Source organism: Calonectris borealis, chromosome 24, assembly GCF_964195595.1.
Source record: "Calonectris borealis chromosome 24, bCalBor7.hap1.2, whole genome shotgun sequence".
NCBI classification, from domain to species: Eukaryota; Metazoa; Chordata; class Aves; order Procellariiformes; family Procellariidae; genus Calonectris; species Calonectris borealis.
This window is the reverse complement of record NC_134335.1, coordinates 8400057-8471124: the sequence shown is the minus strand read 5'-3', so window position 1 is coordinate 8471124 and position 71068 is coordinate 8400057. Positions and strand designations below refer to the sequence as shown.

General features: G+C 48.2%; 2 protein-coding genes and 1 long non-coding RNA gene across 4 annotated transcripts; 1 reads left to right on the top strand and 2 right to left on the bottom strand.

Moving 5' to 3' along the window:
• The first annotated feature begins 29361 nt into the window (after positions 1-29361).
• Positions 29362-31796, top strand: LOC142092576 (uncharacterized). Its single transcript, XR_012677121.1, has 3 exons — positions 29362-29852; positions 31031-31113; positions 31467-31796. It is a non-coding gene; the product is annotated as an uncharacterized LOC142092576 (long non-coding RNA).
• Positions 31797-42242: 10446 nt separating this feature from the next.
• On the bottom strand, positions 42243-45255 carry LOC142092575 (maestro heat-like repeat-containing protein family member 7). Of its 2 annotated transcripts, XM_075172719.1 has the most exons (7): positions 45181-45255; positions 44601-44777; positions 44067-44222; positions 43342-43443; positions 42895-42997; positions 42710-42769; positions 42243-42429 (listed from the first exon to the last, which is right to left on the bottom strand). In XM_075172719.1, exons 1-7 carry the CDS (start codon positions 45214-45216, stop codon positions 42293-42295), a joined length of 771 nt encoding a protein of 256 aa, XP_075028820.1. In that variant the 5' UTR covers positions 45217-45255; the 3' UTR covers positions 42243-42292. The 2 variants fall into 2 exon arrangements, with proteins under 2 accessions (XP_075028820.1, XP_075028821.1); XM_075172720.1 differs by lacking the exon at positions 42710-42769.
• A 244-nt stretch (positions 45256-45499) lies between these two features.
• On the bottom strand, positions 45500-50758 carry LOC142092526 (uncharacterized). The gene is made up of 10 exons (XM_075172666.1): positions 50640-50758; positions 50401-50480; positions 50088-50213; positions 49535-49655; positions 48489-48593; positions 46945-47054; positions 46512-46661; positions 45902-46309; positions 45633-45695; positions 45500-45532 (listed from the first exon to the last, which is right to left on the bottom strand). Exons 1-10 carry the CDS (start codon positions 50755-50757, stop codon positions 45500-45502), a joined length of 1314 nt encoding a protein of 437 aa, XP_075028767.1. The 5' UTR covers position 50758.
• Between the last annotated feature and the right edge of the window lie 20310 nt (positions 50759-71068).

Here is a 71068-nt window from a genome sequence, read left to right as displayed (position 1 = left end):
ATTCAAAGCCCTTACCTTTGCAGAGCGAATCAGAACAATGGTCTGAAAACAAAGATACTGTGTACCTCGTCAAGCCCTGTCAGGTGGCATCCCTAAGACCCCTAACGTTGTGCTGTTAAGGCTCTTCACAGACACGCTCCTGAAAATAGTTTAAGTATCTGTAGATAAACAGCAAGCTTTAGGTCCAACCACTTTAAAGGCTAGGGCTGAAGTTACAGTTACCGCAGTGTACATACTACTCTGTTTAAGTTTTAACACATGAAACAGGAAGAGGAAAAAAAACACTAGTACACATTTTAAAGAAAAGCCTGTGGTAAGAGTGTCACAGAACCACAGGGGAAAAAAAAAAAAAAAGAAATGTAATGTTTAAGGAATGAAAACACTTTACAAGTCTTTTTATTTCTGAAAAGTCACATCCAAAAGTCTTTAATCACATTCAAACTTATCGAGATGGCAGATTACCAAACTGAAATATCCTACTAAGTAATACGAAACCATTATCATCTCTAAGAATCAAGCACCATTTGTTAGATTTAAAAGAATTTATGATGTCTCTAAGAACATTTCTTACATATATCCACCATAAATGTTCTGCCATAAAACTTCAGTACTGCCCTGATACGGTTAACATGTAGTACAGGAAAAAAAACCACCGTTAGAAACGAATGATGAAATGATGCTCAATAGCATCTGAATGACCATGGCTTTGGTGTGGAAAAGAAGTTATATTAACAAGAAATTCCAAAGTATAATTTAGATACGGAGAACACTCATGCGCAAGACGGCTTTCAAGGGTCTGCACAGATTTTAACTCACAGATACGCTCCTGATCCAAAATGTTGCTAGTGGGCAGTTTCTGCAACAGCCGCAAAACCCATTTTCCAATGCAGTGGAGTAAAACAAGTTGAAGTCAAAATTAAGTCACGAAATTCACCAAATCCACGTGGTTTCTTTTCTTCAAATTAGCCATCGCTTTTATTATTTCTATCACTTTCAGCTTTCTCCACCACATTTCAAAGAAATCTGGCAAGTTGGTTATTACAAGATATGCTCCCACATTTCCTTCTCATTTTACCTAGAAGAATTCCAGGAAACCAAAGCTTTTGTAAGCACCGTATGTCACACATGAACCACGTACTCCTCTACGCCTAGCTCCACGGCTAAAACACAGATCTGAAGGTAGTTGTCCAAACAGCAACTACAGAAGAACAGCTCTGTGAGGCCCCCAACACAAGTCACAGCTACCGATGGTGGCCGAATCGCATTATGGCTTCCCACCCCACTTAATGCCCAGCGCCGCTTGCCCTCCCGGTCCCGCCGCATGCTGGCGGCATGGGCCCCAGCCTGACTCACGCTACGTGGGGATGACCCACAAAGAGCAGAGCGCGGCTCCCACAGGCCACGGCCGATGCAGGGTGGTCTGCGACGCCGCCAGCCCGGCGGTGCCCGAGGCCCCGCGCCCGCCGCCCCCACGCACCTTCTTTGGTCTGGGCGTTGGTGATCTGCAGGTCGCAGCTGGCCGCCTTCAGCTCCTCGCGGCCCATGATCTGGTGCTTGAGGTCACACAGGGAGATGTGGAGGCCGTTGAAGGTGACCATGTCATGGTTCAGCTTGGAGGCGAACTTGTAGTGGACGCACGACGTGGTTGGGACCAGGAGGTGCCTGCTCCGTGATGGCGTCTACCGCGGCAGACAGCGTCGCGGCCGCTGTGCCAGGTGAGGGCCCGCGGCGGTTCCTCCTCCACCGAGGAGGCCAGGGCAAGCAGCGCGGGCTGAGCTCGAGCGGGCCGGCGGCGCTCAGAGGCTGCGGCGCTCCGCCATGGCCTTCCTGGGCGACAACCGCACGGGCCGCTGCGAGCGTGTCACTGTGCACACGCAACGGCACACTGCACCCACCCCCCGCCTCACGTGACCCAGCGCATTATGACAAAAGGCCCGCGTCACGTGGGCGTGGCGGCCCCGCGCTCTTCATCCTAACACCAAGCGCCCCCGAGGGGAGGGGGGGCCCGTCAGCCCCGGGCCTGTCACCACCCCGGGCCGCTGGTCTCCCTGCTGTCCCCTGGCCTGTCACCACCCGGTGTCCTGCCACCCCCCAGGCCTGTCACTGCCTGGTGTCCCTCCTGTCACCCCACAGGCCTGTCCCTGCCCAGTTTCCCTCCTGTCACCCCCCTAGGCTGTCACCACCTGATGTCCCTCCTGTCACCCCCCAGGCCTGTCACTGCCCGGTGTCCCTCCTGTCACCCCCCGGGCCCATCACCGCCTGGTGTCCTGTCACCCCCCAGGCGGTCACCACCTGGTGTCCCTCCTGCCACCCCCCAGGCCTGCCACTGCCCGGTGTCCCTCCTGTCACCCCCCGGGCCCATCACCGCCTGGTGTCCTGTCACCCCCCAGGCGGTCACCACCTGGTGTCCCCTCCTGTCAGCAGCCAGCCAGGGCAAGACAGCCTGGGGCAGATGCAGCGGGCTTGGCCGTGTGGCGCTCGGCTGCCCGCGGTGCAGGGCCAGCAAAGGGAGGGGACATCTCAGGGTGCTTGAGTGTATCTGGTGGCATTCATGGAAAGTTCAGTCAAAGAAGCCAATGACCATTTATGTTTATGGCCACAGACCAGTCCCCTGCCCCCATTTTTTAACTCCTCCCTCTCTGCCTTTAGCCCATCACTATTTTTTGCTTTCTCTTTCTCTGTCTCTCTCCCTGTCTGTAGTTTCTAATTCCTCCCTGTCTGTCCTATAGCCTGCTGCTATTTTTTCCTTTCTCTCCATCTCTTTCTCCTGCTCCCTCTCCTTCTCTTGTTTCTATCGCCGTGTCCTGCTTCCTGGCCTTATCTTAATGTTAGGGTTAGGGGCTAGGGTTAGGGTTAGGCTTAGGGTATCGTTAGGGTTAGGGTTAGGGTCGGGGTTAGGATTATGGTTCGGGTTTAGGGTTAGGGATAGGCTTAGGGTTTCGTTTTAGGGTTAGGCTTAGGGCTTAGGGCTTAGAAGTAAAACTGTCCCAAGCACTTACGCCTCCATCAAGGACCACGTGCTCTGAGGCTTGTGATGACTGTTGGATGGGTTTCCCTCCCCCCGATGGAAACACCTCTCAGTTCTCTGTGCTCACACCAGGGAAGGAAAGGCAATACACCCCCATATCTAAAGGCATGCACTCCAAGCAAAGGCAACGTTTCGTTTCTTTAGATGATCTGCCTGGCCAGTTACAACACCTGCTTATACTGACTTCATCCACCCTTACCCGCAAAACATTGTGACAGGCTGCGTCAGCGTGGAGAGTCAGGTGAACTTTGACGCACACACTGCTACCATAGGACTGGATTTTTAACCTATTTACATTTATCCGTCGCTTTGAAGCTGCCCAAGGGTCAGCATGCCCTTGCTACTGGAGGTTCTTGCTCTGTGCAGGCACTAAGGAAGACATTTCTGGTGACAGATTATTTCTAACGGGTAAAGCACAGCAGAACACACTGTTTATGAGCTGCTGAGAATCGTCCCCCAGGCATAGCAGGAACAACGGCAAAGCTTGTATATTTAAGATGCATTTGAGTTACATTACCATTAAAATACACCACCACCAGACAGTGCTCTAGACGGAAGGCTGACATCAGTGTACAAGGACAGTCCCTTTTGGACATCTCGCTCCTGGGTAGAAATCCTAGAGACTTCCTTTAATGACAGAAATCCAAAGAGCTACAATAAGCCTTTTAAATTCAGCACAGCAAACAAAAAGCAAACAAACAAAACATGACAGGAAACCCCTGAGGCACTGATGAGGAACACAAGGTCTCCCCTTGAGTCCACTACCCCTCACAAGACTGACTCAAAATTACTCAGTTGCTTACTCAAAAGCAATAACCAACAAGCCATGTACCCTTGGGGAAGCCCTTGTCCTTCTGTGCCGCTGGTGGCATCCCACCATTACTCTGGGAGTCCACACAAATTCAGAAGTACACTTAGTCCTCCGGCAGTCATTACCTATGGACCCGAACTCCTCCCACACCCCAGAAGTGGCTGTCGGTCGTCTGGCAGTCATTCTCCACAAACTGCAAGCCCTCCATACCTAACCACCTCCCTAGTGACTCAGTGGAAAGGAGCTGGACCACAACAGAAGTGACACTGCCCGGCCCGGTCACACAGATTAGACCACAAACGGTGGTCACAAGACAGAAAATGCAACACAAACCACAAGGACAGCAAAAAACCAAGCAGAAGACACATCACACAAAAACCAAAGACCCCTCTCCAAACCCTAAAAATGCAAGCAAGCTACAAAAGGACTTTCCAAAAAAAAGACCACCCAGAACACAACATAAGGCAAAACCAACCTAACCCCAGGAACCCAGCGCTTGCAAACCCAGATCCTGACCATAACAATAACATGCTTTAATCCTAAGTCGCGTAAACTCCCATAACCCTCAAACCCCATAACCCTAGCACGCTGGAACCCTAGCGCCCCATAGCCCTAGCACATTGTAGCCCCAAGATATCAAAACATTGAACACAAACTCCCTGGAGGTCTCTCTCTTCAGGTGGCCCCAGATCTCAGACACCACAACTCTGAAGTGGGGGTGCCCACCGTGCCCAAGTGGAAGATCCACCAGGACAGCACCAGCATCCATCTTCACATCATCCGTCACGCCCTGAAAAAGTGCCCAGGTTGGACACTCCTGGGGAGAAAGGCGGAGGCACTCGGAGACTTTGAACCGGTCAGCCATGGCCACAGGGCTTCAGCTCATCATGTCTGTGTCAGAGCCACCAGGCAGGTGACCCCGTCCCCCCTGCGAAGACCCCTTGGGGTAGCCGTACCCAGCACCAGCTGGCTGGATACGGCCTTTGCTCTCTGGGGAGGTGCTCCCTGGGAGCAGGGTCTCTCACGGGGGAACTCACAGCTCACCTGGGCTGCTCTGCGGCCACCGGATGCCTTTGCTGTCAGGTGGCTCTCAGCACCTCTCTGCCAACGGCTGTCACCTCCCTGCAGGACGCTCTCCAGCGCACGGTCCGTCTCCACTGGGTCTCCCTGGGGACAAAGGTCGGAAGGGAGGGATGGCGTTTGCTCTGTCCCCGTTCCCAGGGTGCTTCAGGAGAGACCTGCCACCCCCAAATGAGCTGTCTGACGTGGACACCACAGACCAGCTGCAGACGTGGGTCAGCACGGTGGCGGGGAGTGGGCAAGATGTCCTGCGGAGCCCCCGGCGCTGGCAGAAAGCAGAGCTGGAGACAACGGGGAGAAGCCCCAGGCAGCCGGCAGCTGGCGGTGGGGCCTGGCAGGGAGCAGCACCCGCAGAAATGCCCGGCTCCTGGAGCCTCGGCCCCAGGGCTGCAGCCTCGGCACCTCCTGGGGCTTCGCTGGGAAAAACCAGGCAGGGGTGACCCTGACAGCCCGCACACGTACCTGGCCCCGGGAGCTGGCAGCCTGTCCCTGTGCCCATCGCTGCCACGGGATCCAGGAAGCAGCGCCCCAGCCCTGGCGTGGCCCTGAGCCGCCTCTCAGGCCAGGCAGCCGGAAGCCGCGCCCCATGGCATGCTGGGAGCTGTAGGCCCGGGGCACGGGCTGCCGGGCGGCCATGTTGGTTCCCGGGGCATGCCGGGAGCTGAGGCCCGGGGCACGGGGCTGCTGGGCAGCCATGTTGGTCTTGGGAGGTGCGGGCTCTGCTCCAGCTGCGGCCCAGCTGAGGTGAGGACAGGCACGCAAGTGGAGCTACCGAAGAGGAAGGGAGGAAAGGACAGACGGACAGAGAAAGAAGTGCTTGAACTGTAACATTTGCCTGGCAGTGCAGAGAGCGGGAGCTGTGGTGAGTCCCAGCCCCTCGGGGCCGTGTCACCCCTCTTCTGCATCGCAGTCCCTCCCAGCCCCCCCCTCCCATTTCCCTCTGTGTCATTTTTTTCACTTCCCCATACCTCTCTTCTTCTATTGCTGTGTTCTTCTCCCCGTCCTCTCTTCTCCAAGTCCCTCTTTCCCTGTCGCTCTACCCGCCCCTGTCTTTTTCTTGCTGCCCCTCCCTCCTGCTCCCTGTCCCTCTTTTTGCCTTCCTCTGTCTCTGCCCTGCAGCACACTGCTGTTGTTTCTTCTCTGTCTCTTTGTCCTGGTCTGCATCCCGCTCTGTTTTTCACAGTCTCTCTGGCCTGTTCCCTGTCGTGATTTGTCTCTCTCTGCCTGTATGTCCCGCTCCCTGCCCTTGTCTTCCCTTCTCCCTCCTTCTGCTTCTCTCTCTCTCTGCCTCCCCCCCCGCCCTGCTCACTGTCACTGCGGTTTTCCATTCTGTATCCCACTGGCCCTGTCCTTCTTCCTGTTCATCTCTCTTCTGTCTCTCTCTGCTGCTCCCTGACCCTTCCCCTCCCCGCTTCCTCCATCTCTCTGCAGGGCTCCTGAGACCTCTCTTTCTTTCCCCATCCCTCTGTGCTGCTCACTGTCCCTCTTCCTCTCTTTCTCTTCGTTGTTATTCTTGGCTGTCACTCTGTCCTTCTCCCTGCCCCTATTCCTTTTTACTCCCTCTCCTTTCTTCTGCCCACCGCAGGTTTTCTTGCGATCTCTATCCTGCCCCTAGCCCTTAGCTCTCTCTCTCTTCCTGCCTCCGTCTCCCTCTTTCTGCCTCTCTTCCTCTTTTCCTGCTGCTTCTTTCTCCATCTTTGTCCAGATCCCTGTCCTTTTCTTTCTCTTGCTGTCCTTCGGTCCTTATTCTCTTTTCTCTCTTTCTCTCTGTCCCATTCCCTGCCCCACCCTTTCTCACTAAACCCCCCTGTCCAGCTGGCTGTGCCTTCTTTCCTCTCTCTCTCGCTCTCTAGTTTTCCTTTCTTCGTCTCTCTGTCCCACTGCCCATCACAGCTGGTTTTGTCCTCCAGTGGTGTCCTGCCCCCTCTTCCTTTTTTCTCTCGCTGACATTCTGGCCTCTTCTTTTAAATTCCTCCATCTCGGTCCTGCACCCGTCACTGGTTTTTTCCTCTCCTGTCCCTTTGTCTTGCTCCCTGTTCCCCGTTCTTGTCTCTCCTTCCCTTTGTTCTGCCGCCCATCTCTGTTCCCCTTCTTGCTCCATCTCTCTGCCCTGCTCCCTGGCCCTCTAAGTCTCTCTCTGTTTTTCTGTCCCGCTCCCTGTCTCTCCCCCACCCTATTTTTCTGTCCTACTCCCTTTCCAGGTTCCTCCCCCTCTCTCACTTTGTCCTGCTCCCTGCCGCGGCTATTTGTCACTCCATCTCTGTCCTGCCGCCCAGTGCTGTTTTTTCCTTCCATCTCTCTGTCCTGCTGCCCAGCCCAGGCTCTTTTACCTCCTTCTGTGTCCTGCTCCCCGTCCCTTAGTTTTGCCTGTCTTTCCCTTTGTCCTGCCTCCCTGTGCCTTTCTTCTCTCTCTGTATCGCCCTGTCCTGCTCCCTGTCCTTGTCTTTCCCTGACAATCTGTGTCCTACTCCCTTTCCTTGTCTTTCCCTCTCTGCCCACCATCCTTCTTCCCACCTTTCTTTTTCTTCTCTCTCCCCCTCTGTTCCTGCTGCTTCTTTTTCCACCTCTGTCCTGCTCCCTGCCCCTTTTTTCTTCTCGCTGTCCCTCTGCCCTGCTTCCTGTCCCCATCTTTTCTGTCTTTGTTTCTCTGTCCGCTGCCTGTCCCATCATTTCTTGTTGTATTCCCCTGCCCCGTCCAGCTGGCTCTCCCTTTTATTTGTTCTCTCTTCCTCTTTTCTGCTTCTCAGTCCTCTTTTCCTCTTCCCCTGTCTCTGTCCTCCAGCCCGTTGCTGGCTTTTTCCCCCCTTCTTGGTCTCCATCAGGATCTGACCCTCTCTTTATTTCTCAGTCCCTTTGTCCTGCTCCCTGTCCTTCCTTCTCTTTCTCCATCTGGACGTCCTGCTCCCTGTCCCTGTCTTTCCCTAGCCCCCCCTTCCTTCTTCCTCTCCTTCCCCACCCCCATCTCTGCCTCTCTGTCCTGCTCCTTGACCCTACTTTTTCTTCCTCCATCTCTCTGCAGGGCTTCTCATCCCTATTTCTCTTGATTTCTCCATCTCCCTAGCCTTTTCCCCGTACCTTTCTTTCTCTCTCAGCTCCTCTATCTTTTCTGTCATTATATTTTTCTCTTTCTAGTCCACTGTCCTTCTCCCCGTCAACTTAAGCTGAGTGACCAGGTGTCCCTGGGCTCTGGTATTTCCTTTCCTTCCTAGGGAAGATCGGTGGTTTTAGGGCTAGGGATCATTTAGGAGCTGGTCTCCTTACGTAGGCAGCGGAGCTAGGCATAGTTAAAGCAGAGGTTGTTCTCAGCTGGTGCTCTGTGCGTCCTGTTGAAAGAGCAGGCTGTGGGCCTTATTTTGAAGGAAGGGTTCTTGTTCTGCACTCATTGCTCCTCGGGACGCTGCACAGAAGTGGTGTTGGGGTCTGGAGAGACAGATGGGACCTGCTGCGATTCCTAGTAAACGTGAACTTGAACGAGACCAGACTGACTGCATATGGTTTTCTTCTCAGCTCCAATTCCAACCTACGTGCTCGGCGCTAATGAAAAAAGAGACCCTGAGCTGCAAATGAGCAGACAACGTCACTCACTTAGGTCACCGTGCAGTTGGTCTGTGATAAGGGATGCGTACTTCCATGACAGTGCTTTCGTGAACGTTCTCTGGTCTTGCCACTTCAAAGCCCTCCCTTTTTCCAGACATTTTAAGATGGCATTTCTTATTCTGGGGTTCAGGCTGGAGTTGGACTTAATGTTGAACAGCTGATAGCATGGGCTCCGTAAAATGTGAGAGAGAACCCTGCTCTTTTGTTGTTGTTGTTGTTTTCTAACACGCCCTAAACTTTGCTAAGCAAAGGGAGGAGTGGTTGCAAGAGTCTGTTCTTTGAGAGTGACGTATTCCTGTAGCGTGCCTGTCTTTGTACGGTGAAGGTTTCCTACCTGCAGTATGATTTTGCTGAGCTGTGAGGCTGTATTGGCGTAGCAAAGGTAAGAAGTGGCGTCTTTAAAGGTCATGAAACTGTAGCAAAACTAGTGGGAGAAGCTAGTTCCTTCCCTGACAAAACTAGAAGCAAGTAAAAGCATTTGCAATTGGCTTTTTTGTGCAACGTTCATACAGAGCTTTTGGTATTGATTGATTTTTGGGAAGCAAGACAGCAGTGAGGAAAGAAACCTGGGGCTTCTTCACCGTAGGCAGGGTTCAAGCCTTTGCGCTAGAACAGGTCTTCACTACAGTTTACAGAAAGAGAAGACGAGCTGACTGTAAGGAAATTTTCAGTAGAAGTAAGGCTAGATTTGCAGAATTTGGTCCTCCGTATCTGTTGCAAATAAGAGATGACTTGGCAGTGTTTACATCTGAAGTGCATGCCGGTGTGTTAATGCAGGCCATCGAGGTCTTTTCAGGGGTACTTCTGGACTGCAGGTTGCGTGCGTGGCTGGCACCATGTCCCAGGATGAGCCACTTTTAGCTCAGAGGATGTGACAGAATGGCAACCATCTTTGTGGTGGACCCCTGTCATGGTTTAACCCCAGTCGGCAACTAAGCACCACACAGCCGCTCACTCGCCCTCCCCCCAGCAATGGGATGGGGGAGAGAATCAGAAGAGCAAAAGCAAGAAAACTCACGGGTAGAGATAAGAAGAGTTTAATACTTGAAATAAAATAATAATAGCAATAATAGTAATACTAGTAACAGTAATAATGGTAATACCAATACCACGATAATAATATCAATAATAACACCAATAATAATAATAATAATAGTAATAATAATAACAATAATAATAACAATAATAATAACAACAACAACAATAATAATAGTAATAATAATAACAATAATAATAACAATAACAATAATAATAATAATTTGTAATTAAAACAACGAGAGAGAGAAAGAGAGGGAGAGAGAATCAAGAATAAGAACCCCAATCCTAACACTAACACCAAACCCTCACCCTAACTCGAATCCCTAATGCTACCCGTAAACCCTATGCATAACACTAAGACCTCATCCTTACCCTAACCCTAACACCGAAACCTAACCCTAAACCTGAACCCCAACCCTAATCCAAATGCTAACCCTAACCGTAAACCTAACCCTAACTCTAACCCTAACCCTATCCCTAACCCTAAACCCGAACCATCCTAAACCCAACCGTAAAACTAATGCTAACCCTAAGCCTAACCCTAACCCTAAACATAACCCTAACCTTAACCCTAAACCTAACCCCTAACCATAACCCTAACCTTAACCCCTAACCCTAACGTTAACCCCTAACCCTAACCCCGAACTCTAGCCCTAATCCCGAACCCTAACCTTAACCCTGAACCCCAACCTAACCCTAACCCCTAAACCTAACCCTAATGCTACCCGTAAACCCTACGCATAACACTACGACCTCACCCTAATACTAACTCTAACCCCAAGACCGAACCCTAACTCTAACCCTGAACCCCAATCCTAACCCTAAACCCTAACCCTAAACTTAACCCTAACACTAACCCTAAACCTAACCCTAATGCTATGCGTAAACCCTAAGCGTAACATTAAGACCTCACCCTAAACCTAACACTGAACCCTAACTCTAACCCTTAACTCCAGTCCTAAGCCTAACTCTAACCTTAACCCTAACACTTAACCCTAAATCGAACACTTAACCCTAACCCTAACCTAACCTTAAGCCTAACCTGAATCATAAAGCTCTAACCCTAATGCTAACCCTAACCCCGAACCCTAACCCTAATCCCAAACCCTAACCCTAACCCTGAACCCCAACCCTAACCTTAACCTAATGACCCTAACCCTAACTCTAACCCTAACCCTAATGCTACCTGTAAACCCTAACTGTAACACTAAGACCTCACCCTTATACTAACGCTAACCCCAAGACCGAACCCTATCTCTAACCCTGAACCCAGTCCTAAACCCTAACCCTAACCTTAACGCAAACACTAACCCTAAACCTAAGCCTAACGCTACCTGTAAACCCTAAGCGTAACATTAAGACCTCACCCTAACCCTAACACTGAATCCTAACTCTAACCCTTAACTCTAATCCTAACCCTAACTCTAACCTTAACCCTAACCCTACCCCTAAACCTAACACTTAACCCTAACCTAAGCCTAACACTTAACCTTAAACCGAACACTTAACCCTAACCGTAACCTAACCTTAAGCCTAACCTGAATCATAAAGCTAACCCTAGCCCTAACCCTAACCCTAAGGCGAAACCTCACCCTAAAACAAAATCCTAACGCTAACCCTAACCCCAAACCGTAACCCTAACCCTAACATCAAACCGTAACACTAACACTTTGGCATAACCCTAACGTTAAACCTAAACGGAACCATAAAACTAACCCTCACATAACACCGAACCCCTAATTCTAACCGTAACCCTAATGCTAACTCAACCTCAAACCGTAATCTTAAGACATCACCATAACCCTACCCCTACACCTACCCCTACCCCTAATCCTAACCCTAAAACTAAAACCCTAACCCTAACCCCTAACCCAAACCCTAACCCTAACGCTAAGCCTATCCCTAACTGTAACCCTATGCCCTAACCCTAACGCTAACCCTAACCCTAAAACGAACCCATAACCCTACCCCTAACACTAAACCTGAAACATAATCCTAATCCCAACGATAACCCTAGGCCTAACCCTAACCCAAACCATAACCCTAACCTTAACCCCAACCATAACCCTAACCTTAACCCCTAATCCTAATTTTAACCCTGATGCTAATCCTAACCCCGACCCCTAACCGTAATCCTGAAACCTAACCCTAACCCTGAACCCCAACCTGAACCCTAATGACCCTAACCCTAACCCTAACCCTAACGCTACCCCAAACCTAATACTGTAACCATAACACCTCACCCTAAACCTAATGCAAAACCTAATCCTAAAATTAAACCACAACTCTAAACCTAAACCCTAACCCTAAAAATTAATGCTACCCCTAACCCAAACTGAAATCCTAACCCATAAGCGTAAACCCAATGTAACCCCTAACCATAACACTAAGCCCTAACCCTAATGCTACCACAAACCTAATACCATAACCGTAAGACCTCACCCTAACCCTAACGCAAAACCTAACCCTAAAACTAAACTGCAACCCTAACCCTAAACCTAATCCTAATACTTAATACTAACCCTAACCCAAACTGAAATCCTGACCCATAAGCATAAACCCAACCGTAACCCCTAATCATAACACTAATCCCTAACCCTAACCCTAACCCTAACCCTAAACTTAACCCTAACCCTAAGCCCTAACTCCAAACACTAACCCGTAACCCAAACTCTAACCCTAACCCTGAACCCCAGCCCTAACCTTAACCTTAACCCTAACCCTAATGATAAGCCCTAACCCTAATGCGAACCCTAACCCCAAACCCTAAGCCATATCCCGAACTCTAACCCTAACCTTGAACCCCAGCCCTAACTCTAACCTTAAACCTAACACTAACCTTTACCCTAACCATAACCCTAACCCTAAAACTAAACCCTACCCCTAAACCCTAACCCAAACCCTAACCCTAATCCTAACACTAAACCTAACCATAACCCTAAGCCCTAACCCTAACCCTAACCGTAACCCTAAACCTAAAATGAAACCCTAACCCGATCCCTAACCCTAAACCCAAACCATAATCCTAACCCCAACCCTATCCCTAACCCTAACGATAACCCTAACCCTAACCCTAAGCCCTAACCCTAACCCTAACCATAACCCCAACCCCTAACCATAACCCTGATGACAAGCCCTAACCCTAATTCTAACCCTAACCCCTAACACTAACCCATATCCCAAAGTCTAACCCTAACCCTGAACCCCAGCCCTAACTCTAACCTTAACCCTAACCCTAACCCTAACCCTAACCCTAACGCTAACCCTAACTGTAACCCTAAGCCCTAACCCTAACCCTAAACCTAACCCTAAAATGAAACCCTAACCCGATCCCTAACCCTAAACCCAAACCATAATCCTAACCCCAACCCTATCCCTAACCCTAACGATAACCCTAACCCTAACGCTAACCCTAAGCCCTAACCCTAACCCTAACCCTAACCCCAACCCCTAACCATAACCCTAATGACAAGCCCTAACCCTAATTCTAACCCTAACCCCTAACCCTAACCCATATCCCAAACTCTAACCGTAACCCTGAACCCCAGCCCTAACTCTAACCTTAACCCTAACCCTAACCCTAACCCTAACCCTAACCGTAACCCTAAGCCCTAACCCTAACCCTAAACCTAACCCTAAAATGAAACCCTAACCCGATCCCTAACCCTAAACCCAAACCATAATCCTAACCCCAACCCTATCCCTAACCCTAACGATAACCCTAAGCCTAACCCTAACCCTAACCTTAAACCTAACCCCTGCCCCTAACCATAAACCTAATGATAAGCCCTAACCCTAATGTTAACCCTAACCCTAAACCTAACCCTCACCGTAACACTAAGCCCTAACCCTAACCCTAACCCTAAACTTAATCACAAACACCTATAACTGATGTAAATGAGCAATATCAGGGCAGCAAGTCAGGTTCTTTAAATCCTTGCTTTCTCTCTTCCCTTCTCTCTTCTTGCTTTCTCTCTTCCGTTCGAGGAGATTTCCGTTCGAGGAAGCTTTAGCTAGTTTTATTATATTGTCTGTCTTAGGAGGAACAGCCACTTCTACTTTCCGCTTTGTCTTGTCAATTTTTGCTTTTGGCTTATCCTTCTCTTTTTTCTCCTTTTCAGACATCGGTTTGAAAACAATAGAATCTGCTTCCATAGGCTCATCTCTCACAGGGGTGGCATCATCTCTGCTTGGGACCATGAACAGGGAGTCCATTTTAACGTCTTCTGCTGGAACTGGCTCTCTTGGTTTTCTCGCACCTGCTAACAACTCAGCATTGGGAAATCCTTCATCCTCATCCCTTTTTCTTCTCTTTTTATGCTTATTTCCTTGGCCATCTCCCAGTGGATTTTTCACCTCCTTCTCTTTTGATTTGGTAGGATCCTTGATGCCATGGCTCTCTCTTTCAGAAGGTTTTTCAGGGTAATTTCCAGCTCTATTGTGATTTTGGGGGCTCTGCCAAGCAGGATAATCCTCCCTACGTCCCCGAGCATATGGTGAATTCTCTTGTCTGGTCCCAGGTGGACCAAACCTACCTGGAGAAAAGTTCTCTCTGTTTACTGGAGGGTGAGGTTGAGCGCCAACAGCATAGCCCTTGTAAAACTTTCCATGCCATTCTCTGTAGTTCCTTTCCCATTCCCTGTACCTTGCCTTTTCAAATGGATCTCTAAAGTCAAGAGATCTGCCATAGTAAGCTTTCAGATCATATGGTGGAACTTCTCTGTATCTGTTAAAATACTCCCTTCCTCCTTCCCCTTGAGGTATAGTCTGTTTAGTGGGAGACTGGCCTCTAAATGCTGGAGACCTTGACCGTGAACGGCATCTTCTGTATGGGGGTGACCTTGACCTTGAACGCTGATAACCGTGTGACCTTGACCTAGAACGATAGTTACGCCTCTTCCCTTTGCCTCTTCTTGGATACGGCAGCAATCGCGAGTAGGAACGAGAATGGGAAGGACTAAATGAGCGAGAGTAGGAGCGAGTGCGGGAAGAACCTGATCTTGATGTGGAGCAGGTAGACGAACTTGTAGAGTAAGGTGAAGCACTATAAGGAGACTTGGACCTGAAAAAAACCACAACACACAAAAAAAGAAATGAAGTTAATTCAAAACAGTCATTCTCCCCAATGTTTTTCCTCCCAAATTTGGTTTGGGTTTTTTCTCCTCTCCATACGCTTATGTCAAAGCTTCCTTCAGCTGCTGACATAATGCTACTGCAAATTGAGGAATTTGATAAAATTTTTCAATTCCATTTGTCTTGTTTTAGTTATGCATGTTTACTACCTGCAACGAAAAATTCTATTGGAAAAAACACTGTCATTTTTCCTTACGTCAGATGCACTTTGGTGTAACTGCAGTCCGATATGCTGCTGAAATACAAACATGAAAACCAAGGCAACTTCATTGAGCCAAATACTTCCTCCTCTTTAAGTCTCCGTTGTTCTCTGTAAAATTCCTCCCTAGATAAGGGAGGCCAATGGCATCCTGCCAACGTAAGCATTTTTCTCCCTGCTTTCTGTTCATTAGAGACTACGCTCATTTCCTGATCCTCATACTTGCCTTCCACATCCTCACCCCCAACAGTTCATTCAGTCTTCTCTCCTTATACTCGGCTTTGCACCTGTGGATGGAGGCTGCCCACACTTGAAAGAGACTCCCATCTCCCGTGGGCCAAGTGCCCACTGCTCCTCTGCCACTCCTTGGTACACTTAACACATCACACTTCTGATCTTCCAAGTACTGCACAGATATTAACTAACCTTCTCTGGAACTTCTTTTAACTTCTTCCACATACGCTTCCTATGTTGTTGCCTCATCATGAGGTATTTGGCCTGGTCCTGTCCCTGAATTGTTGTTTTCTTGCTGACTGAATTGGAGATATCAGATAACCTGTGGGATGGATCCTGGTTTTTCTTTTGATTTACCTTTAAGATTTTATAAACACAATGCACTCTTACAATCTATCTATAACAAACATATAGCAAAAGGAAGGACTAGCTTGACGCTGCAGTAATAGGTAAAACAGACTCCTCTCTCTCCAACTGAGAGAAAGCGTCTTGGCTATGTGAGATGACGAAATTGAAGAAATTCAAAATTGTCATAAAAGAACAGTGTTGACTTTTCCAACCAGTTGCTCGTTCGGTATCAACTAAGTTGTTAAAAAAAGAATGTTGGAGGCTGATTCCTATTGGGAAATCAATTTCTTCAGCCCTATTCAGCCAGTAATGGAAAAGGTGGCTTTCCATCTGATCCTTTAATTATCTTTAATTTTTATAGGTAATTATGGTTTCCTCAAAAAGCGTTCATTTTTCAGAGTCCTGTTTTCAGTCATGTACCGGAGTTTTATTTTAAATAACCTTAGTGGAAGCACAGATGCCCTTTGTAAAAGCCAATTCAAATGAAGCCATTTAAAAATTAATTACCACTTGGATTCTCCACAACTATCTGTGCATACTTGCTTCATTATAAATCAGCTGTTGTATAAGTTATGCGTTATACAGCCTCTTTTAACAGGTGACAGGTAGTCATCTATTGAATTTCTGTAGAATACTTACACTTCCCAGCCTGGTCTGCCACCTGCTGAGCGAACTGGACTGGCTCTCATTGGATGACCTTTTGGAGCGGGGAGAGGAAAAAGAAAGAAATCCCATTCAGTTCCTCTGAAGGTAATTTTTTTAAAGAAATTCTGAAGTTACAGTTACTTACCAGTTGTGGGTATTGCTTGTCCTTGGGGGCCCAGAAGACTTGGTAATGCTGGTTGTCTTTGTACGGGAACCTGATAGACATCTCAAAAAACCATTAGTAGGCTTGAGTTCTGAAGGTTTTAACCAACTCTCCCGTGGAGAAGAATGTGGATTAAATGCCGAACTATCCGTTTGTTGCAGACCACAGTAAGTCACCAGAGTTGGCTATATCATTTTCTATGAGAGAAATGAATCCCACCTCTCCTTTGCCAGAGGGTAAATGTAAATTGCAGGCTCAGGGTAAAGTTCGTCTCTGAGTAACTACATTTTATAAATGGAAGAAGTCTATGTTACAGCTCCTACAAAACGAGATCCATGACAGAAACACAGAAGTGCTATCAAGTGCATTTTAAAACAGCCACTCGTGTCAGCACACAGCAGTATTTTCTTAGTTTATAGCAACAGGAAAATTTCAGTCTGTTTCACACATGGGATTTGATAAAAGTCAGAGCGGGCGGAAATCTCAGTCCAACAGCTACTTGTTAAATTTTGCAAGAAGCCTTTGAAACATAAACCAAAAGCAAAACGAGCTTTCAGAGAGAACGACTCCACTGCAAACACTACTGAAATGTTTTGCAGAAATACAGATTCTTAGCATAGCACACGTTTAACCAACTTCCAGGGGCATGAACAGTAGGACCACCCTATTTTAATATTCAAAAGTATCACAGATTCTATGGTTAAGCACAATGACAGTGCTTCCTGCCCCGTAATTACAGATGCTGGCCAACTTGGTTGCATAGCCATTCAGACATGCACGCACGGTTTCTCTCACTCACTTTTTGGCCAGTCCAATTAATTCCATACTTACGCATTAATAGTTGGTATTGCGTATTTTCCAGTGTTTGTCAGCATAGCACCCTTTGTATTGGAGTCTTTCACCTCCATCATGAAACTCCTTGGAATTCCTGTGCTCTTTAATTCTGGGAACGGGCTCAACATTTTTGTCCTGTTAAGAAAAGAAATGCAGACATATCTCCTTTTAAGACCCACACTTAAAATGACATTTCAATGATTATTTTAAGCAGCAAAAGCCTTTAATCCTCTCCTTTTACCTAGCATAAGGGTTGCTCGACTAAAAGACTTATTTTCCTAAATGAATATAGCCAGGATGTTCCAAAGGCTTGAGCAGTGTTTTGAACTCATTCCATTCTTTGGCTTAAGTTCAGGTTCTTTAAGGGTGAAATATCCCTTAGCTCACCATCCACTCAGAAAAGAGATACAAACCCGCTCCTCCTCCAAAGCGCAATTCAGAGCACAAATATTCAATAGATGGGCTCAACAGAAACATCTTGGTTTTACATGAAATACTAAAAACTGTGAACTGTCATTAAACAGAGTTAAAACCAGAAACATTTCCAGTAATATTGAAATATATAAAAATATGCACGAAAGTTCACAGAGCAAGATCTGTGGACATACTTAATGTCTATGACCTAGAAAAAAGAAAAGTTTACATTTATAATGCCAGGTTTCCCTTGGATTTTGAAGGGCTTTGCAACATTGCCCTATGAACCTCTGTCTTTCACCCCAAGAGAAACAATTCGTAATATGAGTATTCATGGATTTGTTACGTAACTGCCAAGGTAAAAAAATGAAAAGCTAAGGAACGCCAGAAGTCCCCCACAGTCTTACCCCATTTGTTGGGCAGTTCTTTATGTAGTCGCCAGGTTTTCCGCAACGAAAGCAAGCGTATGATGGTGGAGGTGGACCCCAGGGTTTCTTCATGTAACTAAAAGGGTTTGGGGCAAAGAAGAAAAAGGTATGCACGTGTCTCTCTCGTTAAAACAAACTTCTCTACAATTTTTCCATAATCTTCAAAGAACAGATTTGACATTATCAACACTTACTTGATTGGATCATATTCCTGGCAAGACTGTAGCATCATAGCTTTTATTTTATCTTCTTCGGAAGCATTGGCTTCAGCCAGATTGGCAGTCTGTTTAACAGGTAATTATTTGACACATACATTAGAAACACATTTAAGCCCACACTGCCAAAGAGAACACCACTCACCCAACCCTGTAAAGAGCAGCACAACACCAGCTGAGGTTGCATGAAAACAGCTGCTTATATGAAACAGAGTTGTCCAAAAGATGTTCTGAGGAGTCCTTACATCATTACAGGCTGTTTATGTGCCTGTTAACCTACTTGAAAAGAGCATTCCTGGCCACTCCAAACCTTAGGCTCTTCATGTTCCCTCCCACTAACTTCTTCATGGGAAGCAATTTAACTACAATAAGCAAAACCTGCAGTTTTTTCCAGCTGACCGTGTCCTTTTAACATACAAATTGTAATATAAACGTTATGCAGAACTGGATTTTCAAATTATTGAAGCCAGCTGATTTTTTTAAAGTAGTATTTGTTCAACTGTTTTTATTACACACTAGTACAGATACAAGCAGGGTCTAAGGGAGTGACTGTAAATGATTTGGACCCTCAAGCACCTATCATTCAGACCAACCACTCATGGTTTTGGTTTTAGATGCATTCATTCACAAAAGCAACCAACTTGTTTCAGCATTTTGTTAAAGGGCTGTTTCATATACACAGCTTTTTCTCAACTGTAACATAATCCAGATCGACATCTATGAAATCATTTCCATTAACATTTACAGAAGACTTTACAGATACTTGACTAATTTGTTTGAACCCAAGCGGTTTACAAAACACATCCAAAACCCACAAGACATTACTAGGAATAGACCAAAATTCAATATGGCATTTAATGCATAATAAAACAGAAAACTTTTTACAACACATTGCCTCCATGCTAAGCCAGTCTGCACTGAGGAGGTTAGAGTAAGGAACCGTTTGGAGCTGCTTTATCTTATGTTCCTCTGTTTTTCTGAAATACTTACATTTTCTCAAAAGCTTAAATGTGTACACCACTTGGACAGTTTTTCACATTTTAGAGTAAAACTTCACCTGAGTTTACAGAACCAAGGACATGTTTAGGGACAGCGCTAACAGAGACCAATTTCTCCTGGTGCCTACCTTCCAAACTATTTTTTTTTTCTTACCAAATGTCCACAATTTAATTTCTGCAGTGAGAGAGGGAAGAAGTTACCAGTGGGAAGAGATTTTTCTTTCTGGGAAAGGAACTCCAGCCTTTATTTTCAGAAGAAAGAACTAGCTCCTCTGCATTAGGCCCTGCCTTCTCTAATCTTTGTAACTTCAAAGACTAGTAATTTAATTGGCTAGCACTACGCCTTTTCACAAAGTGCAATCCCAGCCAAAGTTACATGTTGTTGAGCAAAAAATGCAGGCAGTTCCATAGCAAAACATGGCTTTACAACAGTTTCAGAAGGTCACGTTTGCTAATATGCCACACATATGCATCAGAATTTTCCTGTAAACAATTAGGTGCATTTACACAATTTACACAGTCTGCGATCAAACAAATTAGATTGTGTTGTCCACTGTATATATACTACAGTGTATGAAATTGTGCAGCATTCAAAGCATGGATCTATAACTGTAGTGCCTAGAAATTCAAAAATAGCCATGCAGTTGTCCGTGTTCCAGAAACGCTTCTACTTTGGCTCTTGCAAACCCCCCTGAAATGTCCGTCACTTACAGCCAATTAAATTCTTCTGTGAAAATTGTGTTAGTTTCCAATGCAAAATGAACGAAAAGCATGAAGAACGGTAAACAGCTTCTGAAGTGCTTCTTCTTTGTGTCTTGAAGATGAGTAATACTGCAACACTACGTTGCGGCTGATAAGGTCCTCCCCCTTCTATCTTCCCAAACTGGCAACTACTCTTTACCAGGATAGTATCAAAATATACACACATTTTAAAGTCAAAAGAAATACTTTAAATTATTAAAAATTAAATTAAAGGTTTGGTCACATTACAACAGTTATCCAGCTAGAGATCACAGTATAAGATTTAAAAATACAAAGCAAACACTTTTTTTTTAAGAATATATATGTACCTTAGTAAGCTGGGCCAGAGGAATAGATGCAGAAGAGTCATCAATCTGTTCACAAAAAATTAAACTCATATTCAAGTTCTACAATCAAAAACAGAGCAATAGTTAACCTCTACTGTAGTCTGACAGTCTGCACTATATCCTCCGAGTGTCACTGAAAGAGCCATTTCCAACCTAGTGTAGTTGGTATTTGTTCAAAACAAAGTCCAAACCTGTGACAGCTTAAGAGTGCCTATGTGGTTAAGGAGAAGAAGCTAAACTAACCAAACCCGCTGGAGATCAACTTCTTGCTCCAGAATATCTCAGAGAGGGACCCTTGTCAAATGCTCACAGCTGCTTAAAAGTCGAAGGGGTAAGGAAGCTATCAATTTTCAGCTAAAAAGGATTTTAAAAAAAATATTTATTTGAGAAGGAAGCATCACTACAGGAAACTTCTTTTCAGTGTGGTTTGTAAACTAATCAGCCAAGTATTTCCTTGTGTTACTTATTTCTGTTTTAGCAGCAGAACGACAGTGTCTTCAAACCTGAAGAAAAACGCTGCCCCTTTTCCAAATGTAAATTCAAAGTGGCAGTATCCTAAAGAAAAGCTTAGCCTTTGGGAAATTAAAGCAGCATCCAGCCCTGAAGTCACCCAGATCCAAAAATGTACTGCAGGCGGAGGTTAAGAAAAATGACAGGGATTTTACCCTTTACAAATGCACCAGGCTCTAACCTTGTGCCAAAATTTGTACACTGGGTTTTACGTATTTTCATTTGCAGACAAACTATTAAACTAAACTGCTTCATCTGATAAAGCGGAAAGGTCAAATGTAGAACTTTAGAATACCACTTTGTGTAGCAACGATATTTAAATTGACAGCAATCTATTAAAGACAGTTATGCACTCACAGGGGCCCAAACAATATCACTTCAATTATACAGTTTCAGGAACAAATACCCAAGTCTTTAAGGACATGAAGAGGAAGCATTTAGCTGCACAGAACTGTCCTCAAAACGTGTGGGACATGTTGGTTTTGGTATTTGTTTGAACCCCCAAGGCAAAAGTAAGAAACAGTACCAAGTTTAACAATAATGGTTTCTCAGTGGTTTTTGATAACATTTTCAAAAACCATGTTCAGTTGTGCAGACCTTGAACCTACGTGATCTAAAAATGATTGTACATTATCTGTACAACACAAAGTCATTCAGGAAATAGTCTAGCATATCCAGTATGAAATACAATGCATTACTAGGCACAAACACCAATATTCACATTAGATAGAACTGTGCCAATGATGGCATTACTCCGTTTCTACTATGCTGAATCAAATACATTGTATTTACAACATACACTATGTTTTACTGGAAAATCTATTCAGCTAATGTTTGGAAAATTAATCCAAGGCTACCTTAAGTGCAGCGTGCAGCAAAAAGTGTGAGATTGTGTTTTTACATACTGCTTTTGATGTTCCACTTACTGGCTCAGTTTGACTTCTAGAAGAAGAAATAAAGGTGATCAGAACTTCAAATACAGCACTTGTACCAAAAACAGAAAGCACTGAAAACAGATTATAAAACCTGAACGTCAAAACTTTATGTTCTGATAGTCTAGTGAATCTGGAAATTTATTCATATACATAAACCGTTCTCTTTTGGTACATTCAGTGCAACTAAAAAAACCCCCAGAATCCCATTTCTACTTTGTCACAAATTACTCTAAGGCTTACAGATATAGAACACAACCGTGCAAGGGGAAGTCCTCAGATAGTTTGTCTCTGCTACATAAGTATCAAAACCAGGAAGTCTGTACTACAGTTTTGTGTTCATAAATAATCAACCATCAAAATACGAAGGTAACTTTAGCCAATCTGTGTATCGCTAGTATTACAAATAGGTACCAGAGAGAGTCCTTTAGTTTCTAAGAAAGAACAGCGATAGTCTAGACACTTCCAAGTGCACGTTTACTTAAGTGAAAAAAATCAGTCATCTGACAAATAACAACAATGTCAGCAGCATCATCTTTAGAACAGTGTTTCTCTGTGGAAGCCCAAGCACTGTGTTCAGATATCTTAGCCATGAAAGTGCCAAAACACTAAATGTGTTACATATGCTATATGGACTAAAAATAGTAGTAGAAATGTCACCTGAAAGCAGGTCCTAGGCCTTTGTGTGATTTAGGAGACCTGTGACAAAAAAAAAAGGTCTTGGTTGCCAGAATTTGCTTCAAGATAATCTTGAAAATGCTACGATACTTTAGGAAATATTTATTAAATTTGAAAACTTGCTGAGATTCCACATACTCATTGATCTGTATCTGCACGCTACTCATCATGAATCAGCCATGCAACCATTGATGTCGTTAACAAACAATTCACACATCATCCAAAGTGTCCCATGAGCAGAGGCAATTCAAAGGCTGCTGTGCAATTGGTGTACACATAGAAAGGCGCATGCTCCCTGCCACTGCTAGAACACCACCAGGCTCGCAATGACAGCCATGTACCTCCTGAAGTTGAGGAAGGACAAGGACATCCTTTAGATTACCACAGCATGGATTCTTCATACGTTTACCTTCAAGAGCGTACTAAAAGGAGAGTAACGCATTTTTGAAGGCCTCTCCACCATTACAGCATACATTCATCATTCCCAAACATTCACCACTCTACCAGTTGTTTCTGCAATGTTCACCGCTGAAAGACTAGAAAGCTAATCTGCCTGGTTAATTTTCAACGCTAGAACAGCAGTGCCATTCCTTCCTTATCCCCTTATACATACAGGTATGTATTTGACCTTTGATGCTAGCAGCATCTATCCTCTCATTTTAGGGCAGCATTACAATACCAGGAGAGGGTGCCCGAAACAGAGGATGCACTGACAAGACAGCACTAAGCAGACATGTTTAAATTAACCCCCAAAACAAGGCCATGGTTATAAGCACAGTGCTGCGGTGTCCAGAATTACTAGAGGGTGCCTGAAAACACTGCAACAACTACTGCAGGAATACGCCCAAAGTTGAGTTGCAGAGCCACATAAATTCAGGGTTTTTTGCTTGCAGATGCCTCGTGGGTACCGGGAGGCTGCTGTACTCTTTGTTCGAGACACAGTGTAACTCATCCGTCTACTTGATTTATTGAGAACCAACATTAGAAAGACATGGCAAAACCACAAGCTAATAATACCTGCTAATTGTGGTGGAGAGACCTATCTTTAAGGCGGCTGGAAACCATGACCGTTCAAACAATGCTAATGTAGCTGATATAGAACTGGACTGTATGAATACATAAATGACAGCAGTAATCCTCTAGTCAGCATTGCGTTGGAATAGCTGTAATTTTAATCAATACACCTGATTCTCTGTCCTCCGTAAATCTTAGGAATACAGAACCAAAACCCGGAGCACAGATACCAGCTTAGGGTAAAAACAGACCTAGCAAGATAACTAGTAACATTTGGTAATGTGCTAAACTGCTTACTGAGTTTCAAGTTTGGAAAGGATTAACTATTCCTTCATCGTACTTGCACAAAAGGCAATACACTTTAGGATACTGTTCTTTTTCTCTTGCCTGAAACGGACATTGTCTTGAGGAAACGCATAGGAATCGCTTACGAATGGAACTTCTTGTTTGCATCGTTCGCCAACTGGTAAACCTTGGTCTTTCCTCTATAGCTAGTATGCAAAAAACCCAGATTCGGGGCGTCAGAATACCTGCCATATCCCTCCCAAATGCCAGAAATAGTCAAACACTGAGAATCAGACTCTTCTGAGACGGGAACAAAGTATGCGTTTACGCTACAATGCGTATCTGTCTTTACTATAAAAGCCATAAAAGCAAACATATATAATAAGGAATCTCTGCACATAGAGGAAACAGGATCTACAACTTGGGTCTCAGAACAATCAACCCCAAGAACAAACCCAATAGAATAATCTTAAAAGTTACCATGGTTGGAGTTCGAACCCCATGTCCCAGCAGGCCTAAAAATGTAAGTCCACTTTCGGACAGATACATTAAAATCTACCCCGTGCCAACAAAAATTAACAGCAGCTTTAACAAGAAAGAACGCCTCTGTAAACTAATATCCATAAAAAAGTTAACACACTGGAACCCCTAACAAAGAATACAATGCTTTATGGATACTTACATAACATCGGTTTTGCCGGTAGCTTTAACTCCTCCAACAGGGATTCTTCTAACAATTACCGATGAGGTCTTAGGAATCAGGGCATTCTCATCTGTGTATTCTGAAAACAACATAAATACAGAGAAAAACATCAGTCAATTCGTAAGAATGCATGTTCATATGTAATTACGTAGCACTTTGCAGAATCCCTTTACAGGTACAAAAGCAAAATTTTATATGTAACATCACGCTTTTATCGTCTCAACACACTAACAGTATATTTCAAGAAATCTTGGGGTTTGAGAATCAAACACAAGCAGCAAAATCTTTTTCCTTTTTTTAAAACAGTTTGAATGCCAACAGCAAAATGGACTCAAAGGTCACTAAAGGAGAGTCTGCTAATGCACGAGGTTCTTTCCTGACCTAGCTTAAAGTTGCTTTTGCTTCCGTTAGGCTACAAAACCCATAGATCTTTGGAGAAAAACAAACCACAGCAAAGTCTCCCCTGCCTAAACCAGATTCTAAAGTCTGACTAGCTTGCCCTGCAACCAAACAGGCACTTAGCTAAAGCACGAGAACTCTGCGCCATTGCTTTCATAGCTGTTAACTAAAAACCAGTCACCTGTGCTGCCAGTGCTCAAGCCTGACAGAACACAGAAGAGAGCCTGCCGCCTCTGCCTGTTTCTTGGAGCTTAATCCATCAACAACCACACTTCTCAGCTGCTCAGGGCTTTACGTTTAAATGGAAACAGAACTGGCAGTGCTAGAATTTGGATCACAGACGTTTGGGGGTTTTTTTGAGCTTGCTTTCACAAGTAGGGCAGAATTGGCTCAAACTCAAGTGGTATCTCCCCTCTTAAGCTAATCATCTAGTTTGAATTAACCAAAGGGATGTGAATTCGTTCGATCGATTCCCTTTTTGCAGAGCAGAGAGGCCCAAACGAAATTACTTAGGAAGACAGCCTTGAAAAGCCTTTCAGGAACAGCGTGTGCCTGAAGCTCTCCATGCTTTGCCTTGGCTTACACCCTGTTAGTCTTCTGAAGCGGAGGAAAGCCTTCTGACCTTTTACATAAGGCCCAAACAAAAAAAACCAACTACCTGAGACACTTGGACTGAGTAAGCTTAAAATGCAAAGATCTCTCCATGAGAATGCTTTTTCTATTGTACTTACACAAGCTGGATAGGACTGAATATTTTAAAGCACTATCAGCAGGCATCCCCTGTAATCTGCCTACAGTTTTAAATATTCAAAGCCCTTACCTTTGCAGAGCGAATCAGAACAATGGTCTGAAAACCAAAGATGCTGTATACCTCGTCAAGCCCTGTCAGGGTGGTTTTGCTCAGTGATCACACACAAAATAGGAATATCTCACCATTTATGCTCCACCTTTCAGTATATTATTCCTACAGGCAGGAACCTTTCTTAGACCAAAACATACCTACCAGAAGATATTATTTCAACCATGAAATGAAAATTTTACTTCGATTTCCAGATGACAGAATGCTTCTTCAGAAAACTGAGAAATCATTTTGCTGAAACTCACTCCTGCTCTTCCCCCCTAGGAACAGCGAGCTTCCTCTGGACTTCAGAGCAGTTTCAAACTGTAGGAGAAAGGACTACCAATGATGAAAACAGAAGCTTTTACAGAAGCCATATCCTGAAACCGACCCCTAGAGCTCTTCCCAAAAGGGAAATCTCACCACTGCACAGCCACGTGCCAAGAAAGGCCTCCACTGGGACTTTTTGATGGAGAAGGAGCTTAACCAGTGCTGAGGCCCAGACAAACAACTGGGAGATCACGCCAGCTGCAGTTCTAGAAGCCCAAAGCAGCTCTTTCTACCTGCTGAACGGAGTCATACAGAGTATTCTTTCTGGCCCAGATTACAAACCACTGGATTAAGGCCAGTTCAGAGTCCCATTGTTGGTTTTATTTTTCTGTATTTTGCCTGATAAGCAGAATAGCGCATTCTCCAAGTGTTTGGGGTCAGAATGTTACAGGGCAGGAAAGAGTACCCAAGGAACCGGAGGTCTGGAGTTTGCGGTTCTTCCACAATATTGTGAGGACAAGAAATTCAGATCAAATTAAAAGGAGGCAAGTTTAAATGCATCACTCTTGATTATAGGCTTTTTGAAGGGAATTCTGCCTTTGTAGAACATGCCTCTATAGTAGGCATGGAAGAGGACCCCTCTCCCCTCCCCCGCCTTTTAAAATAGGTCCCAACCATCCATTTTGCCTTCCCTGCATCTTAAAAAGAGTCCACCGTATCATTTTGTTCCACTGATACTCAAAATCCTGTTTACTTTTAGCTTATATTAGCATTGCTTCTATCACTAGATTTCCATTATGAAAAGTAACAGTTACTGAACTGTAAAAGGTTAGAGGACGTGGAAAAATCTGAACAAGCAGGCCATCTCCACTCAAGGTTCACTTTGTTCTTTCCAAGATCATTTCAACATTTAGTCAGGACTCCCGCACAGACCAAGTTATAAAAAACCAATACTTTCTGTCCACATGTAAGAATTCCAAACATCCCATTTAGGCAGAATATCCGGGTCTAGTTCTTTCCTTTATCTTCTGAAGGTGAGTTTAAGCATCTACACCTGATTAATAAAAACTGAAATTCACGGTTATGCATATAACCCAAAAATATGGCATACATATATATTACACGGAAATGTATTCTCTAGCTTTGCTCTGCAAGCCACTGGGGGATTTTTGCCTTTTCACATGGAAAAACACCCTTACGAACGCTTCAATAAGCACCTGTGTCACTAATATACCAAGTTTAAAATTTTATACTTGTTTTACAAAGGTCAAAGTGCAACACAACCTACCTAGAGGAGGATCTTGTCACTTGTTAAAGAAGAGTGATGGTCTTTGAAGTATGAAAGATACTCCTTCTCTAACTTCACCTTTAGGAAACACCACATTTAACAGAACCCAGTGAAGCAGATGCTTTTTCTTCACTGGCTTCCAATTACGTGTGAAAACAAAGCAACACACTTTGTAAAACTGGTATTATGTATATTAGAGTAACACTTTATGGGGTAACATATTTGCGAGCATAAATTTTTCTTCTAAAACTTTGCTTTCCGTTCGTCACCTGCTATAACAGAATCCACGGGTTTGGCCTATTTCGAAACATTTTTTCTTCTGGTGATGATAATTGGGCTCCATCCCAGTTTATTATCATCCACCATTCTGGTTTTAAGGCTCTGTTTTGCACAGACCCAACTATCACAGCAGTGACGTCAGCCAGTTGGCCATTCAGCCTTGCTAGCATCTGTGAAGCTGAAAGTACATTAGCCACTGAAGACAAAATTCAGAGACCCTTCTGCAGCAAAGCCCTTAAAGCAAATAAAACATTTTTCAAAAGCTCTTGACAATTTGATTCAATATTGCTAGAAAAATTCAAGACTTCTGAAACGTAGCTCTACCTACTTATGTCATGCAATCCAATGGCATCCCTAAGACCCCTAACGTTGCGCTGTTAAGGCTCTTCACAGACACTCTCCTGAAAATAGTTTAAGTATCTGTAGATAAACAGCAAGCTTTAGGTCCAACCACTTGAAAGGCTAGGGCTGAAGTTACAGTTACCGCAGTGTACATACTACTCTGTTTAAGTTTTAACACATGAAACAGGAAGAGGAAAAAAAACACTAGTACACATTTTAAAGAAAAGCCTGTGGTAAGAGTGTCACAGAACCACAGGGGGGAAAAAAAAAAAAAAAAAAAGAAATGTAATGTTTAAGGAGTGAAAACACTTTACAAGTCTTTTTATTTCTGAAAAGTCACATCCCAAAGTCTTTACTCGCATTCAAACTTACCGAGACAGCAGATAACCAAACTGAAATATCCTATCACTTCTGATTTGATGAATTGGAAAGAATTGGCAGGATCATATAGGGAAAATCCTGAAAAGGTGTAGAGATCTTTAAAAACAATTATTAAAAGTCATAATCCCATTGGCAAGATATTCAAATTCTTTTAAATAATTGATGCATGAATCTTTATATATATAATTTATATATATATATAATTTATATATAATTTTTATATGTACCGGAATGCACCATGCCTCTCTTAGGACGGGATTTATTGAATAAATTGGGAGCACAAATTAACTTTGAAAAAGGCAAAATCCATTTTTCTTGGATCCAAACAAAAGGAAAAGTTCATTTTCCTGAAGCTAATGCCTGGCAAGCCCAAGTTTATTTCTTACAGACAAACACAGAAGAATCTGAAGAAATCCGTTTACCCTTCTGTTTGGGCGACAGACAAACCAGGAAGAGCAAACAATGTGGAACCGGTAAAAGTTGAATGGAAAACAGGAGTTCGACCGCTCCGGAAGAAAACGGTCAAAAGATTTTTGCCTTTGAATGGGAAGATCTGTCGACTGGGAGGAGAACTCAGCTCTGCTGGACTGTGCTGCCACGAGGGTTTAAAAATAGCCCAACCATCTTTGGAGCAGCCTTGGCCAAGGAACTGGAACACTGGTCCGGTAAGGAAGATCAAATCACCCTCCTTCAGTGTGTTGATGACATCCTGTTGGGAGCAGATGCTGTTGAGATCTGCAAAGCAAAGACTGTTAGCCTCCTAAACTTTGGGGGAATGGCTGGGTACAGGGTGTCAGAAAAGAAAGCACAAATTGCAAAACAAACGGTAATTTAGCTGATATTTGGGATTTCCCAAGGACAATGAAGATTGGGAAATGATAGAAAAAAAAGGCCATTTGCAAGATGGCACCCCCTCAACCTACAATATCAAGCTCTGTTAGTGGAACAAGATGACATCATTTTGAAGTAAGTGCCATTTTAAATCCTGCTTCTTCAATGCCAAGTGAAAAAGAGAGTGATCCTAATCACGATTGTTTACAAGTTATCAAACAGGTATATGCCAGCAGGCCAGACCTGAGAGACGTCCCTCTCCGGACTCCCGATGAAGAATTATTTACTGATGGAAGCAGCTTTGTTGTGAAAGGAGAAAGGAGGGCTGGTTATGCCGCGGTAACTTTAACCGAAGATCAAGAAGTAAAAGCATTACCTCCAAATACATCCGCCCAGAAGGCAAAGATAAGAACTTTGACAAGAGCTTTAGATCTGGCTAAAGGTAAAAGAGTTAATATTTAGACAGACTCTAAATATGCTTTTGGAGTTGTTCACGCCCATGGAGCGGTATGGAAAGAGCGAGAACTTTTGTCTGCCAGTGGCTCACCTATAAAGTATGGAACAGAGATTTTAAATGTATTGGAAGCAGTACAAAAAAAAAAAACAAACCAAAAAAAAACCCCTAAGAAGTTGCTGTGCATCAAAAGAAATTCAAATAGAATCCCCAAATCACAACGAAAAAGAAAATAAGTTGGCTAAGCTATTACAGTGCAAAAAGAATGATCGAGGCTGATGGATTACTTCACATGGACAATGTAGAGTAACTCCCAAAATCATGAAGAAATTGATGGTCACAACCCATGCTGAGACACATATGGGAGCAGAAGCAATGGTCGAGTCGGTAAAACGGTATGCAAAATAGGGACTAAAATGTTATTGATTGCTAAAAGTGTGAGTGAGTGTGCTAAATGTGAGATTTGTCTTAGGAACAATTCGAAAATACAAATCTGACCCCCTCCTGGGGAGGTAAGGAAAGGCGTAACTCCCGGTGAGAACTGGCAAATAGATTTTTCAGTTACCAAGGTGCAACCAATACTGCTATTTATTGGTATTGGGAAATACCTTGTCTGGATGGCCAAAAGCTTTCCCGTGGCAAACCAACAAGGCAAAAGAGGTAACAAAACACTTCTTAAAAGAAATTATTTCAAGATTTGGAGTCCCTTCAGAGATGTCCTCTGATAGAGGCCCACATTTTGTAGCGGAGGTTATTAGGAACGTGAGTAAGACACTAAGACGACCACAATTTAGTAGACAAGTAGAGAGAATGAACCAAATATTCAAGAGACAAATTTCTAAAATATGTCAGGAAGCTCAGTTGAAATGGATTGAAGCTTTACCACTTGCCTTATTAAGAATTAGGGTAACCCCGAGAGCTAAAGAAGAAGTAAGTCTATCTGAAATTCTGTATGGTAAACCTTCTAATGTCAATCTAACAGGAAGGTTTGAACAAATGCACATAATAGGAGAAAAAGTGTTAACTGAATCTCTCTTGTCTTGGAGTAAAATGGCGAGTTCTTTACACAAATATGTTCTTTTGAGGACACTTTTACCCCTTGAATTTCTGGTACATTCATTCAGCCCAGGAGACCAAGTCTACCTGCGACCGTGGAAGGACGACCCCTTTGGAGAAAAGTGGAAAGGACCCTTCCAAGTGTTATTAACAACAACCACTGCTGTAACATTAGAAGAAATAGACTCTTGGATTCATTACACCAGAATAAACAAAATACCTCCTAGACCATGGACATCTAAGGAACCATTGCAATTAATTTGAAGGCGTACTTGATGACTTACCAGAGCTGTTGCGGAATTATCTGTGATATTTAAAATATTTATTGTTAGAAAGGAAACCAAATTAATTAGGACATTGTGTGTTTAGGAGTAGAAAATGTAGAACCTGTTGATATTAATTATGACGATCAGTAAAGCTGAATCCCAATTTCTATTGCCAAAATGGGAGAGAAATCAAAATATCGGAGAACTTTTAGCCCGAGAAGTAACCAACATGTCTTCTTTTTGTATTGCAGAACCTAGGTGATAATTCACAGTTAATTGAGAAGAAAATTCAACAATTAAAGGACTTAGCATGTGGATTTAAGGAACGAGAAGGGTAAGATCTTTCTTGGTTATTTTCATGGCTTCCAAATTTAAATTGGCTCAGACAGTTGTGCTTATTTGCAATACTGATCGTCATCTTAGTTATAATTACTTGTTGTATGATTCAATGTATGTCTTTTTGTAGACCAAATACTTATAACTAAATGATGTGAGACTCATGATGCTCAACATCGTAAGTCTCAAAGGGGGGAACTGATGCAGCAGGTACAGTATCTACTATTCCATACTGCTCGCTTCTGTAATTCTAAACAAAGACTTGTGGCTTAGAAGTTAGGGAACTAGCAGGTGTGGTGTTTGCAGGTGTGTAGAATTGTAACCGGTCTAAATCGTGTATCCTGGAAGCAGTGTTAGACTCTAGTGAAGAGTAACCTTGGAAACGAGAACCATAAACAAACGTGGTCCAGACGTGGCTTGGAGACAAACCTCGACCTTAAAAGGAAAGAAAGGAACAGGTTCACGAAGAGTTCACTACCCCGCCGACCACCAGAGACCCTCAAGGAGACCCTAAAGGCATTAGTGCGCATGTGTCTAGGAAATTTAAGGAAGATGTAAAAGAGAAACTGAAAATATGTATGAGAAGCATGGATACAAACAGAAAGGTGATTAGACCAGGGGTGCTTCATTTGTGGCAAGTCCACCGAGCACCCAGGCCTGAATAAAACAATCTCTCTCCTGAGCGTGTGGAATTGGTTCCTTCCACGCCGGGTACGAATCCACTTTTCGGACAACACCTAGCCCCCAGCAGCAAGAGATACCCTGCACCCTCTTATGCATAGTAGCCAGCACTCCCAGGGCGCAGCAACCAGCACCTCCAGTACTTAGCCCCCAGCACCCGTACCATCCAGCATCTAGCACCAAGGCATACCTGCACTCAGTTATGCATATTACCCAGCAATGCCAGGGCCCAGCACCCAGACATGCGCAGCACCCAGACGTGCCAAGCAGGCAGCTTCCCTGCTGCCCACCACCCACAAATACTCAGCACAACCAGGTCTCACACCCAGCACCCCCACCCCCCAGCACCCAGTGCCCAGCATGCCACACTTAGACATGCTCAGCACCCAGCAACACAGGGGCACAGAACCCAGCACCCCCAGCACCAGAAACCAACCACCCCAGCGTCCAGTACCCAGTACACCCAGGGCCCAGCAACCAACGAGCACCCAGCACATGCCCAGCACCCCCACCACGCCTCACACCCAAAGACCATCACCCCCATCACGCCTAGCACCACCATCGCCTAGCACCCGGACATGCCCAGCACCACCACCAGTGGACAGAACCCAGCACCCGAATATGCCCAACACTCAGACATTCCTAGAAGGCAGCTTCCCTGCTCCCCATCGCCCAGGACCTCCAGTGCCCATCACCTGGACATGCCCAGCACCCACCATGCAGCACCCATACTGCCCAACAACCAGCACCCACACATACCCAGCACAACCAGGGCACAGCACACAGCACACACACGTGCCAGGAATCCAGCACCCCCACAGCACAGCACCCAGCAAACCCAGAGCACACACCCAGCACCGGATATGGCCAGCACCAAGACATACCCTCCACTCAGTTATGCATAGTACCCAGCAATGCCAGGGCCCAGCATCCCCAGTACCTAGCTCCCAACACTCCCACCGCCCAACATCCACCACCCGGACATACCCAGCACCCCCACTGCCCGTGCCCAGCACCCAGACATGCCCAGCACCCAGACATGCCCAGCGCCCAACACACCAGAAAGCAGCAAACCAGCCCCCACCATCCCCAGTGATCTGCACATAGCACCCAGCACACGCTGCGCTCAGCACCCACCACCCCCAGTGCCCAGAAACCAGCATACCCAATGCCCAGCATCCATTACCACCACCACCCCAACTGCCCCGTACCCGCACGCTGATATGCCCAGCACCCGAACACACACAGTACCCCTAGGACCCAGCACTCAGAACTCCAGTGCACTGCACTGTCCTGCTACCGGCTGGGAGAGAGTGAACTTTCTTCCCAGTAGCTTGGGGGAGTGTGCTGGCTTTTGGGTTTGGTGTGAGAGGAGCGTTGATGGCCCGTGGTGGCCCACTAATGCTTTGGCTGTTGCTGGGCGGTGCTTGCACCGGGGAGACATTTGTTTTCTCTTTTCGGCCTCCCATGCCCTGCCATGTGCCAGGGAAGCTCGGGGTGAGGTGGGGAGCACAGCCGTGGTGGTTGACCCAGCTGACCAATGGGGTATTCTATAGCATGTGACATCCTGCTCAGGCCTCCCCCGCCGCTCGTGACACACAGTCGGCAGCGGTGGGCGGTTGCATTCTGCATTGCCTGCTTTGTATCATCTGTTGTTGTTGTTGTTCTCATTGTTATTATTACTTCATTTTATTTCAATCATTAAACTGTTTTTGTCTCAACCCGGGAGTTTTCCTACTTGTGCCCTCTCGATTTTCTCCCCAATCCCACGGGGTGGGGGGTGGGGAGTGAGCGAGCGGCTGCGTGGGGTTTATTTGCTGTCTGGGCTTAAACCACGACATGCACCCATCGTACCCTCCACCCAGCACCCCCATGGCCCAGCACTCATTCCCGGACATGCGCACAACCTAGCACACCCACCGCCAACACACAGCCCCTGGACATGCCCAGCACCCAGCAGCCCTGGTGCCCAGCACGCAGCACCCAGCATCCCCACCACGAGGATATGAAAAGAAGCCAGTCCCCGCAGTGCCCACCACCCAGCACCCCCACCACTCAGCAACGGAACATGCCCAGCACCAAGCACCACCAATGTGTAGCAAGGGGTGCTAGGTGTGGTGGATATGGCACATTTGGGGTGCTGGAGCTGGCTGGGTGTTGGGCAGCTGAGAAGGGTCTATCAAGGGAAGGTGAGAACCACCAACATCTTTCAGTCCTGCCTGTTAGTTTATGGGAGCCCGAAGAGGGGATCGACTGCTTTGCAGTTGGGCTGTGGTAAGGTTGCTGGTTGGGTGGTAGAGCGAGAGCAGCTCCCTCGGAAAGGGCTGCCACGAAAGGCAAGAGCCAGAAACAGCTTTCAATCCTGGTTTTTCTGTGTTGGATCGCCCTCTGGTGGGAAGCCGTTTAGGAACTGGGCTCGAGAGATGGTAAGGCAAAGGCTGATATTTTGGTTTGAGACTAAGGGAGGGGGTAGTGGGACCGGGAAGGGGCTACTCCTCGTTTGGAGTCCATGTGGTGGGTGGTGTTATCTAATGCAGAAGGGAATCGTTATCTACGCAGAACCTCAAACAATCCCTTACCCTCATCAGAGCCAAGCTCCGAAGCGGCCACCTACCTCCTCCGGCTCAGGCACAGAAATAGCCAGGACTCAAGGATGATGCTGGCCCTCACCTTCCCTCGGCAGCCCCACCAACACCGGGGCCCCGTGTCTGCTCTCCCACTTATCCTCGACATATTCCTTACCCTCATCAGGGCCAAGCTCCGTAGCGGCCACGCACCACTTAGAGCTTGGCAACGAGGTAGCCACGATTTTCGACTGATGCTGGCCCTCACCTTCCCCTCTCAGCCCCACCAACACGGGGGCTCTGTGTCTCTGCTGGCACCTAAGATCAAACTATCCCTTACCCTCATCGGAGGCACGCTCTGAAGCGACCACATGGGGCTTAGACACTGAGATAGCCAGGAATCAAGGCTAATGCTGGCCCTCCCGATCTCTTGGAAGCCCCTTCACAGCCCCACCAACACCGGGGCTCTGTGTCTGTTCTCCCACTTATCCTCAGCCTATCCCTTAACCTCATCAGGGCAAAGCTCCGAAGCAGCCAGCCTCCACATCGAGCTTGGCACTAACGTAGCCAGGAATCAAGGTTGATGCTGGCCCTTCACGTTCCCTTGTCAACCGCACCAACACCTGGGCTCTGTGTCTGTTCTCCCGCTTATCCTCAACATATCCTGTACCCTCATCAGAGACAAGCTCCGAAGCGGCCAACCTCCACATGGGGCTTGGCACAAATGTAGCCAGGAATCAAGGCTGATGCTGGCCCTCACGTTCCTTTGGCAGCCCCTTCTCAGACCCACCAACACCGGGCCTCTCTGTCTGTTCTCCCACTTATCCTCAGCCTATCCCTTACCCTCATCAGAGCCAAGCTGCCGAGCCGCCACACACCCCACGGGGCTCAGGCACAGAGTTACCCAGGAATCAAGCTTGATGCTGGCCCTCACGATCTTTGGCAGCCCCACCAACACCGGGGACCTTGTCTCTGCTCGCTCCTAACATCAGCCTATCCTTTACCCTCATCGGAGCCAAGCTCCGAACCGACCCCCCTCCACATGGGGCTTAGGCACTGGGGTAGCTAGGGATCAAGGCTGATGCTGGCCCTCACCTTCCCTTGGCAACCCCACCAACACGGGGGCTCTGTGTCTGTTCTCCCACTTATCCTTGACATATCCCTTACTGTCATCTGGGCAAAGCTCCAAAGCGGCCACCCTCCACATGGGACTTGGCACTAATGTAGCCAGGAATCAACGTTGATGCTGGCCCTCACGTTCCTTTGGCAGCCCCTTCTCAGACCCACCAACACCAGAGCTCTGTAACTGTTCTCCCACTTATCCTCGACATATCCCTTACCCTCATGAGAACCAAGCTGCGGAGTGGCCACACACCCCACGGGGCTCGGGCACAGAGTTACCCAGGAATCAAGCTTGATGCTGGCCCTCACGATCTTTGGCAGCGCCTTCTCAGCCCCACCAACACCGGGGCTCTGTGTCCATTCTCCCACTTAGCCTCGACATATCCCTTACCTCATCAGGGAAAAGCTCCGAAGCGGCCACCCACCACATGGGGCTTAAGCACTGACGTAGCCACGAATCAAGGCTGATGCTCTCCCACACCTTCCCCTCTCAGCCCCACCAACACCGGGGCTCTCTGTCTGTTCTCCCACTTATCCTCAGCCTATCCCTTACCCTCATCAGAGCCAAGCTGCCGAGCGGCCACACACCCCACGGGGCTCAGGCACAGAAGTACCCAGGAATCAAGGTTGATATTGGCCCTCACATCTCTTGGCAGCCCCACCAATACCGGGGCTCTGTGTCTGTGCTCGCACCTAACATCAACCTATCCCTTACCCTCATCGGAGCCAAGCTCCGAAGAGACCACGCTCCACATGGGGCTTAGGCACTGAGGTAGCCAGGAATAAGGTTGATACTGGTCCTCACGATCTCTTGGCAGCCCTTTCTCAGCCCCACCAACACCGGGGCTCTGTGTGTGTTCTCCCATCTAACCTTGACATATCCCTTACTGTCATCTGGGCAAAGCTCCGAAGCGGCCACCCACCACATGGGGCTCAGGCACAGAAGTAGCCAGGAATCAAGGTTGATGTTGGCCCTCACGATCTCTTGCAGCCCCTTCACAGCCCCACCAACACCGGGGCTCTGTGTCTGTTCTCCCTCTTATCCTCAAACTATCCCTTTACCTCATCAAGGCAAAGCTGCGAAGCGGCCACCCTCCACATCGGGCTTGGCACTAACGTAGCCAGGAATCAAGGTTGATGCTGGCCCTTCACGTTCCCTTGTCAACCGCACCAACACCGGGGCTCTGTGTCTGTTCTCCCACTTATCCCCGACATATCCCTTACCGTTATCTGGGCAAAGCTCCAAAGCGGCTACCCTCCACATGGGGCTTAGGCACTGGGGTAGCCAGGGATCAGGGCTGATGCTGTCCCTCACCTTCCCTTGGCAACCCCACCAATACCGGGGCTCTGTGTCTGTTCTCCCACTTATCCTCGACATATCCCTTACCGTCATCTGGGCAAAGCTCCAAAGCGGCCACACTCCACATGGGGCTTGGCACTAATGTAGCCAGGAATCAACGTTGATGCTGGCCCTCACGTTCCTTTGGCAGCCCCACCAACACCGGGGCTCTGTAACTGTTCTCCCACTTATCCTCGACATATCCCTTACCCTCATCAGGGAAAATCGCTGAAGCGCCCACCCTCCAAATGGGGCTTGGCACTAAGGTACCAGGAATCAAAGTTGATGCTGGCCCTCACGTTCCCTTGGCAGCCCCTTCTCAGCCGCACCAACACGGGGGCTCTCTGTCTGTTCTCTCACCTAACCTCAACATATCTCTTACCCTCATCAGAGCCAAGCTCCGAAGCGGCCACCCACCTCATCCGGCTCAGGCAAAGAAATAGCCAGGACTCAAGGATGATGCTGGCCCTCACCTTCCCTCGGCAGCCCCACCAACACCGGGGCTCTGTGTCTGTTCTCCCACCTAATCTCGACATATCCCTAACCCTCATCAGGGCCAAGCTCCGAAGCAGCCACGCACCACTTAGAGCTTGGCAAGGAGGTAGCCAGGACTCTCGGTTGATGCTGGCCCTCACCTTCCCCTCTCAGCCCCACCAACACCAGGGCTCTGTGTCTGTTCTCCCAATTATCCTCGACATATCCCTTACCCTCATCAGAGCCAAGCTGTGGAGCGGCCACACACCCCATGGGGCTCAGGCACAGAAGTACCCAGGAATCAAGCTTGATGCTGGCCCTCACGGTCTTTCGCAGCCCCTTCTCAGTCCCACCAACACCGGGGCTCTGTATCATTCTCCCATTTAACCTCGACATATCCCTGACCCTCATCAGGGAAAAGTTCTGAAGCGACCACGCTCCACATGGGGCTTAGCACTGAGGTACATAGGAACGAAGGTTGATACTGGCCCTCCCGATCTCTTGGCAGCCCTTTCTCAGCCCCACCAACACCAGCGCTCTGTGTCTGTTCTCCCACTTATCCTCAGCTTATCCCTTACCCTCATCAGGGCAAAGCTCCGAAGCGGCCACCCTCAACATGAGGCTTGACACTAAGGTAGCCAGGAATCAAGGTTGATGCTGGACATCACCTTCCCTTGGCAACCCCAACACACCGGGGCTCTCTGTCTGTTCTCCCACTTATCCTCGACATATCCCTTACCCTCATCAGTGCCAAACTCCGAAGCGCCCACAAACCTCATGGAGCTCATGCACAGAAGTAGCCAGGAATCAAGGCTGATGCTGGCCCTCACCTTCCCTTGGCAGCCCCTCCTCAGCCCCACCAACACCTGCCCCCTTCTCTTTGGTCTCCCACCTAAACATCCACCTGCATCTTACCTTCATCAGAGCCAGGCTCTGAAACCTCTACCCATGGCGCTCCAACACAGAGGGAACCGACATTGGCTGTTGTTCGCTGCACTCGCCTGCCCCGGCAGCCCTTTGAGGTCCCCACCACCACCGGGGCTAGGCGCTTGCCGTAGCACTCAACCGTCAACCTTGCCGCAGCCCAACTGCAAAGCAGACAAGCGCCCCGGCGAGCTCCCACACACATTTAGCCAGGACTGAAATATGTTCGCGGCGCTCACCTTCCCTTTACAGCCCCTTCTCAGCTGCCAGCACCCAGCCATCTCCAGCACCGCAAATGCGCAACATCCAGCACACCTAGCACCCCTTGGGATCTTTGGCAGTGCTTGGTGCTGGGCATGTGTCGGTGCTGGGTCGTGGGGGTACTGTGCGCTAGGCCCTGAGGGTAGTGGGTTCTGGACAGGTCTGGGTGCTGCGGTTGCTGGGTGTTGGGCATATCTGGGTGCTCGCCATGTCCCTGTGCTGGGCACTGGGAGGATTTGGTGCTGGGAATGGGCAGGTGATGATCATGTCTGGGTGGTGGATGCTGGCTACAGGCAGTGCTGGGCACTGGCTGCGCTGGGTGCTGGTCATTGGGGGTACTGGGTTCTAGGCACTGGGCGTGCGGGGTGCTGGGCATCTCTGGGTGCTGGGCATGTCCAAGTGATGGGTCCTGGGCACTGGGACTGCTGGGCAGTGGGGGTGCTGGGGACTATGCATATCAGGGTGCTGGGCATGCCTGTGTACTGAGTGCTTGGCGCTGGGTTCTGGATGCTGGCTGGTGGGCATTGTCTGTGTGGTGGTTATTGGGCACTGGCGGTGGTAGGCATGGGAGTGCTTGTTGCTGGGCATTTCCTGATCCTGGCTGTTGGGTAGCCGGGGTGCTGAGCGCTGGGCATGTCTGGGTGCTGGGTGATGGATGGAGGGCGCCTGGGGTGCTGGGCACTAGGGGTACTGGCTGGTGGGAATGTCTGTGTGCTAGCCATGTCTATATGCCGGGTGCTGTGTGCTGGGGGTGCTGGGCGATGGGGTTAGGTCGTGCTGGGCGGTGCTGGTGCTGAGGGCTATGTCCTGTGGGTGCTGGTTGCTGGGCATGGGAGTACTGGGTACTATGCATAAGCGGGTGCAGGGTATGTCTTGCTGCTGGGTGCTGGGGTTACCGGGAGCTGGGTGTATTGTGTGCTGGGCACTGGGGTGTTGGGTGCTGGGCATGTCCAGGTGCTTGGCATGACCGGGTGCTGGGCACTGGGGGTGCTGGCTGCTGAGAGCTAGGGTTGCTGGCTGTGGACATTTCAGTTGCTGGTCATGACTGTGTGCTGGGTTTTGTGGATGCTGGGCGTGCCAAGATGCCTGGCATGTTTGGATGCTGTGTGCTTGGCACTTGGGGTTCTGGGTGGTGGGCAGTGAGGGAGCTGGGTGGTGGGCGCTGGGGCTGCTGGGTGGTGGGAGTGCTGGATGCTGGTTTTTGGGTATGCTGTTTTCTGGGCAATGGGGGTGGTGGGTATGAGACCTGTGGAGGTGCTGGATGTCGGGTGTTTGGTTGCTGGGTGCAGGGCACTGGGGGTGCTGGGTGCTGACTGCTGCAGGTGCTGGGTGCTGGATATGTCCAGGTGCTATGTGCTGATCACTGGGGATGTTGGTTGCTGGTTTCCTGTGTTCTGGTGCGTTGGGTACTGCGCATGTTTGGGTGCTGGGCATGTCTGGGTGCTGAGTACCGGGCACTGGGGGTGGGGGTGCTGTGTGCTGGGCATGTCCGGGTGGTGGGTGTTGGGCAGTGGGGTTGCTAGGGGCTAGGTACTGGGGGTGCTGGGCCCTGGTATTGCTGGGTACTATGCATAACTGAGTGCAGGGTATCTCTTGGTGCTGGAGGTGCTGGGTACTGGGTGCTGGGCATATCCGGTGCTGGGCCTGTGCTCTGGAGTTGCTGGGTTCTGTGCTCTGGGGGTGCTTGTTTCTTGGCACGTGCGTGTGCTGTGTGCTCTGCCCTGGTTGTGCTGGGTATGTGTGGGTGTTGGGCAGTGTGGGTGCTGTGTGGTGGGCGCTGGGCATGTCCGGGTGCTGGGTGCTGGGCACTGGAGGTTCTGGGCGATGGGGAGCAGGGAAGCTGCCTGCTAGGCATGTCTGAGTGCTGGGCATGTCCGGGTGCTGGGTACTGTGCGCTGGCAGTGGTGGGCGGTGGTGGTGCTGGGCATGTCTGGGTGCTAGGCACAGTGGTGCTGGGTGCTTGGCGCTGGGGGTGATGGTCTTTGGGTGTGCTGGGTGCTGGGCATGTCCCTGTGCTGGGTGGTGGGGGTGCTGGGCATGTGCGGGTGTTGGTTGCTGGGCCCTGGGTGTACTGGGTGCTGGACGCTGGGGTGGTTGGTTTCGGGGTGCTGGGTTCTGTGCCCCTGTGTTGCTGGGTGCTGAGCACGTCTGGGTGCTGGGTACTGGGAACTGGCAGCGTGGGGCGGTGCGGGTGCTGTGTGCTGGGCATGTCGGGATGCTGGATACCGGGCAGTGGGAGTGCTGGGTGCTAGGTACTGGGGGTGCTGGGCCCTGGCATTGCTCGGCAATATGCAAAACTGAGTGCAGGGTATGTCTTGGTGCTGGATGCTTGGTGCTGGAGGTACCGGGTGCTGGGCATATGCAGTGCTGGGTGTTGGGCATATGCGGTGCTGGGTGGCTGTGCTGGGGTTGCTGGGTGCTGTGCTGTGAGGGTGCTGGATTCCTGGCATGTGCGTGTGCTGTGTGCTGGGCCCTGGTTGTGCCGGGTATGTGTGGGTGCTGGGTGTTGGGCACTGGGGGGGGTGGTGCTAGGTGCTGGGCATGTCCAGGTGCTGAGCAATGGTGGTGCTGGGTGCTTGGCGCTGGGGGTGGTGGTACCTGGGGCTGCTGTGTGCTGGGCACGTCGGGGTGCTGGGTTTTGGGCGGTGGGGGTGCTGGGTGCTGGGCGTGTGCGTGTGTTGGTTGCTGGACCCTGGCGTGCTGGGCGCTGGGGCTATCGGTTACCGGGTGCTGGGGGTGCTGGGTTCAATGCAGCGTATGCAGGTCCTGGGCAGGGGGTGTGCTGGAAGCTGGGTGTTGGGTATGCTGGTTCCTGCCACTGCGGGTGCTGGGTGTGAGACTTGTGGGCGTGCTGGATGGTGGGTGTTTGGTGCGCACCCTCACTGCCCACCACCCAGAACCCCAAGTGCCGAGCACACAGCATCCGGACGTGCCCAGCACCTGCACACGCCCAGCACCCACAAGACCCAACAACCAGCACCTGGTCACTATTCTTACATTTCTGGCTGGTCTTTTGACATCTTGTGCTACTCTTGAAGCAACCCAAACAGGATAAGGAGAAGATGGAGATGCTGATGCGGTTCTCCTTTTCCACTGGCTCACAAAGTTCTCCAGGTCATAGATGCCCTCTGCTTACTGTCTCTCACAGAGCTTCTTGCTGTGTTTCATTGGGACGAGTCACGTGTCCAAGACACTTCAAGTTCATCAGCTGCCTTCTGGCGACAGCTTACGCTGCTTGAAAAGATGACAGATTCCCTCACGGTGGTTTTGGCTTCACGACATCTGATGGTGAAGTTGCTCACATTGATTGTTACCAATGGACAGGTTCACAAAGGCCTGCATAGGGTGGCTGTTTTTTTGGCCAAAGGGAATGGTTGGAGCCCTCAACGTCATCTGCCTGCTGATCCCAAGGAGACAGAGTTGGATGATGGGCAGCGTGGGAAGGAAGAACCAGGAACATCCCTACGGTCCAAACTTTTCCTCTTCAGAGGTTTGGAAGAGGTAGTCCCTCACCCCAGGGCATGCTGGGGGAGGGGACCTCCAGCACAGCAGAGTGTCCCCAGGGACCCCAAGGTGACAGCTGGGGCTTGGCCCCCGAGCGGGGAGCTCCTACCCAAGGGTGGTGAGGAGCTCTCTGCTGCTGGGCATTTGACGTCCTCCCTCCTGGCGGCAGAGGCCAGGAATGACACTGTCTGCTCGGCACGCTGGGGGTGCTTCCTGTCTGAAGGAAGAACACCACAAGACTGAGCTTTTGTAGCAGCTTTAATCAAATACATCCCTTTTCCCCCAGGAGAGATGCACCTCTGTCTGGTTCAGCAGGGCCAGCAACGCAGCACCCACAGGGACCGCGATAACGAGTGCCGCGCCCTTGAAGATGTCAGGATCAGCACCGTCTGAGCTGCCAGGGAGCAGATGGAGGCTTCACTGTCCTCCTCCATGGCCTGGAGGGCTGCGGCAGACGGAAACAGAGCCGAGATTAACTCGCCCACACCTCACCTGCAGAGATCCCCAGGCAGCCCCTCCAGACCGTGCCAGCCCCACCCATCTCTTTCCCTGGCCAGGACGAACAGGTGGGACCAATGGATGAACTGGAAGCTGCTGGTCAGGAATGCCTCAGATGCTCCTGAGATGCTCCTATACCCCGGGAGCGTTTCCCTGGCGCAGGGCAAGGCAAGGCAGCACCCTGGCCAGGCTCCGTCCCCTGCCCCACTAGCCCTGGTCATACGCACCACGGCAGATCTCACTCAGCTCCTCCTTGCTTTGGTTCCTGGAGTGCCGTGCGGCAAGCCCTGAGCAGAGAGCTCCATTAGACCTCCCGCTCCCCAGCATGTCTCCAGCTGCCCCTCGCTGCCAGCACAGCAGCGGGGATGGGGGCCAGGCTGCCAGAAGAGGGACCCCGGGGGCTGTGGCTCACCGATGAACTTGATGGCTGCCTCTCGCAAGCTGGCCTGAGCGTCCTTCAGGTATGGCATGCTCTGATGCAGGTACTTTTCAACCCTTCTCCTGTCCTTCACCAGCTGGAGAGAGTGCAAGGGCATGGGGCTGGCACGGATCCTCCCCAGTCGGCCAGACCAGTCCCTCGTCCCAGTGATCCCCTTCCCACCCAGACCATTCCCATGTCCCTGGCAGAGCCCTGTGGGGCTGAGGTCCAGAGAGCGCCACAGGCAGAGGGGGTCTGGGGGTCCAGAGACCCCTCTGTCCATCTACCAGGGCCCAGATGGGCTGGGGTCTCCTTCAACACCCTGGGGGACAGGGAGGGGAGAGCGCCCTGGAGAAGAGCCCTTGGGGCCTCTGTGCTGGAGGCAGGGAAGGACGACACAGCTCCAGGCTATGGGCCCTGGGGCTTGGGGGTTGTCCTCACCAAGCACTCTGTGATCCTCCACGTCTGCTGTGCCTGAATCAGGTCCTTGAGCTCTTCCCACTTCAGGATCTCTGCCACGGCAAGGAGGGCTTCCTCAGAGACCTGCAGAGCAGCAGAGGTTGGGAGATGGAACCATGGCCTGGAGAAGGAGACCTGGCGTCCATCTCCTCTTGGCCCAGCTGCCAGCCATTCCCAGCCACCACCTCAGGTATCTCATGCTGCCAGCCAGCAGAGCAGATTCTCAAGAGCTGTGGGCTCATGGCTGTAGGCGATGAGGGCCACAGTCCCAGAGACACTGGGGCAGGATGGAGCCAGCAGCACCTCCCACGGGCATCCCCCAATGGATACACTTGGCTCCTCAGCCGGGGCTGCCCCGGTTCCAGGTGGGCAGAGCTCTGAGACCTGGGGTGATCCTGCCCTTAGGGAGCTGGGATACGTCCTGGCCTAAACATCTGGGATACTCTTGTGCACAACCCTGGGGGCAGGGGTAGGGGCTCAAAGCGCTGGCTTCCAACAGCTCCAGGGAAATCTGGGAAGCCCTTAGGGTGCGTTCAGGCCTTCCTGGCCACGGGCTGCTGCTGCTGCTGAGACCTGCTGGACCAGGTAGGGCAGGTCTGGGAAATGTCCATGCCAGCTGCCCACAGCCCTTGCCCACAATGCCCAGACCACGCCAGTGGTGTCATCACACCCTTCCCCATATCACTGGCCAGCTTTGAAATCTGCACCTTAGCCACGCTCTGGGTCTGGTCACTCATGTGGAAGAGGAGTGGGACTAGCCCCCTCCACACTTTATTCTTCATCCTCCTCTTGTCGCAGCACACCACAGCCTTTATCAGGTCTTTGAAAAGGCGGATGGAGAGCTCTCGCAGCTGGCTGCACTCCTGGTAGGGAGGAGGACAGGAGGGCAGGACATGATGAGCAAGGGCATTACCACGGCCGATAGGAGGGGAGATGCTCCGGGGTCAGATCCTGCACACAGCTGCATGGCCACGCAGCTGGGGGAGCCCTCAGGGCTTGGAGAGCAGCTCTTGGCCTGCAGATGCTTTGCATGGGGGCCAGGCTGGGCTCCAGCACAGGGGTCTCGGGTCGCCCGGAGGCATCAGCCTTTCAGGGAGAAGCCATGGTGGGCTGCAGAGCCCAGAAGACATCTCTCGAGGAATCAAGGAGGGGAAAAGGTCATGACCACAGGGCTGGGCTGAAGGGCAGCTGTCATCAACGAGCGTCCATCTGCAGGGCTCAGGCTCCTGCAGCAGCCTTACATCATCAAAGAGCGGCAAGAGCTTCCCTGAGAGTTGAAGAGCGACGTGGCTGGCCTTCGTCCTCTCCATATGACCCACCACGCTTTGGAAGACCAGCAGGGCCTTCATCCTGATGTGTTTGTTGGCATCCTGCAGGGTCTGCACAACGTCTGGCAGCAGGACCTGAATTTTTCTTGCCTGGATGAAGCACAGAATTTCCCCTTTGTGAAGTGGTCAGAGACCACCCTGGCAAACATACTCTGGTCACTCAGCACCAGCCGCCCCTCCGGCTTCTGGTGCAGGAATCGCTCTGCAGCAGCCTCCTGGCTGGTGGTGGCCGTGGTATGTGGGAAAGCAGGGGTAGGGCAGGGAGGGCAGGAGAGCAAAGACTCCCTGTCCCCTGCTTAGCCACCCCCTTTTCTGACCGGCCCAAAGGGGACGATGGGTTGGTAACCCCCCAGGCCTGGAAAGCTCCCCCAGGCACCCACCAGCCCCGTCAACGGCAAGGAGGGTGTTGGGAGCCATCACCCCAGCTCCTGACTCCCAGCCAAGGCCAAGCCACCGTGTTGGCCAACGTGGCTCAACTTGACGCCTTGCTCACCATCTCAGGTCTCTCCGAGAGGGTCATGAGACCCATGAGCACCAGCGAGCGAGCCCCCGGGTTTGGACTCCTCAGGTGCTCCTGGAGGAGTGGCAGGGAGCGAAAACCCAGCCCTCGACTGTTGGTGCAGTCTTGCACCTGAAACGAAGATGGAGGTGAGAGATGGGCAGAGCCTGCGGGGCTCCTGCTTCCCACTGGCAGCTCAGGGCAAGGGCACCGGGGCCAGGCAGCCCGTCCTGGGGGCAGCCCTGCCCGTGGAGGACCGCACAGTGTCTTTGCTGATTCCTCCTGTCCTCCGACCATCAGCAGTCTCTTGCTCTCACGCCTCCAAGGAGCGATTGGAGAGCAAGAGCTGGCACAAAGAAAGCAGGACACGCGGGCGGTGACAAGTGTCTCCTGTCCCCGGCTGGACACGTCCCTGAGGGTGAGCAAGGCCGGGTCTGGTCACTTACCGCCGCCTGAATGTCGCAGGCGTGCAACACAGCGGTGCTTATCTGCTTGCGGCGCAGCCCTTTCTGCGAATCAACGATCATCGTCAGCCAAATCAAGAACTCATTCAGTGCCTTGTTCTGGAAGAACACCATCTCCCACATGGCCAGGGCGTCGCTGCCGAGCACAGAGCATTTTGTCAGCAGGGCCGCCTCAGCCATGGCACCGTGCCCAGGCTAGCCCAGCCAGTCCCGGGCTGTCTCGCAGTCCTGGCCCTGCCTGCCCCCCTTGCGTGGGGGCAAGCAGGAGAGGGCTGAGGTGGTGGTCCCCGTGGGGCAGGGAGGAGCGTGGTGGCTCTGGACTCTGGCTTGGCTGGCTTTGGCTGCTGCAGGCCTGGATGACCCACCAGGGCTGGAAAGTGTGGTGGGATGGAGGGCCCTGCTCCTGGGGGATGTCCTGCAGTTTTCTGTGGGTCTGGCAGCCAGAGAGTCTCTGGGCCCCTCTCGCCACGTGGAACAAGCCCTAGGGGCTGTCGGGACCGATACCTGTCATATGGTGGAACGTTGATTGCCATACTGCAGGCCAGTTCCTTGGGGTACTCGCAGGCCAGCAGAATAAGTAGGGCGCACAGGCTCTTCCAGGCTGACGCTGTGCTGGTGTACTTCATGCTTTCATGGATGCACCTCACGATGCTTGGCACCTGGAGGGGACACAGGTGAGGATGGTGCTGCCACTGGAGTGCAGCTGTTTCCTCAGCTGCCACCACTGAAACTTCCCAAACGTCTCTGGTGGCTTAAAATGTCTTCAGGTGCCTGATGAAAGGCAAGGCAGGGCAAAGGCAGGGCAATGCACAAGGCTTGAAAGGGCTCAAGGGCAGGGCAATCCAGCCAGGGGCTGCTTACATCTGTCAGCCAGGAGGCAGGTTCTCTCATGGCCATGTTCAGCATGCTGCTGGCCACCTGCTTGTCATAGGTGCTAGAGTCCCTCATGGCTTCAATGGCCGTGGCGACGATGTCTGTCTTCTCAGAAGGCCAGAAGTAATTTTTACACACCTATGGGAGGAAGGAAGGGAGGAAGGGAAGACACATCACATGACTGCCCTGATGGTTCTGCTTGGCCCTATAGAGAACCAGGGCTTGCTGGTGGCCAGGAGGGCTGGAGCTGCTGCTGGGACACTGGAGTGCAGCCCTTGGAGTCCCTGCTTGGGGACAGCAGGAACCCTCTCACCAGGGACAGTGAGGCCATGCCAGCCCCGCTGATTCTGGGTCCCTTTGCTCACACAAGTCTCCTGCTGATGCCACAGACAAGTGTCCCAGCAAGGGAGGAGCTCATTACCGTGGTCAGAGTGATGGCTTTGTGGAGCAAAGAACTTGAGGAGGTGCTCTCAGCTTCCCATTCCCTTTGGATCTCTTGATGGTCTGGATTGTCCTCTGAGAGCATCCTACCTAAATGGAGAGGGGGAAACACAGAGCAGTTGGTAGGATGTAGCATCTTTGCCAACAAGCTTACCAAACGCTGAAAAGAGCTTTAGGCTAGGAATGGCCGAGGAGGGGTGTTATGACCCACAGTCAGGGGAGGAGGTGGTGGGCAGGAGTGTAAAGCAAAGGGAACAAGAGGGATCTCAGGAACAATGCAGATGGATGAGAGGCACCTGCCTCAAGTGTATGTTTGCAGATGCTCAGGGCCTGGGAAAGTGGAAGGAGAGCACGCACGGGGGACAATCAACAGTCTGGGAGAGAGCGTGGGGGTCAGGAGCAGTGGAGAGGCGGTGCTGGTGGCATGGTGGTGGCAGCGTGTTACAGCCCCCCCGCTCGGGGAGGGGAAGTGGATGAAGTCTTCCTGCAAGCACTCGGGGAGGACTCTGAGTCACACGCCCTGATTGCAAGATGGCAGGATGCAAGCGGTCAAGATTTCTGGAGGGCGTCAGGGACAGCTTCTTGCTACAGGCATTGGAGGGACCAGCCGGGGTGATGCCCTGCCTGATCTGCCGTTCAATGAGAGGGAAGAATTGGTTTCAGGACGTGGTAATTGATGGTAGCTGTGGCTGTGAGGACCACAAAACAGTGGGGCTCGAGATCCTGAAAGGAATGAGGAAGCAGAGCAGCAGATAGCAGATCCTGGACTTCAGGTGAGCACTCCACTTCTGCAGGAAAACGATAGCTGGGATCCTATGGGAAGCAGCTGCAAAGGGCCAGGGAGGACAGGGAAGCTGGCAGACTTTCACAGAGAGCCTCCAGTAAGCACAAGAACGGTCCATCGCAATGCTCAGGAAAATGAACAGACGTATCGGATGTCCGTGTGTGGAGGGATGCAGCCCACGACACAGCTCCTCTTACTTTCTTGCTGACAGATGAATCTGTAGATGGAATAAAGAGCATCCAAAGCCACATGGCTGCTCTCTTCTTCCTTGCAAGAGCTGAGAAGGATGAGACATCCCAGCAGCTGTCCCAGGATGGGGATCTGGATCTCTCTGTAGCAGCCACGGCTGAACTCATCTTGCCAGGCCTGGGGGAGGGAGGCAGAACAGCAGAAGGGCTGAGGCGAGGCAGTTGGGGCCGAAGCCCTGAACCCAAGGGTGTGCCCAGGGCTGGATCTCAAGTCAAAGCTTTGCAGGGCCCTGCTGGCCCTGGCTCTCAAAGCAGCTAGAGCTGGGCAGCTCCCACCATGCTCCTGGGGCAGTCCTGTCCCACACACGGCTGGGTGCAGCTCTGGCTCCTGGCAGATAGGGGACTGGGGAGAGGAGCCCATGGGACCAAGACCCTCGCTTCAGGGCAGAGCCTTGCTGAGTGCCCCTATGCCTGGCAGGAACCTGAACTGCAGGCTGCTCTGGTGCACAGGGAAGGGGAGATGTCCTGGCTGGAGGCTGCCTGGCTCCTTACCTCCAGTGAGGAACATCTGGCCAGCAAATGGCTCAGCTTCTGAATCCTCCTCAAGGCCCTTGCGCGCACAGCTGCACTTTTGGAGTTGGTGAAGGTCAGCAGCATCTGGGAGGAGAGGACAGAAACTGCCAATCTGCCCCGGGAGCTGACGCCCATTCCAGCAGAAGCAGTGCTGCTGAACTCCTGGCCGGACTCACATAGTCCAGGCTCAGGGGTATGGCCCCCTGGGAAGCCAGGAGAAGAGAGCTTCAGGGCCGGGCTCCCCATGCAGGACGGGGAGGTCCCAGTGGGTCTCTGTCCCATTCGGGTCTGGGGAGGAAAGCAGAGTGGACTGGGAAGTGGGGGGACGGCAGCACCAGCTGCCACCGCTGCGGTGCCACAGGAGAAGGGTGGAATTCCTCCCATTGCTTTGGTGCAAGGAAAGCTTTGGGGGCCTGAGCTGGCAAGGCTTTACCATGACACAAGAGGAGTCTGCGGAGGGGAAAGGGACTTTGACTGCAGCCAGGGGCTGCCAGGCTCCAGAAGAGCACAGTGGGCAGCCCCCAGCTCCCTCAGGGGAGGTGGGCACCCTGCGTGGCACTGGGGTGGGGACCGTCCACTTAAGAGTGGACAGTCTCTTCCCTCCAGGGTGATGAACAGCCCCTGCCAAACCTGCTCTTTGCCAATGTCACACCTTCAAGATAGTCTCCAGCTCCTCGCTGAGGCCGGAGGCAGGAGAGCTGAACGCCAACGCACATAGCATGCTGTCCATGGCATCCAGGGTCTGCAAGGAGGACAAAGGGTGGTGGCATCTTTCGGCAGTCCCTCTCACCCCCAGGAGATGGATCTGAACTCCCAGCACCAAGGAGGACACCCGCGCTGCCTTGTGGCGCCTGGGGGAGGCCTCGGGGCAGACAAGCCTGGACGTGGCCGGGCCCACGGGAGGGGGATGAAGGGATGAGGGTGGGAAAGCAAAACCGAGACCCTGACCTGCCTTGCATCTCCAGTCCTGGCACCAGGCAGCCAGGGAGCAGCCCAGAGGGACTGGGGGCTCACCCAGCGCTTACCTGGAAGTAGAGAGAAGCATCCAGGTCCTGCATGTCCTCTTTTGGAGGAAGCGAGAAGACACTGGTGAAGCAGGCATGTATGAGGCTTTTCTTTTGGCCCTCCAGCACCGTCTCCACCGAGCTGCAAAGAGAGAGGGAGGTCTGTCAGACACTGGTGCTGGAAGCAGTGCCTCGAGGCTTCGGGCAGGTGGACATGGATCTCCGGGGCAGGGGTCCCCAGGAGGGATGGGCAGGTACCTCAAGGCGGCAATGGCATTCATGGCGAGCTGCCGCACCGCCGTGCACAGGTGGTCCCTGGGCTCCTCTTCCAGCAGTGCCTGCAGAGCACAATCGAGATAAGGGACCTGGCAGTCACAAGCACCCAGTGCCAGCAGACCCAGTGTGGTCCCTACCACCCCCAGTGCTGGGGTCTTCGCTGGCAGGGCTTCTCAGCGGTACCCGAGTCCCCTTGGGGTGTCCATGCACCTTTGCTCCTGCCCAAATGCTGTCCTCGCAGCGTGCCAGTGACTGGGGGCCCTGCCCCCTTCCCCAGACCCTCTGGGTGTCCCCTCACCTTGATGCTCTTGGCCAGCTCAAATCTGTGGCAGAAGACATCCAGGCCCTGTAACAAGCCCTTGTGCCTGGCAGCTCTGCAGAGGGTGCAGATGCACTCAAGGAACCACACCTTCTTGGTCTCCTCCTGGCAGCCAGGGGACAGAGAGACAAAGGGGGAGTGTGAGAGGGGGAGACACGGCCAGCGGGACCAGAGCACTGGGGGTGCAGAGCCGTGCGGGAGAGCAGCTCTGCCCAGCCAGCAGCAGGCAGCAGAGCCGGGGGGTTCCATCACGAGGCGCTGGCACAGCAGCAATTGAAATAGCTGCGGTTACCTTTTCTGAGCTCTTGAGAAAAGCCTGGATGAAGTCCACCATTTCCTGTTCCTCTTCATACACAGCTAGCCAGCTGGCATCTAGCGAAGGAGGAGAGCAGGGAGAGCTGTGGAGCAGAGCTGCAGGCAGGAGCAGGCAGAGGAAGGAGCTCTGCCCTTCATCCCCATGCCCGCTCCCTGGGCTCAGTCTCCCAGGGGGTCTTGGGGATGGAGGATCCAATGCTGGAGCCCCTCACTCACCTGCCTGCAGCGGCTGGATCACACACACCTCATCGGGCTCCGGTGGAGAGCTGCTCTCCTGGGGAGCCCCCACCTCCTCCCAGGCCACAATGGGGCAGCCTGGGGGTCCCTCCGCCATCCTGAGGGATGTAGGAAGCGGGTGGGGATGGGGAAAGGGGAAGCCTTGGGGAAATGCCTCAAGGCTGCCGGGAAAAGACACAGGCTGCGTTTGGGCGGGCTCCTCGCCAGCTCCACGCTCCTGCCCTGTCCCGTCACTGTTCTGCCGGACACTGTGGGGTAGGGCCATGCTGGCTATATGCAGTGCCAGGGGGTCAAAAAGCAGGGGGTCACAAAGGGATCCACTGTGACCCACCGCCCGGGCAGGAGGGGGAGCGTGGCCCCTGGGGACTTGGGTCCTCTTGGGGCACCCCAAGGCAACCATTCGCCCTTACATCCGCTCGGGATCTCCCTGTTGCTCTCCAGCATGTCCCAGTGCCCCGAAGTTAAAAGTCTGGGATTTACTCAAGCTTCACAGAAACCATAATTTTATCACTTCACCTCTTCTTCTCATCTTCTCATCAGGAAGAGCTTGTGCAGGAAAGAGGGAAAAGAAAATGAAACAACTTCCCCTGAGCTTACTTTTTTAGGATTTGGAAACCTCCCAGAAACGGAGATTCCTGTCTTACGGTTTGTTTTCTCAGTCTGGTTTGCGGCCGTGATGGAGAACTCCCTCATTGCTGTCTGGTGGTGGCTGACCACCATCTCCAGACCTCTGTGGTCACCTTCTGGGCCACTTCTCCTGCCTGACCATCTGCTCCCCCTGCCAGCTTCCATTAACACGGAGAAGCTCATTTCTGCAGCAGAGTTTTAAAATTTGAGTTTTTTGGCCAATGGGCAATGTTGTCTCCAGGCAGGGGTTGGAGATGGGGCTGGTGTTTGGCAACATGGAAACTTCTCCACTGCAGCGCAGTAGGAAATATCACTTTCAGCTTAAGCTCAGAGAGGTGGGCATGAAAAAAATGTGAAGCCAGTGTCCTGAGTGTTTCTATCCCACCTAACTTCTTGTGGCGCTAATGAAATTTTCCAAGTGTTCCGTCGTCTCGTGCTAATCATTAATGATTGCTGCGACGGTACTATGCGGTTCACGTGGCCGAGTTCTCCACAGATGCTCTCTTCACATTTCTACAGTTTTCGGCAGTTTACAATTACGTCCTTTCCTCAATCTCTCTCAGCATCAGGAAGCAAAAAGGTGTTGATGCCAGCTCCTCTGATTGGATCGCTGTCAGTATTCCCTGTTTTCACACCAAGCTGGTTGTTCAGATCACAGGTCATGCTCCGTTTGTTCTCTGGTTCTCCTTGTTCTGTTTCTTTTTCTTCTGAACATCTTTGCCAAGGTCTACAGAGAAATCTGAGCATGACATGAGTTGGCTGTAGTCATGCAGAAGGACGCCTGCGGTTGGAAACACGTTCCTCTCTCTCCCTCCAAGTGTGGATGGCTTGAGGTAGGCTTCCAGGAGATGCCAGATCTTCTCCGGATCCATCTTATTCTTTACTCTTGAAACCTTATTTTTATTATTATTTTTTCAGTATTACTTAAGGACACCTATTTCTATCTAGCCTAGCAGAGATAATGAGGGGGGTGACTCATGGGCATGACTCATTGGGGGAGTATTGCCTTATATGGCATGTCCTGGCCCCATTCACACCACTGAGGGTGTGTTAACAGCACAGGGGGTGATCCTGTTTGTCCTCCCAACCTCTGGGATGGTTGGGGCCCTTCTGAAATCTAATTTGCTTCATCATATACATCAATTATATATATCTCTCTCCATATAAGTAATCTCTTGTACCTGCTGCTAAATTGTTGATGAATCGCTCCACTAATGATCAGTTTATAGTAACCTGCAATGGTACAGACCTACGCGGTTGTTGCTGTTACTCACTGTTTCTGTATGATTGATGACTGTTATTACTGATTGCTGCCACTGCCTTTGATTGACACTATATTATCGATTGCTGTTAGTAATTTGTAATATTTTGAGATACCTATATATATCTATTTGCGTTGCTAGGGGTGATTTTGTAATATCCTGGCCAGTGGCGACGGGCAGCGCTGTGTTGGTCGGATGCTCCTGATGGCATAGTGGCGATGGTAAGGTGCCCTTGTTGTTGACGGCACAGCCCTGCCACTCGCAGTTTGACATTGCAGTGTATCTGTCAGGCATGTGTTCGTTCCCCCGGGAATTGGGGTTTCCTGGAAAAAAGGGGTGGAGGAGCTGTAGGAGAGCAGAGAGCAGGTGCTCGGAGCTTCAAACTTTGGAGCTGAGGTACAAAGTCATCGAGTGGCCGAGCAGGACCACAGCTCTCGTCCCACCTCTGGTCACACCCAGGTGCTCCGGTTGTTTTGCCTGGGAATTCAAATTCCTGGGTTTCCGTTATTTTAATTTTTACTACCTATTATTTACTTGAAAATATTCAGAATAAAAACTTGAAAAACAGTCACTGGCATAGTCTTTGGCAGTAAATCATGTGTCTCATCTACTCTAGCTACTACTCAAAACTTGACAGATGGTAATACTCCCAATTTGTACTATAAAGGTACAAATAGCAGAACATAAATAATAGAGTAGTAATCGGGAGAAAGATCTGCAGGGAATAACTCTAGTTAATATTCAAAAATTAAAAAATAAAAAAATTAATTAGAAATTAAAAAAAAATTTAAAAAATCACAGGCACTAGTTAATCTCACTTGGTAGTAAACTAACGATTAAAATGTTAGAGTGTAAATAACGAAAAGACATACTATTTAGGAGGAACGACAAAATTTAATTGGAACGATTACTTAGCGGACCAGGCAGTAATTATTCCCAATTCGTATTGTAATAACAAAGAAAAATAAATTTAGACATTCACTTTAAGTGACAAAGATAGAAAATTAATTGGGAGCCATTAATAGCTAAATTTGAACAGAGACGTTGTAAAATAAATTGCTGACATTAATGACTCCCTGGAACTGGAAACAAAATAATGGACTTTTAGAATTTAAAACGGAACTAGAATTGGAAAAGGAATCGGGAGTCTAATGCTTTAAATTATAACATACCTTTGAGTAGGCTCAGAGGCAATGACGACTCCTGCTTAGAAATAGTAATTAAAGAAATTACTAAATAGTAATTGAAAAATAGAAATCAAAGCTTCAGATTTTTAAGTAAAGAGAAATAAAAATGAGTCACTATAATGGCTACGTTTAAATGCAGGGATTAAAAACAACTCACTGGAGATAACGGAAGACTATCTATTTACTACTATAATTATAATTAATTATTATTAATTACCAATTAGAGCAATAATAAAAGTAAAAATAGTGCACATTAGATTTGATTAATAAAAAGTGAAGTTAAATTTTCAAACCACGTTTTAGATCACTAATTGGTCATCATTAGTGCCTGCTATTTCTTTAACAACAACAGTGCATAACTTATGTATTAACGATGCCCAAAACAGTATTATCATAATAAAAACCTTCAAATTATGTAGTGGAAATAGAATACAAATTGGGAGCAGTGTCATTAAAGTACTCCTAATGAGGCTTCAAATTCATAATCTCAGATGTACTTAACCCCCTCCTCTTGTGTCAGTCTCTTCATTTTTCGCCCTTTCTCTCCTTTCCCTTTTTTCCTGAGGCAGTATTAAATGGAATTCTCCTTGGGTGCAATTAATGCATTCATTGTATTTTATATGATTACTTAATTAGGTAATATTACATTATTTACACAGCCTAATTAAATAATTCAGTCAGGCCTCTGGCAGTCGCGCTCTATGAGACAGCAGTCCTCCCAGAAGTGCTCCTCAGTCCTCCAGATTCAAAGAATCAAAGAATACCTCGAGTTGGAAGGGACCCATAAGGATCATCGAGTCCCACTCCCTGCTCCTCACAAGACTACCTAGAACTAAACCATATGACTCAGAGCATCCTCCAGACGCTCCTTGAACTCTGGCAGGCTTGGTGTTGTGACCACTTCCCTGGGGAGCCTGTTCCAGTGACCGACCAGTCTCTCAGTGAAGAACCTTCTCCTAATATCCAGTCTGAACGTCCCCTGATGCAGCTTCATTCCATTTCCTCGTGTCCTGTTGCTGGTCACCAGAGAGAGACGATCAGCACCTCCCCCTCCGCTGCCCCCCTTCAGGGAGTTGTAGACTGCGATGAGGTCACCCCTCAGCCTTCTCTTCTCCAAGCTGAACAAGACAAGTAACCTCAGCCGCTCCTCCTAAGTCTTGCCCTCAAGACCCTTCACCATCTAGGTCGCCCTCCTCTGGGCACACTCTAATAGTTTGATGTCCTTCTTCTATTGAGGTGCCCAAAACTGCACACAGTACTCAAGGTGGGACCACACCAGTGCAGCGTAGAGTGGAACAATCACCTCCCTCGACCGGCTCGCTATGCTGTGCTTGATGCACCCCAGGACACGGTTGGCCCTTTGGAGTGCCAGGGCACACTGTTGACTCATGTTCAACTTGCCATCAACCCAAACCCCCAGATCTCTTTCCGCTGGCTGCTCCCCAGCCTCTCCTCCCCCAGTTTGCATGTGTAACCAGGATTTCCCCATCCCAGGTGGAGACGTGTGTACTCATGTAGTCATGTACATGTGACATCATAAACACCTGCACAGGCCAGCTGCATGCTTGTGCCCTAACAACAGCTACAGAGCCACCAGTGACATCACAAGCAGCTGCACAAGCGGGGGGCCTGCTCCAGCCCTATCACCTACTCAGGCACATGTGACCTCGCAAGCACGTGAACAAGTCAAGTGCCTCCTTCTAACCTATCACTTACTCACCCACCTATGACATCACAAGCACCTACACAAGCCAGGTGCATGTTCCTGCCCAATCCTGCTTGCTCATCCGCCTATGACATCACTAGCAGCTGCACAAGCCAGGGGCCTGCTCCTGGTCTGACACTTGCTCAGCCACCAATGACATCCCAAAGCAGTGGCACAAACCAGGGGATTGCTCCTGCCCTGTCACCTGCTTGGGATGATGAGACATCACAAGCACCTGCGCAAGCAAAGGGCCTGCTCCCCTGCTAAAACCTTCTCAGGCACTTACGACCTCCAAAAAACCTGTACAAGCCAGTGGCCTGCTCCTGCCCTATCACCTACTCAGCGACCTACGACATCACAAGCACCTGCACAAGCCAGCTGCATGCTCCTGCCCTATCAACTACTCAGCCATCAGTGACAACATAAGCAGCTGCACAGGGCAGGGGCCTGCTCCTAAACTATCATCTACTTGGGATCATGTGACATCACAAGTACCTGCTCAAGCCAGTGGCCAGCTCTTGCCCTATCACTTACTCACGCACCTATGACCTCACAAGCAGATGAACAACCCAGGGGCTGGCCCCTGGCCTCACATCTCCTCAACCACCTATGACATCACAAGGACCTCCACAAGTCAGGTGTCCTTTCATTCCCACTCAGATACTCAGACAACAGTTACCTCAAAAGCACTTTTGCAAGCCAGGGGCCTGCTTCTGCCCTACCACCTAACCAGTCATCAGTGACATCACAGGCACCTGCACAAGCCAGGGGCCTTCTCCTGCCCTATCACCTACTCAGGCACCTGTGACATCATAAGCAGCTGCACATAGAAGGTTCCAGCCTTATCACCTGCTCAGGCACATGTGACTTCGCAAGCACATAAACGAGCCATGTGCCTCCTTCTACCCTATCACCTACCCATACTCCTGTGACATCGCAAGCAGCTGCGCAAGCCAGAGGCCGGTTCCTAACCTATCACCTAGTCAAGCACTTATCACATCACAACCAACTGCAGACCCTGTTGCCCATAAGCACAAAGCACCACAGAATAAGCAGGCCTCCAGCACACACAGCTTGTACTGCTGCTGCTGCTGCTGTTTGTCCGACATGCTAAAGCACAGCAATAGCCCCAGAGGTATTTTGCTTCGGGAATCTGCTACCCATGCTCCCCTGAAAACACTAGATCCAAGTGTAGCCACCCACAGGCCAAGAGGAACTATACCACACGACTATTCGCTTACGTACATAGTCGAATTTTTTCTTCCCTGCCATAAAACCAAGCAGTAAAAGAGCCTCCTATGATCTATGCTTCCATTATACTTATTAAACACCAAGCAGGATGTTTTGTCAGCGTACTATGGGAGTACACCAACCCAAAGGGTTACAAATAATGTCTTTTTAAGGCCTGTCTTTTGCTTTTTCAATGGTTTGTGTCACTGTTTTCACTGATGTAATGTTTATCACTGCTTTTCTCATGCTTCTGTATTGGTTAAGATACCTTAACCAATAAGATACCTTAACCAAACCTGCTGCCTCAGCAGCAGTGTGGACTGTACCAGAGACGCATAACGATCTTGCTGCTGTTGAGTGACCCGCCTCTGAAGGTCTGAGTCTCTGCACTGATGTGAAATATATAAGCATGCTGCTTGCGTATCTGAGCGCTCATTTGGTTATTTCAGGCCACTTCGCTGGTGGGATTCTCCCAGGAATAGCCAAACTTGGGATTTAGTTCCCCATATAAATTAAATTTTCCGCAGTTCCACCAGCTGCCTTACGTACCTTAGTTTGTGGTGTCAATTGAAGCAGTTTGTTCGCAAGCAGCGCCTACTCAATATGCCATACGAAAGGGCACTATTTTGCGTAGGAGAAGCGATGTGAACGAGGAAGCTGTGTGAAACCTCTCCGCTCCCCGAGGCCAGCGCTGCGGGGCCACGCACATCTGAACTCCGCCCACACGCCGTAACGGAGACCGGAGCTTCCTTTTCCTACCTAGGGGCACGTCCACGTGAACGTGTCAACATGCGCCCGAGCTGGCACAGCACAAACCAGCTCTGATTTGGGAGCCATTGACCCGCGCCACCCCAGGAGCACTGTGCGGGAGCGGAGAAGCCCTCCCGAGAGGGGCTATTACAGCTCAGCATCTGCAACACCAGCGCTGTAAGGCACTCGTTCCCCGAGCGGGCACAGAGAGGATGAGCCTTCTCCTTGCCTCTGAGGCCACGTGCTGGGGCCCGTTCACCTTGCGGTACAGGAACCACAAGCCATGGGAGGTGTGAAGCCCAGTTTCTTACAGCTTTGTGTGTAAAGGACAGATTTTTGGTGCCCAGTAAGTAACTCAGAGGTGATTTTGTGCTTAGAACAACCATACTTTTCCTATCAATTTCCGCTATCTTTAAAAGGTTAATGCTGTTGCCTTTGCTGGACAGAAGCACTAATTGGAGCTTGTTTCTTCTACTCAGCTGCTCCCCCCACACTCCTGACTTGTGGGAAATTTATTATCTCCAGGACTTCTAACTTCTGCCAGGCTGAACCTGATCAAAGCGTTAAAATAATTGCCGGAGAGAGTGGATGCACAGACAGTGCCATTGCATACGTCTCATTTCCTGCCGTAATAAAACGTCCTCAGCATCTCATTTCTTCTCCTCTTTCTTCCTCCCGGCTTACCCTCAGTTGCACCCAGAGATTTTTTCACTTCTGATTTACACCCCGGGCAATAAAACCCTGCGCAGACCTGGCATCGCATGCAAGATAACCTTTTGTTCTCCAAGAGAAGGAAACCACAAGGATACCGCCTCTGCAGCCTCCCTTTCCCTTGCAGGTTACCGTAACCTGCTCCAAAACGGATCAGGCCAAACGAAGACAAAGGACAGCCCCTGGCTTACCTTCCTTCACTGACTGATGCGAGGCTTTAACGCCGTCCTGATGTGCAGAGCAGCCATAAGGGGGAAACTGGTAGAGGAGCCAGGCTTTGCCTAGTGCAACGACAGTAGCTGGAGCAGACCCATCTGGCGTTTCTGCTCAGATATCCAACAAAATATGCTTATATACGCACCACAGTCTTGCCTAAGTGATGAAAGGACCCAAAAGCCTGGTGGAAACACAAGCCCTTTGCTTACTGCTGGTAAAGTCTGTAACTTCTCCTGCCTCTCTGCTGAGTAACTCCAGCCACTGCTTGGAAATCAATCATGTACCGACACTGAATTCTATTATCAGAAGAAAACCCTCTAATCTATTGACAACACAACCAGCGACATACAGAGATGGCGACTGAAGCCCCAAGGCAATTTTGTAAATATCGCTGTTACGCCTCTTCCCGTCCTCCCACCAGCGCCTGTTCTCTTTGTTACTCGACATCTGGGCTTCTGACAACTCAAAGATTAAACACCCGACTTGAAAAGTCCCCATACATCCATTTAACAGTGGGTTAACCACTCGACAGAAAATCAGTGGGTGTTGAATACATTGACGTGGGATTAGCAGACCTCTGAGTATCATTTCCTTCATCTTCTCCCAAGTTCTGAGCAAACCACGCCAGTGCTGCCTTCCTTTACAGTAACAATTTTTAAGATGATAATAGTATTTAAAACCTGTGCTTACAAGGCCACCCAAGTCTGCATAATCATACATATACACAAGCAGTCACACTGCATGTTGACAACCAATCTTAACTCTGGCGGTCCCCCAGTTTAAGAACCACATATATACATGTGCATCTTGCACATACATGCACACGCTTTAATAATGAAGACTACATGATATCATTTAGAGCATTCTTTTAAAAATTACACTGCATCTGTCCTTTTTTAAAATAGAAATGCCAGGGGTTTAGATATATGACATACTTATATAATATAGAAGCATATAAAAACAGTACGTGTATTTCCCATAATTAAGCAACTACTGAGTCTCTTCACTGACAATAAATACCTCAACAGTTACCTGGGTACTCCACGCCAATACCAACTCTAATGCAACGTAAGTGCTGTTCAGTTGCCCAAGTCTAAAGAGGTTTAGGATCTTTACCGCATTTGGGGAAACACAAGCCTAAGAAATATTTGCTCCGTATCTAATCACCACTGAAGCACTGAATCAAAAGGAAGCAAAGGAGAATGGAAAGCACAGCAGGTCCGCCAAGCAAAGAAGCTGAGGAAGTTTCTCAGTGCACAGAAGCACAGCTGGAGACATAATTCCTGCTGACACGCAGTCAGGAGGATTGAACTTCATCCATTTGGGTCCCTTTGAGAATACCAAGCACCCAGATTGTTCTGGAGGATGCATTTTACATAGGGGGCTCTCTGAAAGAATCGGAGATGCGCAATTTTATTTCCTGGGAAAGTGCGCTGACACTTACCTGCTTCTCAGATAGCGTAGGACAATTAAAATACAATAACTCATTAATAAGTACGGGCTATATTTATGGCCTGTCATGATTCTAACAGCCAACAAATCCATCAACTAGCTTTGTTCAGACTGTATTTATGACAGTTACTTTGCTCAACATTTTGGGGGAAAGCAGATTACACAGCTTGCCTCTTCGATGCGGAGGGCCAGGTTTCCAAAGAATATGACAAGCCCGAAAGAGCACAGCATAGTACAGCTTATTCATAAAGTAAGTATTACATCACAAGCCATACTGCATGCTTCTATGAAGGAAAATATATAGGTGGTTTATATAGGCGCATGGGAAGTGGGTCTTTTGCTCAAAAAAAGAAAATCCTGATCAAAAAAAGTTCATATACTAAAACAATCACACGACATCCTTTTTGATTTGTCTCTAAATCCACATGTAGATTTTATCCCTTCACTGCCATCTGAAATCATACTACTTGAAGCACTTTTTATGTACAACCAAGAAAGCTCAACTCAGAAGGCATAGACCCTCTTAATGGAACCGAGCATCTGTGACTACAATACACCTTCCCCCTCATTTAAACGTAACAGCATAGTAAAAACAGTTTTTAAATTCCAAGCTGAGAGATTTAAAGTTTAAAAACTACAGGACATTCTCATTTTAGCACAAAATAGTGAATTTCCTTTCACTTCTCTGCCAACCTTACCCTAGTGTTTCTTATTTTTCATGCTGCAGCACAGAAAGCCAGTACCCACATCTGCACAAAGTCTTCCACTGCTCAAACCAGCGTGCAAAGCATTGAGGAGTCTTGGCTCAGTCTTGGCAGTACAGGAGCAATCCATCTCAAATGCACTACACATTTTGTATTTGGGGGTATCGCATATAGATAGTTAATTATTGCTTTTCCTCCCAATAACAACAAAAAAAGAAAAAAGAAACCCTCCTCGCTTCCACGCCTCTTCTTTCCAGGCTAGAGATTTACGGCAGTGACTACCTATTTTACCCAACATACCCAAAACCTTTTGAACAATTTTCAAAGCTGGCCCAAAAAATAGATCATAAATAATAATCAGTCTAAAGAAAAATCAGAGGTCTCTCCACTACTGGAGATATGCAGGAACACTTTTATTTGCTAGACTCCTTCGTAAAAACAAAATGTTGGTGATGGCAACTGAACTACAAACTTCTTTTTAGACATAAAGACTTAGAGAATAGGAATATCCTGCAATACTTGGATTGCTTGTTAGCACTTGCATGGTTTCAGAATGTATATACAATGACACTGACTGTATGGAAATTGTCAGGTATTTATTTTGCTATTCGTGCCAAGGCCACAGTTGTGTGAGGCATTACACAAGCATATGAAATCCTTGCCCAAAAGAGTTTGCAAACCACCTGCTTGTTAACACAGTCACTGTATTTCAACCCTTCCACCTGTGACAATATCCCCTCAGGGGGCAGACTTGCCTGGTCTGATCAAATATTCAGTCAGCAGAGTTAATACTGAACCTCTACATTCACGGTTGGGGCACAAGACTCCTATCACAGGGCTCCCACTCCAGTCCCATCTGAGATATGTATCTTAAATTTCATTTCCCACTGGTCAAATATTTCCCTTCAGAGCTCTCTTTAAACCGAGGGCTCGCGGCAAGGGAGAGAAGAGAGTTCCTCACCTCTTGTGCAGTCAGGGCATGTTCCCCTGCTAAAAGCAGCCTACTCAGGCCTCCCATTTGTGTAGGATCTGTTAAAAGAGAAAAACCAAGTCTTAAGTTTATTCATTTGCTTGTTTAAAGAACCTACCATGTGCAGCGTTCAACCCCCAGAAGACTACTTGTCACAGACACTCTAAGCAAGCTGCCATAAAAGGCAGTGCAAGAGAATCACAAATAACCATTTCTGTACCCTCTGGGAGAGGCTTTCAAAACTGGTTGAAGGACTTAATTGAATTTGTGCGCTTAACAGCCCATTGCGTGGATTTACAATTTTACTGCCAAAGGTTTGATGTACTACAGAGATGGATAGCTTTAAAACAGCAACTGATCTCATGCACAAATACACACAAAGATGCTCTAATATCACGCGTTTATAACTCAATGGATGCTCCTACCAGGGGAGTCGTTCCCTTCCGTAGCCACTGAACAAGTAAAAGCATGGAACAAAATGACATGATCAAGCTCTGAAGCAAAATTTCTATTTTCATTTAGCTTTAATTTAAAGCTGCATTTAGCGGTGAAAAGTGCCAGCCTGACAGCTCTGAAGCATGAAGCGCTTGATCCTCTGTGCCAGAACTGCGCAGGCACTGGCCAGGCAACCTGCCTGCTACTTGTCGCTCTGCCAATACAATCTGTAATTGAGGAAAGTAAAATGGAGACATAAATGTTCTTTCTCCATTATTTGATGCTGACAGCTTCTCGCCTCCAGCCTCCTTGCACCTCAGGAGCTCAGAAAACGACAACAAGAAGTGAAAGCAATGAACACTGGCACTGGCACTCAGAACAGTCGTTGCTCTTCATCGTGAAGACTAATTGTCTGGTTTTGGGGGAATGCCTTGGAAGCAATGCAGGGCCCAATTTAACAGAGTATCACCTAGAGAGGGAGACAATCTGTCGCCCAAACGTCTAGCACCACAGCCACAGTGTGAGAGAAAGGGAAGCATCTTCCTTGCTGAGACACCACCTTCAGTAATGATAAGACACCAAAGACAAGTAACTTTCCCCAGGTCTCACTAAGCATGCACTCACATTTCCCAAGTTCCTTTCACTAAACTATACCAAAACTCACTCTACAACAATAAACTACATGTGCCCGGGACCATTCCCTGGAATGAGGCCAACTGGCACAATTACCCCTGTCCATTTGCTTGCATTTTGTTATGCAAAATCTGGATGCAGAATAGCTGCATCCAAAATGCCCATTGGGAAATCCCCTGGCCCATTCCCACTTGTGCCGAGGAATTTGTTGAGCTTTTCAGCTGACATAGGCCAAACCCGTACCTGTGATTTAGCACTACAGATGATCAAGGTCCAGTTCATGGGAACACTGACCTGTGCTGTTTAATTCAATACCACAGATGCTGCCAAAAGTTCTCCCTCAGAGAGCATCTCACGCTAACATACACAGGGTAGGTTTTTTCAATACTCTCTTAGAACAGCAGTAAACAGAAGCAGAGGAACGCAAGGTGGATAAACCAAGCTCATCCACTATCTCAAGGGTAGAAGAGCAGCTCATTCTCTTAAAAATACAGCCTAAAGAGCACCTTGCTTCAAACCCAGCTGGTTCAGCTGGAATTAATTTTTTCCCTTACTGTGGTCAGCAGGCACAAGGTGTGTGTGAGGGGGTTGTTTGTTTTTTGTTTTTAAACTTCTTACTTTTAAATAAAAAAGGGAACAAAAGGTATTAAGCTTCTACAAAGAGACAAGGCACTATCAGAAGTGCAGCATCTAGTAACAAGAAGTGACTGAAGAAATGGAGACAGAAAATGGGAAGGGTCAGCAAATACCTATGCACAATTTGCAAGTGAAGCGATCCTGTCAGCATAGCACTTTTTGCCATCAAAATACTTGATCAGCAACAGTTCAGTCCTTCAAACAAGAGCACATCAGAGCAATTAAGAAGTGAAAAGGGAACACATACCTTGACAGACAATGCCTGAAGAGGCAGTTAATTTGGAGGAAGGACAGATTGGAAGAGATCTCCAGGCCCATCATAAACTTACTGAACTCCTCATTAAGCAATAAAGGGTTGGCTGGTTGCTTTCTACTTTCTTTATTTCCATTGGAAGGCTGCTGAAGAACCCAAATCTTCTCACCATTAAGAGTTTTCTTTCAGTTTTCAGCTTAAATTTACTCAGGGCCAGGTGGTACACATTTTTTCTGGTGCCCACACCTTCAAGCTTAGTAACTGTTGTCCCTAAAAGGTATTTCCCTCTTCTGCATTTACAGGAGTCACCCCACTCTTCTTCCACTTGCTTTTCTAGCCTAAGCAAATCATGAACTCCTGATGTCATCACACAATGTCCATCTCCCATGACTCAGCAATCCCTGCAGCTCTCCTCTCCAGTTATTCCACGAGGAGTTAATCTTTCTTGTACATGAAGGACCAGCTCCGCAGTGCTTGTATGCTCACTCTGGGAAACAAAGACAGCTATCAGAATTCTTTTGCAGGTACAATCTTTGTTTACTTTCCAGTTTGAATGAAATGAAAACATACATTTAACAATAAATGCAGCATGATGCTCCTTACCTTGCACTCATTTTCTCTAATAGGTCAGTATTTTAGAGTATTAGAAAATCTTGTATTTGAGTATATTCTTTCCCAAACCAGGCACTGAAAATAAACCACTTTATGAGTGGTTTATAAGTATCATCTCATTTTCAGTAACTTCTGATATGTCATCCCGGTGTTCCTTCCAAAATGTATCATGCTGCATGGCTGCATAAAATAAACTGGGACCATTTAAAACTTTCTTTGGCCTGGAGCACACAGCACACATCTCAGCTGTTTGCTATGTTCTTGGTCTGAGGCAGCAAAACGAACAATGCCAGGCTACACATAGGGGGGTAGGGGGAAAAGGTCTGGATCCTACACAGTTTGGGGGGTAGGAGGAAGGATGGGAACCTATTTTATTCTCAAAATGCAACAGTGATGTTTTCCAAATACCTTGCTGACCAGACCAAAGCAAGAATTTTGAACGTTAACAGCAATAAAAAGAGCACATTTCAGTATTTTAAACGTGTTGCCATGCAAGGTGGAGAATGGACAAATCAGAGGAACAGACCACGCATTCCAGCTGCAGATGTTTGTGTAACAACTGGCAGGGACGTACAGCACTGGCTGCTGTGGGAGGCTACCCAGTAAGGACCAGTGCCAACCACAGGGAGGAGGAACCCAACACCTTCCCATGCACTCGGCAGCTCTCCATGGCAGCAAACGACCAGAAGAGCTGTTTTGTCCTGAAGGACATGGCAGGGCAGCTGCAGGAAGCTTCTTCCGTGACTGCACGTGTTCCCGCCCACCCAGCCGTCACCAGTCCCAGTTACGGCACAGAGAAACACCTCTGTTTCATGCACGTGCCTGCACAGAAACACAGGCAGAGGGAAGAAATCCCTTGGGTATCAAATACAGAAATAGCTCTGAAAACCTTGTCCTCTGACAGTCACTGCAGTGTTTTCCCAGGTCAATAAACAGCGTGCCTGGTGGCAGGGTCACTATCGCATGTGTATCGCTCGCTTTCATTTCCATCTTAATCTATCATCTGGCACTTGCTACCTCCAGACTGTAGCAAGGATAAAAACGATTCAGTTTACAAGAAGCACAGCACCGTGTGAACCCACTGTGTGGAGTCCTGTATTTATAGAAATGGCTATAACTAATAAAAATCTGCAGGGACCGCTGTCCCCTATATGCACTGAATAGGGCCTATGTATTAAATCTGCAAACTAAGGACTGTGACATCTCTCACCTTGCTGCTTTTCTCTTTCCCTCCGTCTGGTGTAGGAGCTCATTTCACCAGTGAAAGTACACCACAAAAACAGCCTCACAGAGGGAAAGGAAGGAGAGGGGATGAGGGAAGAGGTGGAGAGGAAATACACAGAGAAGCAGCTTTGCCTTCCCTTGTTAAAGCCACAGCCCACTCATGAATCATGTTTCCAGCCTGCAGAGTGAAAAGCACAGAATCGCTAGCAATGAAGTACGTGAGCTCTTCATGTCAGCATCGCTGCTTGGAGTAATTGAATTGTTCTATGGAGTAATTTGACAAGCCAACAGGCTGCCCATCGACTGAGAACCAGAATGCATGCCATTTGCGAGATGAGGCAGCAATAAGCTTTTAATCGGTTTCCAACAAGAGCCATTCAAGTGAGGTGGTGTATTAAAAGATTTTTTCCTCTGCAAAGCCAACAAGAGAACATTAACACTCCCCAAAGCGGAGGGAGCAAACTGAGGGAGGGCAACTCATTGGCTCCTTTCAGAGTTTCAACACTCAAGATAAAAAAAAAAGTAAGAAGTTAAACAGTGGCCAAGAAGTGTTAATGTTAATCTTAATCAACATTAATCTTCAAAGTGTTATCATCCTGTGTATAGCCCTCACCCAGAACTGGGTTAAAAGACCAGTTAATAAGAAACCAGAATGATGAAGCTAGTGAGTGGGTGTTTGATTGGAGGAGATCAAGATGTATATGTTTTAATTTAAGAACACTATGGTGATAGATAGTTTAGTTTGTTGTGGATTCTATATTGCTCGCTTCTGTAATTTTAAACAATGAAGACTTGTTGCTTAGAAGTTAGGTAACTAACAGGTGTGTGTTTTAGAAGTAGTGATAATTAATTTTAGCTATGGAAACTATAAACAGACGTGGTCCAAGCATGGCTCAGGGACAAATTGCGACCCTATAAGGTAAAGAGGAAATAAGTTCATGAAGAGTTCACTACCCTACCGACCACCAGAGACCACCCGAGACCCCCAAGAAGACCCTAAAGGTTTTAGTGCGCATGTGTTTAAGATGATGTAATATTATAATTAGTCTCGGAAATGTAATGAATATGTAACAAGGAAATTTAAAATATGTATGAGAAGCATGGATATAAACAGAAAGGTGACTAGACCAGGTGTGCTTGATTTGTGGCAAGTCCACCGAGCACCCAGGCCTGAATAAAACAATCTCTCTCCTGAGCGTGTGGAATTGGTTACTTGCACGCCGGGCACGAATCCGCTTTTCGGACAACAGTTTTTGGCGACCCAGGTGGGACTGCTGTGAAGCCTTGCCCGGATCGACTCGCCAGCTCTCGGTGGGGAGACCCTGCTCTCCGGACTCCAGCGCGCACCGACCTTTTGATCGGGGACTCCGTGAGTATTCTCCCCGACCAGAGCAGGTGAGCGACTCAACGGTGCAACGCTAAGGTAAATGAGATATTGTTCTGGAGTATAAAACTGTGCATGCATTTGGTAAGGAATTGTGGCCACAGGTAAAGAGGTATATTCATATGCGTTTGACAGTGACGACTGGAGTATATGAAGTTGTAGGCGCCAGGGGTAAACCGGTATATTCATATGCGTTTGACAGTGACGACTGGAGTATATGAAGTTGTGGTTAAGAACGTTCTTTTTTGGTAAAGATATGGGAGCTCAACCATCAAAAGTAACACCTTGTTCCCCCTTAGGATGCATCATTAAACATTGGGAAAAATTTGGGGGTGATCCTTTGAGAAAGGATAAATTAATTGAATATTGTACTAAATGGTGGCCAATGTATAAATTAGAAGATGAGGAAAAATGGCCAGAATTGGGAACCTTGCAATATAATACTATTTTACAATTAATGTTATGAGTTACCTTATGTAATTTGTTTTTTTTTCTTTTGAGAAATGATCATGAAATTCGGAAAAAAAAAAAAATGTAAACTTTTAGGTTTAGATTCTAATGTGATGATGATGATGATGGAAAATAAGGAACCAAAAGTGCACTGTTGTTCTGCATGTAGCATAGGAAAATGATGTTTAAAACTAGGAGAAGAAGAGGAGGATACACAAATGTTAGTACCACCAAGTAAAAATGAAACTTCTGAAACCGAAGCAAGAGGAAGCAATACTTTTAGTCCGATAGCTGGCAGGACTAGAACCCAGCAAGGGTCTGTATTGTTAGCACCCCTTCGCCAGGCAGTGGGCCCAAGGGGGGAGCCAGTATTTGTGAAAGTACCATTTACAACTTCTGATTTAATGAATTGGAAAGAATTAGCAGGATCATACAGAGAGAACCCAGAAAAGGTGTATAGATCCTTTCGAACAATTATTGAAAATCATAATCCAGATTGGAAAGATATTCAAATTCTTTTCAATAATTTGTTTACTCCTGAAGAAAAGAGGGTAGTATTAGAAAAAGCAAATATGGAAAATGAAAGAATAAATGCAAGAGAAGGTCCTGCTCATTTTATGCCAACTCAAGACCCAAATTGGAATCCTAATAGTAATGATGGTAAATTGATGATTAAACAGTATCAACAATTAATTTTGTATGGAGTAAAGAATGGAATATCCCGCCCAAAGAATTTGGCGAAATTGACTCAAATAATTCAGGGAAAAACAGAGGACCCATCCACCTTTTATGAACGATTACGTGAGGCAGCTAGGAAATGGACAGACTTAGATCCTGAGAGTGATTAGAATAGAGCAATATTTACTACTTTGTTTGTAGGGCAAGCTGCTCCAGATATTCGAAAGAAATTGCAGAAAGTGGATGGGATTACAGGAATGACTATATCACAGTTAATTGAAATTGCTTATAAGGTGTATAACAATAGGGAAGAGGAGGAAAAGAAAAATCAGGAAAAAGAAAAAATAAAAGATAGGAAACAAAAAGCTGCTATTTTAGCAGCTGCTTTTGTAAATGCCCAAGGATCAGCTGGAGGAAGAGGCAGAAGATATTTGAGAGGTAGAGGTAGAGGGTATTTGAGAGGAAAAGGCAGAGGAGGTAGAGATATGTTTAAACAATATACCCCATTAGGATTTAATCAACGTGCTGTATGTAAGAAACAGGGACACTGGAAGAGTGAGTGTCCAGAGAACAAAGGAGCAGTTGTGACTCAGTCACAGCAGATACCACCTGAAGCTGATTTACTTATGATGGGAGGAGATTCTGAATGATGGGGACCGGGGGTAGAAAATGATATTTTCCCAGCTGAGCCCCTGGTTCCAGTAAAGCTGGGAGATGAAGTAGTCGATTTTTTAGTAGATATTGGAGCAAAATATTCTGTTATAAATACATGTAAAGGACCAATGAGTAAATTTAATGTATCTATTGTTGGGGTCACGGGAAAGAAGGAGATAAGGCCTTTTTTGAAACCTTTAAAATGTAAAATTGGAGGAAAAACACTGATGCATGAATTTTTATATATACCGGAATGCACCATGCCTCTCTTAGGACGGGATTTATTGAATAAATTGGGAGCACAAATCAACTTTAAAAAAGGAAGAATCCAAGTTCATTTTCCTGAAGCTAATGCCTGGCAAGCCCAAGTTTATTTATTACAGACAAACACAGATGAATCTGAAGAAATTCCAGAAGAGATTAAAGATGCAGTTTACCCTTTTGTTTGGGCAACAGAGAAACCAGGAAGAGCGAAAAATGTGGAACCGGTAAAAGTTGAATTGAAAACAGGAGCTCGACCGGTAAGAAAGAAACAGTATCCTATTAGTATAGAAGCCAGAAAAGGTTTGGAACCTATAATAAATAATTTTCTTAAATACGGACTTTTAAGAGAATGTCAATCTGATTATAATACTCCTGTCCTTCCAGTGAAAAAGCCACATAACCAAGGATATAGGCTGGTTCAAGATTTAAGAGCGATAAACCAGTTAGTGGTGGACATTCATCCAATAGTCCCTAATCCATATACGCTGTTAACAACTATCAATGAATCAAATGCATATTTCTCTGTTATAGATTTGAAAGATGCTTTCTTTTGTATACCTCTGGAAGAAAACAGCCAAAAGATTTTTGCCTTTGAATGGGAAGATCCGTCGACTGGGAGGAGGACTCAGCTCTGCTGGACCGTGCTGCCACAAGGGTTTAAAAATAGCCCAACCATCTTTGGAGCAGCTCTGAATAAGGAACTGGAACAGTGGTCCGGTAAGGAAGATCAAATCACCCTCCTTCAATATGTTGATGACATCCTATTGGGAGCAGATACTACTGAGATCTGCAAAGCAAAGACTGTTAGCCTCCTAAACTTTTTGGGAATGGCCGGGTATAGGGTGTCAGAGAAGAAAGCACAAATTGCAAAACAAACTGTAATTTATTTGGGGTTTGAGATTTCCCAAGGACAGCGAAGATTGGGAAATGGTAGAAAAGAAGCCATTTGCAGGATGGCACCCCCTCAATCTAAAAGAGAGTTGAGAGGATTTTTAGGAATGGCTGGATGGTGTCACCTTTGGATTCCAAATTATGGTTTGATGGCAAAACCACTGTATGAGGCAACCAAAGGCCCTGAAGAATTGTTAGAATGGACTACAGAGTGCCGAAAAAGTTTTGATGACATTAAACAGACTTTAATGAAAGCTCCAGCTTTAGGACTTCCAAATCTGACCAAACCCTTTGAGCTATTTGTTCATGAGAAGAGACATGTAGCTATGGGGGTTTTGACTCAACTTTTGGGAGACTGGAAAAGACCAGTGGCTTACTTTTCCAAACAATTAGATAAAGTAAGCTCAGGATGGCCTAGCTGCTTGCGGGCAGTTGCGGCAACAGTTCTCATCATTCAAGAAGCTAGAAAATTGACATTGGGACAGAAAATAACGGTTCATGTCCCGCATGCGGTACTTGCAGTACTGGAACAAAAAGGACATCATTGGTTAACCCCTAGTCGTTTGTTACAATATCAGGCTTTGTTAGTGGAACAAGACGACATCATTTTGAAAGTGAGTACAATTTTAAATCCTGCCTCTTTAATGTCAAGTGAAAAAGAGAGTGATCTTAACCATGATGGTTTACAAGTTATCGAACAGGTGTATGCCAGCAGGCCAGATCTGAAAGATGTCCCTCTCCAAACTCCGGATGAAGAATTATTTACTGATGGAAGCAGCTTTGTTGTAAAAGGAGAAAGGAGGGCTGGTTATGCCGTGGTAACTTTAACTGAAGATCGAGAAGTAAAAGCATTACCTCCAAATACATCCGCCCAGAAAGCAGAAATTATAGCCCTCACAAAAGCCTTAAATTTGGCTAAAGGTAAAAGAGTTAACATCTATACAGATTCTAAATATGCTTTTGGAGTTGTGCATGCTCATGGAGCAATATGGAAGGAGCGAGGACTTTTATCTGCTAGCGGTACCCCTTTAAAATATGGAACCGAGATTTTGAATTTGTTGGAAGCAGTACAGAAACCTAAAGAAGTTGCGGTGATTCATTGTAAAGCTCATCAAAAAGGGGACTCAAAAGTAATACAAGGAAATCAAAAAGCAGATGAGGCTGCTAAACGTGTAGCATTAAATACTATGATTTATGTTTTAATTCCATCAAAAGAAATTCAGGTGGAATCCCCAAATTATAATGAGAAAGAAAATAAATTAGCTATGTTATTACATTGTAAGAAGAATGATCAAGGATGGTGGATAACTTCACATGGACAATGTATAGTAACCCCTGAAATTATGAAGAAATTAATGGTCAAAACCCATGCTGAAACACATATGGGAGCAGAGGCAATGGTGGAATCAGTAAGACGATATGCGATAGGAACCAAAATGTTATTGATTGCTAAAAGTGTGAGTAATAAATGTGAGATTTG

Coding starts and splice junctions, on each gene's coding strand:
- LOC142092575 (XM_075172719.1), bottom strand. CDS start 45,216: ATGGGTCTCATGACCCTCTCGGAGAGACCTGAGATG. Junction 44,223..44,600: donor TCTTGCCGCTCTTTGATGAT/GTAAGGCTGCTG, acceptor CCTCCCTACCAG/GAGTGCAGCCAGCTGCGAGA. Junction 42,770..42,894: donor GGCAGCCATCAAGTTCATCG/GTGAGCCACAGC, acceptor CTCTCTGCTCAG/GGCTTGCCGCACGGCACTCC.
- LOC142092526 (XM_075172666.1), bottom strand. CDS start 50,757: ATGGCGGAGGGACCCCCAGGCTGCCCCATTGTGGCCTGGGAGGAGGTG. Junction 48,594..49,534: donor ATGCTTCTCTCTACTTCCAG/GTAAGCGCTGGG, acceptor CTCTCCTCCCAG/ATGCTGCTGACCTTCACCAA. Junction 45,533..45,632: donor CCTGCGACATTCAGGCGGCG/GTAAGTGACCAG, acceptor TCTTTGTGCCAG/CTCTTGCTCTCCAATCGCTC.